The sequence below is a fragment of the Lepidochelys kempii genome, chromosome 24 (genome assembly GCF_965140265.1).
Source record: "Lepidochelys kempii isolate rLepKem1 chromosome 24, rLepKem1.hap2, whole genome shotgun sequence".
In the NCBI taxonomy this organism is placed as follows: Eukaryota; Metazoa; Chordata; order Testudines; family Cheloniidae; genus Lepidochelys; species Lepidochelys kempii.
This window is the reverse complement of record NC_133279.1, coordinates 16,226,349-16,290,542: the sequence shown is the minus strand read 5'-3', so window position 1 is coordinate 16,290,542 and position 64,194 is coordinate 16,226,349. Positions and strand designations below refer to the sequence as shown.

Sequence of the window (64,194 nt, the reverse complement as noted above, 5' to 3'; positions counted from 1 at the left end):
TGAGTCACAAATGATGCAGCTCCCATCCAAGGAGTGGGTGGGGGGTTCTAGTGGTTTGACGTGGGGCGGGGGACACTGGGAGTAAGGACCCTGGGTTCTGTTCCAAGCTCTGGGAGGGAGGTGGCGTCTAGTGGTTAGAGCAGATCAATAGTTGTGTGGAGTCCTGTGTTATCTACATGTTGTGGGTACAACTCCTGTGAAATGCGGCCCCTTCCTATTCTAGATAAAATCTCAGTCACACCCAGCCCTCCCCAGAGTGTTCGTTACACAGGCCCCATCCACGGAGCTGGGACCCTGAGAACCCCAATGGGAACCCAACGCTACTGGGAAAACAGCCCCCAACGGCATGGTACACGAGACCAAGGTTGAATTCTGAGGGGAGTGGGGTCTCGTGGTTAGAGTGGGGGGGGGAGAAAGGGGCTGGGAGCCAGGATTCCTGGGTACTATCCCTGGCTAGGGGAGGGCAGAGGGGTCAAGTGGTTAGAGCAGGTCTGTGTGGGGAGCCAGAAACCAGTGGTTCTAGTCCCAGTTCTGGGAGGGGAATGAGGTCCAAAGGGCTAGACTGAGGGGGCCTGGAGTCAGGACTCCTGGGTTCTGGCCATAGCTCGGGGAGGGAAGGGGAAGGGAGGGCACTGAGTTAGATTCGGGGATACAGGTGCTGAGACCCAGGATTCTGGTTCTACCCTGTGTGCGGCTGCAGCCTCATTGGTTTGTGCAGGGAGGAGAATGAAACGGCGTGTTCCTCGCTGCTCGGGCACGGGCTGCACACGTCTGTCTCTCTCTCTCCCCACCCTCTGCTGCCTCTAATCCCCTTTGTGTTCTTCCTACTCTTCCTTAGGGTCTCACGGCCCCTCCGCCTTCCTGACCGGCCTGATCCCTCATGGAACCTCATTCTTCCCGGCCAGTCTGGCCCCTCACCGCACCTCTGCCTTCCCACCAGTCCGGCAGCCAATGGGAGCAACCCCCAGCTGGTCGGGAAAGGAAATCAAGTGGCAGCTGCGTGTGGCACCCCCTGCTGGGGTTGCTGCCTGTGGGCTCTGGGGCTGAATATGGGGACAATGATGACCTCTGCCTCTGCCTCTGATCTTCCATCTGGTCCTCACCAACCTGCTCACGTCCTGCTTTATAATTCTGTTCTTTATAATTCTGCCTAGGCTCCTGCTGGGTCTTCGGCATGGCCATGTATGAGCTCCTCAAAGCCTGCCTCTCCCCGGGCATGTTCTCTGCCATCTTCCTCCTCATCCTCTCCAGCCTGGACCGCTGCACTCTCGACTGCCCCCCGTCTGGTGCTGCCATCCCCGCACTGTGACCTGGGTCAGGAAGCTGGTCGCGGTTGTATAGCTGGTTTCTTTCGCCCTCAGCGCTCCCTAACTGGGTTTTCTGGAACTCCTGGAGATGGAGGGGGCAGGGTCATCTGGACGAATAGTTACACCTTCTCTGGAGAGGGAGAGGGAGCCGAGATGCAGGCCTGGAGGAGACCTCTCCATCTGCTGCTGTTCAGGGTGCAGTTTCTGCTGGGCTTCCTGCTGCCTCTTTGCACCAGCGTGGGATGCCAGGTTCAGACAGGGCTGGAGATAAAGAAGAAGAGGTTGGTGAGGAGAGGGAAGCCTTTCAAAGTCACGGTGACTGCGGTGATGTCATTCTTGCTCTGCTGGCTGCCCGACCACCTCTGCCACGGCCTGCTGTTTTACAAGAATGCGTTGCCAGGGTTGGTCACGAGTGCCTGAAAGTGCCAGGAGTCAGAGAGCACTGGCAACTTGTCATCCCGCCTGTTCCTTCATTCCTGACGGTTCTGAAACCTGATGGGTTCCAGGTATCTCAATGTTTATAAACCGAGCAGTGTCCTTGGGATTCCAAATTCCTTGTTATCTGCAGAATCCCATGTGTTCTAGGTCTCTCAACATTATAAAACTCAATGGGTGTTGAGAGTTTCAGATCACTAGCTGGCTACAGAATCAATGTATTCTAACCTAACTGATTCTTCTGGGTTCTGTGTCATTGGTTGGCTCTGGAATCTTCCCTTTAAGTCTCTCAAATTGCTCACACTCAATAGGGTCCATGGGTTCTAGATTCCTGGCTGGTGCTAGGACCCCAGTAGATTCTAGAGTGTTTTTAAACCATATAGAATCCAACAGGTTCCAGCTTCTTTGATAGATCTAAAAATCTCATGGGGGTTCTAGATTTCTAAATGGTTTAAAATCCATTTGGTGTGGTGTATTATAGGAGAGTCTGTGTATTATAAACGCAATAGCTAGTTCTTCTCTCATGCTTTTCCACAGTAGATCACAAAGAACTTTGCCAAGGAGGTCAGGAGCAGTTTCCCAGTTTTTACAAATGGGGAAACTGAGGCCAAGGTCACTCAGTCCACTAGTGGCAGAGCCAGGAATAGGATCAAGGCCTCCTGAGTCCTGGTCTCTATCAATCCTGACTCCTCAGACAGTAAGCTCTCTCGTGCAGGAATTGTCTTTTTCCTCTATCTTTACACAGCACCTACTACAGTTCAGTATGGGGCCATGACTACACCACCCACTGGGTTCTAGCCCTAGCTGTGAGAGGGAAATGGGGGTTGGTTTAAAGTAATGGCTGTTTCTTAGGTGTTTGATCTGCTAAGACAGTGTCCAAATGATCATATTTATTTATGGTTTGCTCTCTCAACCAGAGAGAGCAGGTTGCGGGCGAGCATGTAGAAGACACAGAGCTAAGGGGACCCTCACCGGCACCAGCTCAACAGAACCAACCCCCACCTCCCTGAGCCAGCCAGTCCCCACCCTGGAGCCAGATTGGAACCAGCACCTCCTGGAGGAGAAGGCCCCATATCCCATTCCCCACCCCTATGAGCCAGCCCATCCTCCAGATCACAGCAAGGTGATATTATCAGAATAGCTGTGTATTTGACCTACTATACTGTCCCCGTCCCCACTCCTCCTACATCTATTATTCCTCTTTCCCTTGGCCCATATTTCTACCTTGTAGGGGTGAGTTCCATCGGCTATAGCCCAGTTGCTTGGAATATCTAGCCTGGATATTCTGGAGGACCAGAGGGTGCCCAGAGAGATCCTCTCCAATGGTGCCTTCCTAACCCCCTCTTATTTCTCCCTTCCTCTTGCCCTCACCCTTGTCCCCTCCTCTGTTGTCCCTTCCAATCCCTCTTCTCTCTCTCCCCAGGGCACCATGGACCAAGGCAAGACACCTCTCCCACTAATTGCTGGGGCAAATACCAGCAAGACCCCAGCAGCTGTGAGCAATGCTCACCTGGCTGCGGCCGTGTTGCTCTTCCCCACCTTCCTGGTGGATGTGATAGGAAACAAGCTGTACCAGAGGGTGCTGGGGCTGAAGATGTGGAGGATGGTGACCATCCTCTGGTTCCTTCACCTGGCTACCTTCTCTTCACCCTGCTGATCCCCTTCTTCGCTGTCTACATCCTCCTGGGTTTCCACTGGGTCTTCAGCATGGCCATTTGCAAGCTTCTCTACACCTCCATCTCCATGGGCATGTTCACCTCCATCTTCCTTCTCACACTCATCAGTCTGGATCTCTATACCGTCACTCAGCATCCCATCTGGTCTTGGAATCACCACACTGTGCCCCAGGCTCAGAAGCTGGCTGTGGGTGTGTGGCTGGTCTCCTTCGGTCTCAGCACTCCCTACCTGGCTTTCCAGGAGACCCACATGCTGGATGGGGGCAGAATCATCTGCATCAACAACTATGCCCTCTCCAGAGACTGGAACGGAGACAAGCTGCAGGGGATGGGAAGATGGGTCCACCTGTCCGTCTTCATGGTCTGGTTCCTGCTGGGCTTCCTACTGCCCTTCTGCACCACAATGGGATGCTATGGCTGGTAGGGCTGAAGTTGAAGGAGAAGAAGCTGGCGTGGGCTGGGAAGCCCTTCAAAGTCATGGTGGCCACAGTGGTTTCCTTCTTCCTCGGTTGGCTGCCCTACGACCTCTAACAGAGCTTGAACCTCCACAAGAAGGAGATGCCAGAGTAGGTGGCAGGTGCTTTCTTGGTCATTCATACCTTCACATCCTGCTTCACCCCCATCCTCTACCTCTTTGTGGGGGAGAAATCCTGGCAGGTCTTCAGGACGTCTCTTCTCACGCTGGTCAAAGCGGCTTTTGTCGATGATCTCAGCAGCAGTCTCCCCTAGTCTAGTTGAAGACAGGGGTCAGAAATCTAGAACAGAAAACAGGTGATGGACTGAAAATGCCTAGGTTTAGGGAGAGTTGAACATTTGGTATCCCATTTCTTTCTAGATTCCTCATGGTTCTAAATCCTAATGGGTTCCAGGCACCTCACTGTTTATAAACCCTGCAGTGTTCCTGGATTCTAGATTCCCTCCTCTCTCTGGAATCCCATGCGTTCTAGGTCTCTCATTTTTTTTCATACTGAATGGCCATCAATGGCACCAAATCAGTAGCCAGCTCCAGAATCTTGTTTCTTTTAGGACTCTCAATGTGGTGTAACCTAACTGATGCTCTTGGATTCTGCATCTCTAGGTGGCTCTAGAATTTCCTTCATTCTAAGCCTCTCAGTGTGTTCATACGCAAAGTCCATGGGTTCTAGATTCCTGACTGGACCAAAGACATCACTGGATTCAAGAGTGTTTTCAAACCACATAGAATCCAACTAATTTCAGATTCTTTCCTGAGATTTTCATTGTGGTTCTAGATTTCTAAATGGTTTTTAATCCAGTAGGTGTACTATATTGTAGAAGAATCTGTGTATTACTTTAGTGATATCTAGCTCTTCTCTAGTTCTTGTCATCAGTAGATCTCAAAGAACTTTATCAAAGAGATCAGTAGCAGTCTTCCAGGTTATACAAATGGGGAAGTTGAGTCACAGAGTGGGGATGTGACTTGGTCAAAGACACCCAGTAGAACCTTTGGTCTGGCCAGTGGCAGAACTGAAAACAAACCCAGGTCTCCTGCATCCCAGCCAGGTCTCTATATATTGTATCTCCATAGATTGTGAGCTTTCTGTGACCTGGACTGTTTTTTTACTCTGTGTTTGTACAGCGCCTAGCACAGCAGGGTGCTGGGTCAGGACTAGGGCTCCTGGAACTACCTGAAATAAAATATAATAAGTATAATCATTCCCAAGCATTCCTTGAATGACATAGATTCTGTAAAGTTTGTGTGATGGCTCTGAAATACTTTACAACCGCCGCGTGACCCGGTCACTGGGATATTTAGTGTGTGGAGGCTCTGGCTTAGATTAAGATTGGCCAATAAGGACAACAAGCCAGCAGGACAAAGAGCGGCTCCACAGAAACCACCTGTCCATGAACAGTTCAGGGTGGTAAAGAAGTAACATCCAAGAAATCAAGAAGACCCCACCTCTCAGCTCCAGCCAAGTTATAAAACTTTGGCCAAGGCTGGAGACCAGCAGATCCAATGGACAATAAAGACTTGAAAAGACCTGCCTGGTGGATTCTCCATCACTAGCAATTTTTAAGGCAGGACTGGGTGTTTTTCTAAGAGATCTGCTCTAATTCAACCAGGGACTAATTCAGGGACGTTCTGCCTGAGGTCAGAGTAGGGGACCACCATGCTCCTTCTAGCCTTGGAATCTCTGAATCCATCCAGAGAACAGGCAGATGTTGTCAGGGTGGCGTACCAGTTGTCACCTAGGGCCCACTGGGGTGTCTGAGGAAGCCAGGCCTGCATAGACCACCAGCTCAGGGTGGAGGCTGTAGGTAAGTTAGACATATGTGTTTTACTGTTCAAACAAAACAAGACTGACAACTATGACACTTACCACCTCTCACTGACTCAAAATTCAATAGGATCTCATAGATTCTAGGAATCCTGGCCAATTGTTAACCTCTTGGGTCCCAGCTCTGTCAGTGTTTTGAATGTGATCTGATCTGATGTGGCCTGGATTTAGACATTATGTTTTTAAACCCCATGTATGTTTCAAAAGCCAATAGGGTCCTATGAGTTCTAGGTATTTGGCTGGTTCTTGAACCTTTGAGTTCTAGGTGTGCGAAGATTTTAAAACTCAATCGGTCCGATGTGGATCAGAACATCTTAGTTTCAAACCTCATATATGATGTCCTAGCTGACATAGGACCAGTTTGGGTTTTAAAAAACTTGTCAGAAGTAGTTGTCAAAAAACTTGTCAAAAGGTTCAAGAACCACTCAGATATCAAGAACTCATGGGGTACTATTGCATTTATATCTATCTATCTATATCTATGTCAGAGTTCCCTCCCCACTCTGAACTTTGGGGTACGGATGTGGGGACCAGCATGAAAGACCCTCTAAGCTTATTTCTACCAGCTTTGGTTAAAACTTCCCCAAGGCACAAATCCTTCCTTGTCCTTGGATGGTATTACTTCCACCACCAAGGGATTTAGACAAAAATCCAGGAAAAAGGGCCAATTGGAGTCCCTATTTCCCCAAAATATTCCCCCAAGCCCTTTCACCCCCTCTCCTGGGGAGGCTTGAGAATAATTGCTAACCAATTGGTTACAATGTGAGCACAGGAGCACCCAAACTCCTGGGTGTTTAGGACACTGAAAATCAATTAGGTTCTTAAAAGAAGAATTTTATTTACAGAAAAATTAAAAGAATCACACCTGCAAAATCAGGATGGAAGGTAACTTTACATGAGAAATAAAAATATTTAAAACACAGAGGATTCCCCATTAGGCTCAGCTTTAAAGTTACAGAAAACAGGAATAAAACTCTCTCTTAGCAGAGGGAAAATTCACAAGCTAAAACAAAAGATAATCTAATGCATTTCCTTGCCTTTACTTACAATTTCTGTTATTTTAGATGTATCATTTCAGGTATCTTTTCAGGAGATGGTTTATCTCCTTGGTTTCTCTCTCTGTCCAGAGAGGGAACAAACAAAGAGAGCACAAACAAAACCTCTCTCCCAGATTTGAAAGTATCTTCTTTCCTTATTGGTCCTTTTGGTCAGGTGCCAACCAAATTATTTCAGCTTCTTAACCCCTTACAGGTAAAGTGATTCTGTACCTCTGGCCAGGAAGGATTTTATATTATTGCATACATAAAAGTTGTCAAGTATCAGGGGTAGCCGTGTTAGCCTGTATCCACAAAAACAGCAAGGAGTCCAGTGGCACTTTAAAGACTAACAGATTTATTTGAGCACAAGCTTTTGTGGATAGAAAACCCACTTCCTCAGATGCATACATAAAGGTTGTTATCCTTCCCTTTATATTTATTACAATCTACTTACACACACACACACACAGAGTAGTACCACACAAGTTCTAGATATTTGGCTAGTTCTGAAACCTCTGGAGTTCTAGGTGTGACAGTGTTTTGAAATCCAATCAGATCTGACATGGTCTAGTACTTCAAGGGCTCCAAACACCTATATGTCTGAAAAAACAGTAGGATCGTGTGAATTCTAGATGTGCAGCTAGTTCTAGAAACTCCAGGGTTACAAGTCAATCCATTTAAAAAAAAACTATGGAAGCTCGAGCCTTTTACAAGCAAGACCCCTCGGGGCAGCATACCTGGAACTGAGAACATTCTCCGCTTTGAGGGCGAGGTCCATGGAATCACATGTGCATGGAGGGCTGCAGAACAGAGCAGTGGGAGTCACTCCCTGGAGCTGGAGAAGGGAGGAGGACTGGCTGCCTTGCAGGAGGAGGGCAGCAAGCCCCCTGGGCAGAGCAGTGCTGCAGGCAGAGACCCAGGCAGCTAAAGGCAGCTCCTGGCAGGCTGCAGGGATCTGCAGACTGAGGCCCTGACACACAGGCAAAGAGGGTGCTGGAGCCACTGAAGGAAGTGGCTAGATCATGGACTGCAGTTTGCCACTGAAGGGAGTGGCCGGACAGTAGACTACAGGTCCCCCCGGAAGAGGGGGACAGAGTGTGGCGCAGCCAGGGGACAGTGTCACCGTAGGAGGACGCCGTGGTCCTGGGAGTGATGTGGGTCCAGGAACAGAGGTGTCAGCAGGCAAGACACCACCAGAAAAGGGCACAGCGCTAATTCCCTGGACAGCCAGCAGGAGGCACCGCAGTGGTGAGTTGCGCCCCGTCACAGTGTTCATCTGGGAACCCCCCCAGAAAGAGAAGCATAACAAATAATCACCAATTATTTTGGAATATTAAGCCTGTAAGGCAATAAGGCATGGAGTGAACAGGCCAGGTCCTCGGCCAGTGTAAATCAGTGTAACTTTGTTGACTTCACTTCAGAGTTCTCGGGTTCTTCTCCTGCCGCTGGGAGGTGAGTGCGGTCTGGGTCGGGGGGGGGGTGCTAGGAGCAAGGACTCCTTGGTTCAATCCCCAGCTCTGGGAGGGCAGGGGGGTCTGGGGGCGGGGCTAGGAGCAAGGACTTCTCGGTTCAATCCCCAGCTCTGGGAGGGCAGTGGTCTCTAGCAGTTAGATCAAACTTAGTAACACCAAAACATTTCATGAATTAGTATAAAATTTGCCAGATTATTTCGCTCAATCACCACAAATCAGACATTTTCAAATGAAACATTTTTATTTTCTTTTTCAAAATGGCTTTGTCTTGAAATGTGCTTCAATTTTATTTAAAATGTGTAAAATCTAAGCTCACAAAGAAAACCATTTTCTTCGGACTGAAACAATCCCCCCCTCCTTTTCATTTGCCAAAAAATAATAATTTGGGGTCATCTCCAAATAAGTGCCCCTCTCCCAATTTTTTGGAATAAACAGAGACCCGAAGAATTGGTTATTAGCACAGGACTTACACGCCATCAGTGGTCCCAATTCAGCCCCATTGTGGCTGAAGACACCAGGTCAAAGGCGATAATAGAGACGAGAACACAAACATCTCCCTTTCTAGATCAAAATAGCAGTGGCCATGTCTCTAGGCCCCCACATGTCAGCTCAATGTGTGTGTTACTCACCCTCAATTTCGGCTGGAAGCCGTACCTCACAGGGGGTGAATTGCTGTTAAACACGGGTGCAAACAGCTTGAGGAGCGGACTCACTTTTGCAGTATGGCCGCACTGGCCCTCGGTCCTGTTGCGTAGCTGTTCTCAGGGGCCGTCCAGGCTTGTTGTTTCCTGAAATCCGGCCTCTTTGCTATTTCTCCTCGCTTTGCACCGAGAACATTATAACAATCTGAAAATGTTCAATCAGCATGTGTGGCGGGGAGGGGGAGCCTGTATAACGGTAACCAAATGACCCCAAATTTGCATTACAAACCCTGCCCCGTTTTTCAAGGTAATTGCCCCATGCACGGGGGCGTCAGTGCAATTTGTGAATATTAACAGCAGCTCACCTTCAGGGGGCTGCATCTCATGTAGTCCCCAATTAAACATTCACCCTTTCCTCCAGCAGAGCCCCTGAGGCTTGGTGCCACTTTCCAAGTGTAAGCAGAGTCTGCATGAGCTCTCCCCTAACATCTAGTGGTGAGATGTGGAAGCTGATTTCGTTTGCATGGACACACCCACCCTGCTTCGCTCAGCATGATGGGATTGCTTGTCCAAATGATCAGTTCTGGCTGGAGTTGGATCCCCAGTCTCCTTGTTATTGGGGAAGGAGTAATAAACATTGGTATCCTTGCTGTGCGAACCAAGGGCAGCAGAACTGTACCTCACATAGCCCAATGGAGGGACTCACCCTCAACTGAACAGCACTCACTAGGCAGGGGACATGGGTTTCAAAGCCCAGTGAGTGGAGAGAGGGTGTGGATAGGTAGCTGGTGGTGTGGGTTGGGTCCCAGACAGTGTTTGACCTATTCTCTCTCTGTAGAATAATAAAAGAGCTAATTTAGACTCAATTGAGAGTCTTGTTACATGCTGCAGAGCTGAAATCACTGATACCTAGGTCTAAGTCTTAGACCTACTTTGGGACAGTGTCTCTCTTGCAAGAGACTATCCAGGTGCACTAGCAGAGAGGCTCTCCCATAAACAGCTGAAATCACTGACAGTTGTGTTAAGTGGGGGGTGGGGCCTGAAGACATCTTGGTGAGTGGCCAGCTGGCAGAGAGGTGGGGAAAGTGGCCGGCAAGGTGGCTGGTGGAGAGATGGAGTAAGCGGCCAGCAGAGAAGAACATAAGAGTGGCCCTACTGGGTCAGAGCCAAGGTCCATCTAGCCCAGTATCCTGTCTTCTGACAGTGGCCAGTGCCAGGTGCCCCAGAGGGAATGAACAGAGCAGGGAATCATCAAGTGATCCATCCCGTCGCTCACCCCCGGAGTCTAGGGACACCATTCCCTAGCCATTCCCAACAGAAGCTGGTGGAGAGGGCCCGAGCAGAGCCCCGCAGAGGCATGGCAATCAGCGAGTGCCCAAGCAGTGCAGCATGTAAGGTGCCTCCTTACTCCCCGCCCCCACCTTCCACCCAGGGTGGGTGGCGAACTCTGCGGCTGAACCTCTGAACTCTGGGGCTGCACTGGCCAAGGACAGCAACTGTGAGTGGGGTACAGAGAAGGGATGGGCACATTAAAGGGACTTTGGAGGTTGCTGGACTTAAGATCCTGAGGGCCAAAGCACCCTGCCAAACCTACTTACAGCTGGGTCTTTTGCTCATGGTTTGTGTTTATGAACCCTAGTTGCGGTGTTTTCCCAAATTAATGCTGAGTTACTTCCCTCCTTTATTAAAAGTTTTTACTACACTTAAACTCTGTGCTTGTGAGAGAGGAAGTACTGATTCTTAGAGGCACCCAGGGGGTGGTGTGTAATTGTCCCAGGTCACTGGGTGGGGTTCGAGACAGTTTTGTGTTGTATTGTTGAAAAGGAACCCCTAGATACTGAACCCGGCCCTTGATGCTGCTGGCTCCACCTGGCAGAAGGGTTTCACATGTCAATGTGAGTCTGCAACTGGTTTTCAGAGCGGTGTGAAAAAATTAAGAGTGACTCCTTTTCATGCGGCTTTAACCGAGGGCCCTGGATCCCAAGGCCCCGAACCAGCCCCATTCATTCTGCCCCCATCTTGCTCAGAGACTGCCAGATTCAAGCCAAGCCAAGAGGGTGCGTGGATTTCAGAGCTCTTTGACTTGTCGGTTCTGACAGGAAAAGTTTTCTCCGCAGGCGCAGATGCAGAAGTGCCCTTAGCAGATCTGCTCTGGGACTCCCAGACCATGGGCAGTTTTGAACTCAGCGTCAGCAGCACCTGGTTGCAAGTGACCCCTCTCCTCATAAGTCACGTGCCCCAGCACCTTAATCATTTTCATTGCTCTCCACTGGACTCTCTCCAGTTTTTCCACAGCACTTCTGTAGTGGGGGTCCCAAGATTGGACACAATACTCCAGATGTGGCCTCACCAGTGCCAATAGAGGGGAATGATCACTTCCCTCGATCTGCGGGCAATGCTCCGACTAATGCAGCCCAAGATGCCATTACCCTTTATATCAACAAGGGCACACTGTTGACTCATATCCAGCTTCTCATTCACTGTAACCCCTAGGTCCTTTTCTACAGAATTGCCACTTAGCCAGTCAGTCCCCAGCCTGTAGCGGTGCATGGGATTCTTCCGTCCTAAGTGCAGGACTCTGCACTTGTCCTTGTTGAACCTCATCAGATTTCTTTTGGCCCAATCCTCCAATTCGTCTAGGTCACTTTGGATCCTATCCCTACTCTCTGGCATATCTACCTCACCCCCCAGCTTAGTGTCATCCACAAACTTGCTGAGGGTGCAATCCATCCCATCATCCAGATCATTAATAAAGAAGAAAAAAAAAACTGGCCCCAGGACTGACCCCTGGGGCACTCTGCTTGATACCGGCTGCCAACAAGACATCGAGACATTGATCACTACCCATGGAGATAGACAATCTAGCAAGCTTTCTATCCATTTTATAATCCATTCATCCAATCCAAACTTTTTTAACTTGCTAGCAAGAATACTGCGGGAGACCATATCAAAATCTTTGCTAAAGTCAAGATATATCACGTCCACCGCTTTCCCCATAACCACATAGCCAGTTATCTCATCATAGAAGGCAATTAGATTAGTCAGGCATGACTTGCCCTTATGAATCCATGTTGACGGTTCCTGATCACCTTCCTCTCCTTCAAGTGCTTCAATATGGATTCCTTGAGGACCTGCTCCATGATTTTTCCAAGGACTGAGGTCAGACTGACAGGTCTTTAGTTCCCCGGATTCTCCTTCTTCCTTTTTTTAAAGATGGGCACTACGTTAGCCTTTTTCCAATCATCCGGGACCTCCCCTGATTGCCACAAGTTTTCAAAGATAATGGCCAATGGCTCTGATGTTTGAAATCTAGATCGCATCATATCAGAACACATTCAAAACACTGAGAGTCCTGGTACTCAAGAGGTTAAGAACTGGCTAGGGTTTCCTAGAAGCTATGAGATCCTACTGAATTCTGAATCAGCGAGAGGTGCTTTCTGTCATGGTTGCCAGCCTTGTTTCATCTGAACAATAGGAAAGGGAAAAGATTTTTAAAATAGAGGAGCTACGCACATATCTAACTTACCTGAAGCCCTCCACCCGGGGCTGGTGGCCCACACAGGCCTGGCTTACTCAGTTACCCCAGTGGTTCCAGGTGACAACTGGTACAGCACCCCAATAATATCTCCCTGACCTTTGGATAGATTCAGAGATTCTAAAGCCAGAAGGAGCATAGTGGTCCCCTAGTATGACTTCCTGAAGAACATCCCCGAATTAAAGTCCCTGGTTGAACTAGAGCAGATCTCTTAGAAAAACACCCAGTCCTGCCTTAAACATTGCTGGTGATGGAGAATCCACCAGGAAGGTCTTTTAAAATCTTTCTTCTCCTTTGGATTTGCTGGCCCCCAGCCTTGGCCAAGCTTTTGTATCTTGGCTTGAGCTGGCAGGTGGGATCTTCATACTTACTGTGACTTGTGACCCAATGTTTGTGGTACCCCAAACTGAAAATGCCAAGGTGAGGGTGGGCTGCAAAAAAGGAGTGCAGATTCTCCCAAAACTGGTGGTTAATACTGTAGTTAAATTCACCAACCAGCCACACACCGTGTTCCTGGTCCACAACACGGGTTATTGAGAAGTCAAAAAAAAAATCACACAGGTCCCTCTATTGCATTCCAGTCGCAGGCTCCCAATCAGCAAATAACTCCAGTACAGTGAGAAGTTACTTAAAACTCTATTCACTATACAAAATATTCTGGTCCTCAAAGGGCCAACCACATTCCCAGATCAATACTAGTTTGGATCTTACCCAAAATGCCATGCTGCCAGCCGATCCTTTTGTATCTAAAAACTAAAGGTTTTATTATTAACTAAAAGAAAAGAAAGAGAAGAGAGTTGTTAAAGGGTGAAAGCAATCAGATACGTACATATGATTTCTGAGTCCATAGATCAGGTTCCTCGCAGCACTGGCGAGTTTGCTGGCTTGTAAAGTTCTTCTGGAACACACCCAAAGCTTGTATGGGCCTGTCAGATCTTCGTTGAGAGCTGCAGTGTGCAGAGAAGTTGCTCCAGAGGTGAGAAGCCGGGTTGAAGACAAAATGGAGAAGATGCAGCTGCCTTTTATGTTTGCCACGTGGCTTGTACATCCTCTGTCCCAAACACAAGCTCCCACCATATGGACATGGAAAAGCACTTGGAGTCCACAGGCATCTCCCTACATGTCCTGCTGACTCATAGGCGTGTCCCCTGGCTTCTCCCAACGGGCTCATTGTACAGCTGATTGCCCTGGATGGGCCATCCAACAGGCTAGATAGTGCAGATGCCAGTGTGACTGGGGGTGTCACCCAGATACACAGCACAAGTTTGAGATGTCAATATACCACACATATTTATAACTCATGATACAAAGATGACACATACATGTCAATCAGCTTATCATATTTCGCAAATCAGAACTCTAAGGTGGTTGCGGCTGTTCCTCCTCTGTCTGGGAAGGAGGCCATGCCCCCTCACTGCAACACGGCTGGAAGGGCACAGTTCAGGGGGAATGGGCATAAGGGTCTCCGTCGGCGGTGTAGAGCAGTAATTAGTTAGGGGCCCAGGCCCTCTGATAGGGCAGGGCACCAAACAACTAGAGGGCTCTGGCCTGCAATCAGAGTAAAGAAGCAAGGCCCTCAGGCAGGGCAGGGCACCAAACAGTCAGGGGTCCAAACAGTTGGTGAACCGCTAATAAATGCAGGCCTTTTGGCCTAGGGTGGGGAGTCTGGTGAGGTGGTGAGGTGGCAGGGGTAGGGGGACCTGAGCCTACCCGAATCCACCGGGTCCCAGCCCAGGGCCCTAACAGTGATGGAGTGGTACACCAATAGGTCAGTGGGGAAATTCAGCCATAACTGGCCAGCTGTGAATGAGAAAACAGCCAAATTATATTCAGTTCTCCAGGCAACTTCCTACACTCCCGTTCAAGGGGAGGGGTGGAAATACCTGGGTCCCAGTGTCGTTGATCATCCCGCCAGGATAAAACAGCTAACGGCAGCCCCAGCAACTCCTCAGTGTCTCCAGCGACTGGCAGCTCTGGCTGTCCCTCCAGGTCTGAGGCGCTAGAGTGGTCACGGAGCTGGAGGGCCTGCCTTTTATACTTCTGGTTCCTGTCCCGCCCCTCTCCTTCCGGTGGGACGGGCACGGGTGTCCTGGTTCTGCCCACCAGGGGTCAGTTGTGACTGTCCCTCCGGCCATCTGGGAAGGACGCCACACTCTGTTTCTACAATAACTTGCCCAGTGAAACCTTACAGGGCATATCTCGTATGATTCACTGCAATTTCGTAATATTGGTATCCATAATATTATGAATGGTCACCCACATTCCATACCACATCACAGTCACTAGCTTGAGCGTTACCTCTTCACGACCCTGAAGTGCTCACGGGCAGGGGGTTTCTCTGGAGCCGCTCTTTGTCTTGCCGGCTTGTTTTCCTTACCAGCTGCTCTTAAATTAAGCCAGAGCCTCCCCCCCACTAAATATCCCAGTGATCGGGTCACATGGTGTTGGAAATTATTTCAGCGCTGCCACAAAAAAATTATAGAAACTACGTACTTCAAGCAACACCTGGGAATTATTATTAATTATTATTTTTTTATTTCAGCAGAGCTTGGAGCCCCAGTCCTCGCCCAGGACACCGCTGTGCTAGGCACTGGACAAACACAGAGCAAAAAGAGAGTCCATGTCACAGAAAGCCCAAAATGCATAGAGACCTGGGCTGGGACACAGGAGAGCTGGGTTTGTTCCCAGTTCTGCCACTGGAGAGACCGAAGGTTCTACTGGGTGACACTGGCCAAGTCACTGCCCCACTCTGTGCCTCAGTTTCCCCATTTGTAAAAACTGGAAGACTGCTACTGACCTCCTTGCTAAAGTTCTTTGAGATCTACTGATGACAAGCACTAGAGAAGACCTAGATATTGCTATTATACTACACAGACTCTTCTATAATATACTACACCTAATGGATTTTAAACCATTTGGAACTCTAGAACCAGGATGAAACTTTTAGCAAGCAATCTGGAAGCTGTTGGATTCTATGTGGTTTGAAAACATTCTAGAATCCAGTGATGTCCTGGATCCAGGTGGGAATCTAGAACCCATGGACTTTGAGTTTGAACACATTGAGAGGCTTAAAATAAATGAAATTCCAGAGCCAGCTTGTAATGCAGAATCCAAGAGAGTCAATTAAATTAGAACACAGTCAGAGACCTAAAACCAACAAGATTCTGGAGCTGGCTACTGATCTGGTGCCATTAGTGACCCACTGAGTTTGAAAAAAAATTGAGTGACCTAGAACGCATGGGAATCTAGAATCCAGGGACACTGTAGGGTTTATAAACTTTGACATAGCTGGAACACATCAGGTTTTAGAAACGTTGGGGATCTAGGAACAACTGGGATGGCAAGTTTATAACTCTTCCTAAGTTTGGCCACCTTCACACCATCTTCTGTTTTGTGTTCTCGACTTCTGACTCGTGTCTTCCACTAGACTCAGGGGCACTGCTGCTGAGATCATCAACAAAAGCCATCTTGACCAGAGTGAGAAGAGACGTCCTGAAGACCTACCAGAAATTCTCCCCTACTAAGAGGTAGAGGTTGGTGGAGAAGCAGGCATTGAAACAGGACATGAAGGTGTAAATGACCAAGAGGACGCCCGTCACCAATTCTGGCACCTCCTTCTTGTACAGCTTCAAGCCATGGTAGAGGTGGTGGGGCAGCTAGTCGAGGAAGAAGGAAACCACTGTGTGGAAGGTGATGAAGAGCAACACAGCAGAGGCCAGGTGTGGGGTCTTCATGGTCTCTGTGGTCTTGCAGGAATTTGCCACTGTGGTTGGTGGGAGTGCCATGATATCTTGTTCCACAGCACCCTGGGAAGAGACAGAAGAGGGGTTGGAAGGGACGACAGTGGAGGTGACATGGGAGAGTGGAAGAGGAGAAAGGAGAAATACCAGAGTGAGTTAGGAAGGTAACGTTGGAGGGGACACCTTGCTGGGCAACCTCTGGTCCTCCAGAATATCCCGACTGGATATTCCCAGAAACTGGGCTACAACCAGTGGTACTCACTGCTACAGGATAGAGCTGTGAGCAGTAGGGGAGGACAAGGACGATAGCAGATATGGGAGGAGTGGAGAAGAGGACACTCTAGGAGACCAAATATACAGCTATGCAGAGAATACCACGTAGCTGTGATCTGGATGACTGGCTGGCACAGGGGAGCAGGAAATGGGCCATGGGTCCTTTCCCCTCTCAGGTGGCCAGCTCTAATCTGGCCCCAGGGCAGGGGATCATGCCTGCTCAGTTGGGGGGGATTGGTGCTCTTGACTCTTAGCATGCAGGAGCTGGTGCCGGTGGAACTCACTGCTGCAAGGAAGAAAAAGCCACCCCTCCCCCACCCCATCTCTTGTGCTCATCTGCCAGTCACAGGAACTGAGGCTACACCCTGACTCATGAGAGGGTGCAGAGTCCTTCTCACCCTCATTGTAACACAGGAAGCCTCAATCCACCGAGCTGCTTCTCTGCCCCCCAGCCGGGCTGCCAGCCCTGCAGCAGGGACCTCGGGGATTTTGCCTCTGTCTGGGATTGCCTCCTTCACAGCCTTATTAGCATGGAGTCCTGTCTGCTCTGGAGAATGGCCTAATGGTTAGAGAATGTGGGAGGGGCTGGGAGCCAAGACTCCTGGGCTCTGGGGGGACGTGGGATCCTGTTGCTTAGACTCCCCAAGGGGGGAACACCTCATCTAATTAACATGAACCAAAACAGAAAAATTCACCCACGTCACGGACATCCCCTGCTACCTCTGTCTATTGTGTGCCCTGTGTTAACCCCAGGGCTATCGGTGGCAGGGACTTTTACAGGCTAACCCTTCTGATACCAGTGGCAGGGAGTTTTACAGGAGAACCCCACTGATACCCAGTGGCAGGGAGTCCCACTGGTTTCCCTTTACAATAGCAAATTTTGTGGCTCCCAGGTGGCCTTAGCAAGGAAATTCCCCTTTAGACCCAATGCTGGGCCCTCTTCCCATTGTTTTGACTCTCGTGGGCAGCAGGTGGTGGAAACACGGACCCAGCAGAGAGACAGATGACATGTGTTTGCCCAGCAAAGCGTCTACGTGTCTGTCCCCGCCTCAGCTTTGCCCTGTGCGTTGAGTTCACTCCCCTTAACTCTGTGTCTTCTACATGCTCCACCCCCACCTACTCTCTCACGTTGAAAAGCTGCAAACCATAAACGGAAATGGTCATTCGGACACTGTCTTAGCAGAGCAACCACCTAAGAAACTGCTTGAAAACTAGCCCCCACTCCCCTCCCAGAGACAGGGCTAGAATCCAGTGGGAGGTGTAGTCATGGCCCCAAGCCTCGCTGTGCTAGGCACTGTATAAAAACAAGAGAGAGCTTACTGTCTAAGGAGTCAGTATTTGCTAGAGACCAGGTCCAGGTCTCAGAAGGCCTTGGTACCATTCCTGGCTCTGCCACTGGCGGACTAAGTGACCTTAGCCAAGGCACTTCCATACTCCCTGCCTCAGTTTCCCCATTTGTAAAAACTGGGAGACTGCTACTGACCTCCTTGGCAAAGTTCTTTGAGATCTACTGAGGACAAGCACTAGAGAAGAGCTGGCTATTGCTCTTATAATACACAGACTCTTCTATAATATACCACACACAATGGATTTTATACCATTTGGAAATCTGGAACCCACATGAGATTTTTAAGTCAACAAAGAGTCTGGAACCTGTTGGAGTCTATATGGTTTTAAAACACTCTAGAATCCACTGGAGTCCTAGCACCAGTCAGGAATCTAGAACCCATGGACCCTATTAAGTATGAAGTCTTTGAAAAACTTAAAACAAAGATTCCAGAGCCCGCCAGTGATGCAGAAGCCATGAGAATCAGTTAGGTTAGAATACATCAAGAAACAAAAACAAACAAGATTCTGGAGTCCGCTAGTGATTTGGAACCCTTGACAGCCATTGACTTTGAAAAAATTGAGAGAACACATGGGATTCTGCCGATAACGAGGACTCTGGAATCGGTTTATAAACATTGAGATACCTGGAACCCACAGGGTTTCAGAAGCATCAGGGATGAAGAAACAAGTGGGATGACAAGTTTCCAATGCTCTCTAACTCCAGGCACCTTCAGGCACTCATGACCGACAACGGCACCGCATTCTTCTGGAGCAGCAGGCCGTGGCAGAGGTGGTCGGGCAGCCAGCAGATGAAGAATGACACCACCGCAGTCACCATGACTTTGAAAGGCTTCCCGCTCCTCACCGTCCCCTTCTTCTTAATCTCCAGCCCCTTCCGGCCCTGGCATCCCACACTGGTGAGGAGGGGCAGCAGGGCGTCCAGCAGAAACTGCACCCTGAACAGCAGCAGATGGAGAGGTCTCCTCCAGGCCTGCGTCTCGGCTCCGTCCCCTTCTCCAGAGAAGGTGTAACTATTCTTGCAGACGACTCCAGGAGTTAGGGAGCGCTGAGGGCGAAGGAGACCAGCTACATGCCCGCGACCAGCTTCCTGATCTGGGTCACAGTGCGGGGATGGCAGCACCAGACAGGGAGCAGGGGAGAGTCCAGTGGTCCAGGCTGGTGAGGGTGAGGAGGAAGATGGCAGAGAACATGCCCAGGGAGAGGCAGGCGTTGAGCTCGTGCATGGCCGTGCCCAAGACCCAGTGGAAACCCAGGCAGAGGGGCCGTGAGACCTTAAGGAAGAGCAGGAAAAACACAAAGGGGATTGGAGGCAGCAGAGGGGAGGGAGAGAGAGAGACAGACGTGTGCAGCCCGTGCCCGAGCAGCGAGGAACACGCCATTTCATTCTCCTCCCTGCACAAACCAATGAGGCTGCAGCCACACACAGGACCCACTAGACCCCACTCCCAAGAGAATTCAACCTGGGTCTTGTGTACCATGCCATTGGGGGCTGTTTTCCCAGTAGAGTTGGGTTCTCATCCAGGGTTTCAGGGCCCAGCTCCGAGGATGGGGCCTGTGTATTGAACACTCTGGGGAGGGCTGGGTGTGACTGAGATTTTATCTAGAATAGGAAGGGGCCGCATTTCACAGGAGTTGTATCACGCAGGGACGTACCCACAACATGTAGATAACACAGGACCCCTCACAACTATTGACCTGCTCTAACCACTAGACCCCCCCCCCCCGAGAGCTGGGGACAGAATCCAGGGTCCTTACTTCCAGCTGCCCCCTGCACTAGCCCATGAGATCCCACTCATCTCCCAGAAGCGGGGACAGAACCCAGGAGTCCTGGCTCCCAGCCCCCTTGCTCTCATCCACAAGACCCCCCCACTCCTTGGCTGGGAGTTGCATCATTTGTGACTCAGATTTTATTGTGAGCTAACGGGGCTGGGTGGTTATCTCTGGGTCATGGTGCAGCCCCCTCTCAGGAAAGGACTTCTGCAAAATACAGCCCCTTCCTCTTCACGGGGGCACACCTCAGTAGATGAGCTACTGGCCAAGCATCTAGTGCATTAGAGTCGGGGGGCTGGGATCCAGGACTCCTGGGTTCTAGGCCAGGCTCTGGGAGGGAGAGGGGCTAATTTTAAAGCAGTGGCTGTTGCTTAGGTGGTTTATTTGCTAAGACAATATCCGATGATCATTTCCGTTCATGGTTTGCAGCTTGTGGATCTCAAATAGCAGGTGAGGGGTGGAGCATGTAGAAGACACAGAGTTAAGGGGAGTGAACTCAATACACAGGGGAGGTCTCTGGGGTGCAGGGGACAGACACACGGACGCTTTGCTGGCCAAACACACAGCATCTGAGGCTCTCTCTGCGCTGGGTCTGTGTTTCCACCACTCGCTCCCCAGGTGAGTCAAGACAATGGGCAGAGGGCTCTGTGTTGGGTCTAAAGGGGAATTTCCTTGCTAAGGCCCCCAAGAAGCCACAAAATTTGCTCTTGTAAAGGCAAACTAGTGGGACTCCCTGCCACTGGGTATCAGTGGGGTTAGCCTATGAAACTCACTGCCACTGAGTGAGAGTGAGGTTAGCCTGGGAGACTCCTTGCCACTGGGTATCAGTGGGGTCCACATGGGGCACTCAATAGACAGAGGTAGTAGGCGAGGTCTGTGACATGGGGGAACATTTCCCACTTCTTTCAGGTGAGTCAGACGAGTTGCTCCCCGTTTACACAGGGCAGTCTCAGCAAGTCACAGTACGAAATGTTAGTTTGTACGGACCACGCGGGTTCTTTTTATGGAGCTTGTGGTAAAATGAGGCAAATACCTAGGTGAGTTGATGTACCCCCGACAGATCCCTGCGTACACCCACCCCCGGCTGAGAGCCTCTGCTCTAAGCCACAAGACCCCCCTTTCCTCCCACAACCCAGGAGTTCTGACCCCCACCCCACTCCCAGAGCTGGGCGTGGAACCCAGGAGTCCTGGCTCCCAGCCTGCCCTTCTCTAAGCATTAGGCCAGGCTGCAGAGCACAGCGGGCACCGTGCTAACAAGGCCGTAAGGGACGCAGTCCCTGCCAGAGGCAATAGCCCAGAGGACCCGGCTGCAGGGCTGGCAGCCCGGCTGGGGGACAGAGCAGCAGCTCGGTGGCTTGAGGCTTCCTGTGTTACAATGAGAGTAAGAAGGACCCTGCGCTCTCTCTCGAGACAGGGTGAAGCAGCAATTCCCGTGGCAGACAGATAAGTACGAGAGACGGGGTAGGGGGCGGGTGGCTTTTTCCACCTTGTAGCAGTGAGTGCCAGCGGCACCAGCAAAACAGGACCGACCCCCACCTCCCTGAGCCACCCAGTCACTGCCCTGGAGCCAGATCGGAACCAGCCGCTCCTGGTGGGGAAGGCCCCATCTCCATTCCCCACCCCTCTGAGCCAGCCCGTTCTCCAGATCAGCATAGGTGTGTATCTGACCTGCTAAACTGTCTCTGTCCCCACTCCTCCCACATCTACTATCCCTTTTTCCCTCGGCCCATAGTTCTACCCTGTAGCAAGGAGTTTAACCAACTATAGCCATGTTGCTGAGAATATCTAGCCTGGATATTCTAGAGGAACAGAGGACACCCAGAGAGATCCTCTCCAATGGTGCCTTCCTAAACCCCTCATTTCTCCCTTCCTCTTCTTCCCCTCCCCCTTTTCCTCTCCTCTGTCATCCCTTCTAACCCATCTTCTCTCTCTCCCCAGGGCACCATGGACCAAGGCAACATGACTCTCCCACCAACCACAGGGGCGAATTCCAGCCAGACCCCAGCAGCTGTGAGCGCCACTCACCTGGCTGCGGCCGTGTTGCTCTTCACCACCTTCCTGGTGGGTGTGGTGGGGAACGGGCTGTACCTGTGGGTGCTGGGGCTGAAGATGAGGATGACAGTGACCACGCTCTGGTTCCTCCACCTGGTCTCTTGCTACCTTCTCTTCACCCTGCTGATCCCTTTCTTCATTGTCTACGTTCTCCTGGGTTTCCACTGGGTCTTCGGCACGGTTATGTGCAAATTCCTCAACACCTGCATCTCTCTGGGCATGTTCACCTCTGTCTTCCTTCTCACCCTCATCAGCCTGGACCGCTACACCCTCTCTCACCACCCCATCTGGTGCCGGCATCACCGCAATGTGCCCCGAGCTCGGAAGCTGGCTGTGGGTGTGTGGCTGGCCTCCTTCAGTCTCAGCGCTCCCTATCTGGCTTTCCGGGAGACCCAGGTGTTGGACGGGGGCAGGATCATCTGCATTAACAATTACGCCCTCTCCAGAGACTGGAATGGAGCCGAGCCACAGGAGCTGGGGAGACGGGTCCACCTGGCCATCTTCATGGTCCGGTTCCTGCTAGGCTTCCTTCTGCCCTTCTGCACCATCGTGGGATGCTATAGCCGGGTGGGGCTGAAGATGAAGGAGAAGAAGCTGGTGTGGGCTGGGAAGCCCTTCAAAGTCATGGTGGCCGCAGTGGTTTCCTTCTTTCTCGGGTGGCTGCCCTACCACCTCTACCAGAGCTTGAATCTCTACAAGAAGGAGGTGCCAGAGTCAGTGACAGGCACCCTCTTGGTCATTTACACCTTCACGTCCTGCTTCAATGCCTGCTTCACCCCCATCCTCTACCTCTTTGTGGGGGAGAAGTTCTGGCAGGTCTTCAGGATGTCTCTTCTCACTCTGGTCAAAGCGGCTTTTGTTGACGATCTCGGCAGCAGTGCCCCCAAGTATAGCGGAAGACAAGGGTCTGAAATTGAGAACACAAAACAGGAGATGGCCTGAAGATGCCCAGGTTTAGGGAGAGTTGAACATTTGGTATGCCATTTCTTTCTAGATTCCTCATGGTTCTAAAACCTGATGGGTCCTGTTTATAAACCCTGCAGTGTCCCTGAATTCTAGATTCCCTGCTCTCTCCAGAATCCCATACGTTCTAGGTCTCTCAATTTTTTTGTACTCAATGGGCTGTCAATGGCACCAAACCAGTAGTCAGCTCCAGAATCTTGTCTGGTTTTGATCTCTCAATGTGTTCTCACCTGAGTGACTCTCACCTGACTGATTCTGCATCACTAGCAGGCTCTGGAATCTCATTTATTGTAAGCCTCTCGGTGGGTTGGTACTCAAAGTCCATGGGTTCTAGATTCCTGACTGGGCCTGGGACATCACTGGATTCTGGAGTCTTTGCAAACCACATAGAATCCAACAGGTTCCAGATTGCTTGCTAAAAGTTTCATCATGGTCCTAGATTTCCAAATGGTTTAAAATCCATTCAATGTAGTACATTATAGAAGAGTCCGTGTATTATAATAGAGGTATCTAGCTCTTCTCTAGTGCTTGTCATCAGTAGATCTCAAAGAACTTTACCAAGGAGGTCAGTAGCAGTCTTCCAGTTTTTTACAAATGGAGAAACTGAGGCACGGTGTGGGGCACTGACTTGGCCACGGTCACCCAGTAGAACCTTCAGTCTGGCCAGTGGCCGAACCGGGAACAACCCAGGTCTCCTGCGTCCGAGCCCAGGTCTCTATCCATTGCATTTCCTTAGACTGTGGCTCTCTGGGACACCACCTGTCTTTTTGTTCTGTATTTGTACAGCACCTAGCACAGTGGGGCCTTGGGCCAGGACTGGGGTTCCGAGAACTACCTGAAATAAAATATAATAAGGAATAACCTTTCCCAGGCTTTCCTTGAACTACATAGATTCTGTAAGACTTGTGTGGCGCCTCTGAAATACTTTATAACCACTGTGTGACCCAATCACTGGGATATTTAGTGTGTGGAGGCTCTGGATTAGTTTAAGAGTGGCCAGTAAGGAAAACAAGTTGGCACAACAAAGAGCGACTCCAGAGAAACCACCTGCCCATAAACACTTCAGGGTGGTGAAGAGGTAATGTCCAAGTAACCAAGAAGATCCCACCTGCCAGCTCTAGCCAAGTTAGAAAACCTTGGCAAAGGCTCAGGGCTAGCAGATGAAAAGGACAATAAAGACTTCAGAAGACCCCTCCTGGTGGATTCTCCATCTCCAGCAATTTTTAAGGCAGGATTGGGTGCTTTTCAAAGAGGTCTGGCTCTAGTTCAATCAGGGACTAATTCAGGGATGTTCTGCAGGAAGTCAGAGTAGGGGACCACCATGCTCCATCTGGCCTTGGAATCTCTGATTCTAGCCAGAGGTGAGGCAGATGCTGTTGGGGTGCTCCACCAGTTGTCACCTAGAGCCCACGGGGTTGTCTGAGGAAGCCAGGCCTGCATAGGCCACCAGCCCGGAGTGGAGGCTGTAGGGAAGTTAGACGTGCATTTTACTGTTCAGATGAAACAAGACTGACAACCATGACAGATACCACCTTTCGCTGATTCAATATTCAATAGGATCTCATGGATTCTAGGAGTCCTGGCCGATAGTTAACCTTTTGGGTCCCAGCTCTGTCAGTGTTTTGAATGTGATCTGGTCTGATGTGGGCTAGATTTAGACATCACGTTTTCCAGGCCCCTGTATGTTTCGAAAGCAAAGATCCTATGAGTTCTAGATATTTGGCTGGTTCTTGAACCTTTGGTTTCTAGGTTTGCCAAGATTTTAAAACCCAAATAGCTCCTATGTAGTCTAGAACATCCTAGTTTCCAAGCTCATATATGACATCCTAGACCAAAGAGGAGCAGTTTGGGTTTTAAAAAACTTGGCAGACCTAGATCTCAAGAGGTTCAAGAACCACTCAAATGTCTAGAACTCATGGGGTATGATTGGATTTTTATATATATAATGTGTGTGTGTGTGTGTGTGTGTGTGTAAGTAAATACACACTCAGTAGTGTCACATGAGTTCTAGATATTTGGTGAGTTCTTAAACTTCTTCAGTTCTAGGTGTGACAATGTCTTGAAATGCAATCGGATGTGACATGGTCTAGTATTCAAGGGCTCCAAGCACCTATATGTTTGAAAACACAATAGGATGCCGTGAATTCTAGATATGTGGCTAGTTCTCGAACCTCCTGGGTTCCAAGTCACCGCGTTTTTTTAAAAAATTATGGAACCTAGAGCCTTTTACAAACAAGACCCCTCAGGGCGGCGTCTCTGGAATTGAGAACATTCTCCGCTTTGCAGGTGAAGTCCATGGAAGCACATACTGACCTGAGACACCTTGCAACAGGCCTGATGTTCACAAAGGGTTCAGCTCCTTCTGGAAGATCAGGCCTCTTTAATGGTGTTCATCTGGGAAAACCTCCAAAAATAGAAGCATAACAAATAATCACCAGTTATTTTGAAATATTAAGCCTGTAAGGCAGTAGGGCATGGAGTGAACAGGCCAGATCCTCGGACAGTGTAAATCAGTGTCGCTCTGTTGACTTCACGTCAGAGTTCTCGGGTTCTTCTCCTGCCTCTGGGAGGGGAGCAGGGTCTAGCAGGGTAGAGTGCGGGGACTAGGAGCAAGGACTCCTTGGTTCAATCCCCAGCTCTGGGAGGGCAGTGATCTCTAAGTTAGAGCAAACTTAGTAACATCAAAACATTTAGTGAACTAGTATCAAGTTTGCCAAATTGTTTCGCTCAACCACCAAAAATCTGAAACATGTTTCAATATGAAACATTTTGATTTTCTTTTTCGAAATGGCTTTGTCTTGAAATGTGCTTCAATTTTATTTTATTTTTATTTAAAATGTGTAAAATCCAAGCTCACAAAAAACCCCATTTTTTTCTGACTGAAAGAAACCCTCTCCCACCCCCGCCTTTTCATTTGCCAAAAAAATCATTTGGGATCATCTCCAAATAAGTGCCCCCCCCTAAAATTTCCAGAATAACCAGAGACCCAAAGAATTGGTTATTATCACAGGACTTACATGCCATCTGTGGTCCCAATTCAGCCCCATTGTGGCTGAAAACACCAGGTCAAAGCTGATAATAGGGAGGAGAACTCAAACATCTCCATGTTGAGATCGAAATAGCAGTGGCCGTGTCTCTAGGCCCCCACGTGTCAGCTCAGCGTGGGTGTTACTCACCCTCAATTTCCGGAAGCCGTAACTCGCAGAGGTGTGAACTGCTATTAAACACAGGTGTGACCAGCTTGAGGAGCGGACTCACTTTTGCAGTACGGCTGCACCAGCCTTGCTCCTGTTGCATAGCTGAGCTCAGGGTCTGTCTGGGCTTGTTGTTTCCTGAAATTTGGCCTCTTTGCTTTCACCGAGAACATTATAACCATCTGAACATGTTCAATCAGGATGTGCAGGGGAGTAGGAGGGGGCCTGTATCGCAGGAACCCCTCTACCAAAGGACCCCAAATTTGCATCACTCCCACCTCCGTTGCTAAGTGCTGGTTTTCAAGGCAGTTGCCCGCCGCATGGGGGGCATCAGTGCAATTTGTGAGTATTAACAGCAGCTCATCTTCAGGGGGCTGCATCTCCTGATGCCCCCAATCAAAAAACCGCCCTTTACCCCCGCAGACTCCAGCAGAGCCCCTGTGGCTTGGTGCCACTTTCCAAGTCAATGCGAGGCTGCAACCGGTTTTCAGAGCGGTGTGAAGAATTTAAGAACGGCTCCTTTTCATGCGGCTTTAGCTGAGGGCCCCGGACCACGACCCTCTGAACCTGCCCCACTCACTCCGCCCCGGGCCTTGCTCAGAGACGGCCAATTTCAAGCCAAGCCGAGCGGGCGGGTGGATTTCAGAGCACTTGGGCTCGCCGGGTCTGACAGGAAGAGGTTTCTCTGCAGGCCCGGCGGCAGGAGTGCCCTTAGCAGATCTGCTGTGGGAGGACTCGGGCTCCCAGGCCTTGGGCAGTTCTGAGCTCAGCGTCTGCAGCACCTGGTTGCAAGCGGCCCCCTGAATCCAACATCCCTTTGCTCACTGCACACTCACGTCCAACCCCGGGCCACCAGCCCGGCCGCACTCATGCCAGACACCACAGCCGCGTCTCTGGGGCGCGGGCCTCTTTGAGAGCCCCGTCGAAGCTCTAGTCCCTTTGGACAGGCGGCTCCCTCTGAGGGGCGACGGGTGGTGTTGATATTTGCCCAGGGGGTACCACTGGACCCCACATTTCTGTGCATCTGCAGGACTCCCTGCCACAGAGTATTAATGGGGTTAACCCGTGGGACTCAATGCAGAGGGATATAATTATGCGCGGTCTCTGACAGACGGTGAATTTCTCTGTCTTGTTTCAAGTCAATCAGATGTGAAATTCCCACTTTATGATGCTTGAACTCCCTCCCTCCCAGAACTGGGGTTAGAACCCAGGAGTCTTGACTTCCCATCCCCCTGCTTTAACCCACTACAGCCCACTCTCCTCCCAGAGCAAGAGTCAGAACCCAGGAGTCCTGACTTCCTATTTTCCTGCGCTAATCCACCACACCCCTCCAAGAGCTGGGGATAGAACCCAGGAGTCCTGGCTAGCCCCCACACCCTGCTCTAACCATTAGGCCAGTCTGCAGAGCACAGAGGACTCCACGCTAACAAGTCGCGGGAGGCGCAGTCCCAGACAGAGCCAATACCCCGAGGACCCTAGTGCAGGGCTGTCAGCACGGCCATGGGGGCAGAGAAGCGGCTCCGTGGCTTGAGGCTTCCTGTGTTACAATGAGGTGAGAAGGACCCTGCACGCTCTCTCGAGTCAGGGTGTAGCAGCAGTTCCTGCGACAGGCAGCTGAGTACCTCCGGCAGTGGGAGGAAGGTGAGTTACTCTGTCCTGTAGCAGGGAGTTCCACTGGGTTTTCTGTGCACTTGGAGTCAACACAGCACCATTCCGAGCCCCCTCCCGCCGAGCCAGGCAGTCCCCTGCCCTAGGGCCAGACCAGAGCCGGCGCCCCCGAGAGTGGAAAGGACCCGTGTCCTATTCCCTGCTCCACAGTCTTGTGTGTTCTGGGCCAGGACCCTGGGTTCTATTTCTGATTCGGGAAGGGGAGGGGAGAGGAGGCGAGGCCAGGGGGCTAGAGGGGGAGGGCGGAACTCCTGGGTTCTGTCCCCTCTCTGTGACTCAGTTTCCTCATCTAACGATGATATTTGTATTTGTATTTGCGTGTGTGACCTTGCTGTCCCTGGCTTGGGGGGGTGAGCCCTGCTCTGTGTGTCCCTGCTGAGCCTTGCTGTGATACCTGTGTGTGCTTTCACACACTGATTGGGAGTGCCCACGGGGGGGAGGCCTGGCACCAGAGGTGACCCCGACCTACCCCTGCACGCTGCCTGGGGGGGCTGAAAAGCTGAAAAGTTCCATAAGCTGGAGTTAGAAAGGCTGGGGAGGAGAGGCTGTGACACACACACTGCGGGGCTGACCCCCTCCAGCAGGGGGCGGCAGACACACACACACACACACACAGTCTCTCTCCCTCCCTCCAGCCACACACGCCCGGCCCGGCTCCCTGCGCAGCAGACCCGGACCCGGACCCGCCCGGCGGCCGCCAGGTGAGTCGCGCCCCGCTCCCTGCCCAGGGGCCGGGCAGCCTGGCCCCCATCCCCGCGGCCTCTGGGCTCCCACCAGACGGGGTGAACCCCCCGCCCCTCCGGCTGGTGGAACAATCTGTATGGGAGGAGCTGGGAGCCCTTGACCCAAACTGCAAACTCGGTATATAATGGAAACCGCTTCAAGCCAGAGGGTGCCGCAGCCCCCCCCCAGTACCCCTAGTTCCAGCACCTATGCCCCCACCCCCCGGGAAACCAGCGCTACCCGACTCAGACAGCTGGGGAAACTGAGGCACGGGAAAAGCAAGAGTCCTGGCTCCCAGCCCGTCCTTTGTTCTAACCTCTAGACCCCACTCTCCTCTAAGGGCCAGGAGTAGAACCCAGGAGTCCTGGCTCCCAGCCCCTCCCACTTCAACCCACTAGACCCCACTCCCCTCCCATGGCCAGGGATAGAACCCAGGAGTCCTGGCTCCCAGCCCACCCCCCTCGCCAACTCTAACCCCTGGAGAATCGTTCCTCCTCAGGTGAGTGATTTTGCTTTTGCTGTGGGGAATTGGGGTGGGGGGAGGAGGGAGCTGGGATTTAATGGGTTAGAGCAGGGGGGCTGGAAGCCAGGACTCCTGGGTTCCTTCCACCCCCGGCTCTGGGAGGGGAGTGGTATCTAGTGGTTAGATGTGGGGGCTGGGAGGCAGGGCTCCTGGGAGACAAGTAGGGTCTAGTGGGTAGAGGGTGGGGGGAGAGTAGTCTGGACTCCTGGGTTCTATTCACAGCCAGGGCTGGGCTCTTCCCCCCCTTCTCTGTAGCCGAGACCTTGAGGATGGATGCCGTTGCTCTGGCTACAGCTGTACAGTGTGTCTGGGAACATTGCGGGGGGGGGGGGGACAGGTGAACGGGTCCTGCCAGGGGGCGGTGGCAACTGGCAGGGGAGGGAAGGTACGTTCTGTTCCTGGCCGGGAGGAGGGGGGTCTAGGGCTGGGAGGAGGGGGCTTGGAGCCAGGACACCTGGGTTCTAGTCCCAGCTGTGGGAGCGGAGTGGGGTCTAGTGGTTGTGGTGGGGGGGAGGCAGGAGCCAGGACTCCTGGGTTCCCTCCACTGTTCTGGGCAGGGAGCGGGATCTAGTGGTTGGGGGGGGGGGCCTGGGGGACAGTATTTATAGAGAGGTGTAAATGCAAGAGCCGAGGAAGGAGCGACAGGCACTCCTCCAGCGAATCAGTCGCAGAAGCAAGAAGAGAACCCAGGAGTCCTGGCTCCCAGGGCCCCCCTGCTCTGACCCACTGGCAGGGCTGCCAACCGTCCTTTATTACAAGGAGCGTCCCTTGGTTTTCCATCTCCCTGCAAGAAGCTCGGGACTCGCTGAGTTCTGCAAAAAGCAGCAAGAAAACCCCCCTGGCGAATGTAGGTGAGTCCTGCTGAGGGTTGTTATTAATGATAATCATAACAACAATATCGGGGGCGGGGAGGGTCGCTAAGTAAATAGTCCCTTGTTTTTGAAATATGATGTTGGCAACCTTAAACCCACCCAGAAATAGGGATAGAACCCAGGAATCCTGGCTCCCAACCCCCCTCGTTCTGACCACTAGACCCTACTCCCCTCCCAGAGCTGGGGATAGAAACCAGGAGTCCTGCCTCCCAGCCCCCCACCCTCTAACCAATAGACCCCACTCCCCTCCCAGACCCAAGGAGAGAATCCAGCAGTCCTACTTCTGGCTCCCGCCCTCCCCCGCACTCTGCTCTAACCACTAGACCCCACTCCCCTCCCAGAGCTGGGGATAGAACCCAGGAGTCCTGACTCCAATTCTCCCATCCCACTTCCTCCCCCCCAAATCCCCTCCCCTCTCCTCACTCTGCCCCCAGCTCCAGCTGGCACAGGGGTCTGGGCCCCAGCAGCCGTGCTCAAGCCCTAACCACCCCCCACGGGGGTAGGGGACCTGGGAGCTGGCTCCTCGCCCAGTGCCGAGCGACGCCGGCCCTCCCGGGCCCCCCGCCGGCACAGCACCCAGCTGAGCTCTCACCCCCACGGGGCTGGGAAATTGACGCATTAGGATGGAAGCGTTGGGCCCAGCTGGGTGTTTGGGAACAAAGCAGGGAGGGGGGCCTGCGGTCAATGCAACTGTGCCTATTAGCATCACTAAGTGAGCAGGGCTCAGAGCGAGGGACGGGGGTGGGGGGAGCCGTCACACACACACTCATTCCTTCCAGCAGAGACACACAGGCGTGTACACACACACTGTCCACAACCATTAGTTTAGTTAGCACATGGGTAACGGTGGGGGTGGAGGTCCGGATCATCCCAGCATTCAGCTGAGTCTGGGATCTCAGTGGTGGCCCAGTTAATGAGTCCTGGCTCCCAGCCCCTGCCTGCTCTAACCTACCAGACCCCACTCCCTTCCCAGAGTCAGGGATAGAACCCAGGAGTCCTGGCTCCCAGCCCCACGTCCGACGCCATGGGAGAGAACCCAAGCGTAGGGCCTTTCACAACCTACCCTGTCTCTTCGGCAGGGCGATGCTGCCCGTCAACGCCACATCCGGGGAGGCCCCACTGCGCCAGGCCATGAAGGTCACCACGGCCGTGGCCTTCGGCTTCATCTTCTTGGCGGGGGCGGCCGGGAACGGGGCGGTGCTGTGGGTCACGGGCTGGAAGCTGCGCTGGACCCCCAACACCGTGTGGTTCTTCAACCTGGCTGTGGCCGACGTGGCCTCCACCTCTCTGATCCTGGTCACCGTCCTGTACCTGGCCCTGGATCTGGACTGGCCCTTCGGCTCCGTGGCCTGCAAACTGGCCAACTGCCTCTTCGGCTTGAGCCTCTGCAGCGGGGTCCTGCTGCTCAGTGCCATCAGCGTGGACCGGTGCGTGGTGGTGGTGGCCCCGGTCTGGTGCCGCAATCACCGCACACCACGGCTCAGCTGGGTGGCCTGTGCTGCCATCTGGGCCCTGTCGCTGGCCACCTTCGTGCCCAGCTCCTTCCTCTTCTCCGAGCTCTCCTTCGAGAGGAACCGGAGCTCCTGCAGCAACCTGGACGTCTTCCAAGACTGGAGGCGCCAAGAGGCCGAGATCTTGACCGTGTTCATCTTCCTCTCCCAGTTCCTCCTGCCCTTGGTGGTCATCTCCGTGTCCTACTCTGTCCTGGTGGTGGCCATGAGGCGGAAGAGGCTGGCCAAGTCCAGCAAGCCCCTCTTGGTGGTCACCAGAGTCATCTTCTGCTTCTTCCTCTGCTGGTTGCCCTACCATGCCTTGGCCTTGGCCAGGATCTCCACGGCCCACGTGCCCAGCGCCGTGCGCCTGGTGGCCATCCCTCTCTCCAAGTGCCTGGCCATGTTCAACAGCTGCATCAACCCCCTGCTGTACGTCTTTGCCGGGAGAGAGTTCCAGGACGCCGTGCGGAGGCCCCTGGTGCAGGCCTTCAAGGCAGCCTTCGAGGAGGCACCACCAACCCATGTGTGAAGGGGGAGACGCCGCACTGCAGGGAGCCGGCTGGGGGAGCTCTCCCCTGGCAGTCAGGGCTGGCCCCAATGCCCCATCATGGTGCTAGGGGGCGCTGTGCTACAGGGGACACGGTGGGGGCTCTCCCCTGGCAGTCAGGACTGGCCCTGGTGCCCCAATGTGGTGCTGGGGGGCCCTGTGCTGCAGGGAGTGAGCTGGGGTGCGGGGGTGCTCTCCCTATTGTGAACCAGAGTCACTGCCGGGGACGTGGACATTTTCCTATGTCACCTACCCCTGAGTCCTTTCCTCTTAGGCTGGGGGCAAAGACGTGGCTAGAACCAAGAGCTCAAGCCCCACGTCCCGCCTTATCTCTACCAGCCTCAGGTGGGAGCTCAGGCCAGGAAGAGCAAGTGTGGTTTGGAAGGAAACCCCCCCAACTTCGTTTCAAAATGGAAACAAAAGAGACGTATCTAAAGATACCAGATTGTGAAACTCGCCCCAACGTTTCGGGGGGAGGAGGGGACCCCTAAGGTTGGTTTGGGTGCATTGAAAGAGTTTGATGCCCTCTGGACTTTTTAAATACAATTGATAAAATACCAATTAATTGTTTACCATATAAAAATAGGCTATTGGCCAAAACATGACCCACCCCCACCCCGCGCCCAAAAAATAATACAAAAATGGGGACTGGTTGTCCTTTTTATGTATTACAGAAACACAATATACCCCATTTGGGACTTTCCATTTCCTCCAGCGCACAATCAACCCAGGTCAGCCGCTGCTTTGATTCCAGTCTTAGAAACACCAAAATCATCAAATCCATCCGGAAACCCAAGAAAGGGTCATTTTGAAATGAAAAAAACTCAGCTCGGTCCATTCCGTTCGAACGCCCGCTTTGAACCGGCCTCCCCCGGCAGGGAACTGCCTCTCAACACTTGCCTTCCCCAGCTTGTCGATTTCAATCGAGCCACGTTTTCTGACACAGGCTCTGCCCTTTGGAAAACCTCAGCCAGCTCTCCTGGAGGGGCCGGCCTCCGCTGGGGGGTACGAAGAGCCCCACAAGGGGTGACAGACCCATCTCTGCCCCCAACAGTCACAGTACTTACAGGGAGAGAAGGAAGGGATTTGTTAACCCGGACAGGCTGATCTCCAGGTGATTGTGGAGGGGCCTTTCCCCTCTAAGGGGCACAGCCCCAGGCTGGGGGCCTGGCTGGCTCAGGGGGGCAGGGAACAGGCAGACCCAAGGCCAGGCTGGGGGACTGACTGGTTATGGGGGACAGGGAACAGCACATAGGCCCTTTCCCCTATAGGGGGCACAGCCCCAGGCCAGGGGATTGGATGGCTCAGAGGGCAAGGATGCCCCTAGGATGCCCGGCTACTGCAGCGCTTGTCTGGAAGGAGACTGAAATTCCAGGGAAAGGGTCACAAACCCCCTCGGTGCTTGGCCTGCGGCCCTTGACTTGCCAGCCCCAGCCCAAATCCCTTCCACCGCCCACATGTCCCCCCGGGGGGTTTCATGGGGACACGGGATTTTCCATTACGGAAGGTCTCAGCCACTGCAGCTGCCTTGCGCTGGAGCTGGATAAACAGCTACCCCACCCCAGAGGTGGCTGCATCGCAGCAGGAGGTGAGGGATCGCTGTATAAACAGCCCCTGCACCCCACCGGCACCCAAAGTTGCTTCAGCACTAAGATCCTTTTGTTCCACCCTCCACTCCGCCCCCAAGAACCGCTCAGTTCTGTCCACACCACAGTCACGCAGGAACGGTCGAGCATTTTATTAACCATGGAGAAGAAAAAAAATAAAAACAAGTTTTCACAAAGAAACACATTGGCTTTAAAGTGACATTTCACTAACAGTGTGGAGGAGGAGGGGGACGGGGGGGGCTTGTGTTAAAGGGTGCGGGGGGTTAGGGATCACCCTGTATTTGCTCAGTGCATGACACCAGGGCAGCAGCGAAGGGAAGGGTCACGCTGGGGCACAGGCGTTTGCATGGTAAGGGCAGGACTGAGTGGTTAAATGCCCCTTGACTTAGAGCCATCTAATGGGGATGGCCTCAGTGATGCCCCGCTCCTTCCAGGTGAGGGGCACAACCCCAGAGAACCGAAAGCAGGGGCCCGCAGCAGGATTGACAGCCATGGGGCTAGAACCCAGAGGAAATCCTGATCCAATTCCTGCCCAGTCAGCAGCACCTGAAGGGTGGGGGCTTTTCCTTACCACAGCTGAGAGGCTGTGGGGTGAACTCTGAGCAGATTTTACCCCCATGACCCAGCTCAAGGTCATGACCCCACACCCCAAGCATTGCCTGTAAAATCCCAGCTCCCCGTGGGGACTAGGGAAGGGGGCTCAGACCCTTGTGTGGGTTGATTGGCAGAGAGGATTTGAGAAGGTCAGCTGACCCGCTGCCACAAGGGGCCCCCCCATGTTCTAATCAGCGTCTCACACCCTGGAGAGATCGCCCCGGGGGGTTCCAGGCTCCAGCGTTTGGATCTGAAAGCCCTTTGCCCCATGGCTGAGAAGCATTTGCAGCCTCCCTGAGGCTGGCATCAGGCAGGCGCCTGCCACCATGAACCTGCCCAGAGCCCAAAGGTGAAACTGACAAGAGAGACCCCTCCAGCCCAGCATGAAACTGACCAGCGCCGAAATTCACATTAAAGAAACCCTGTTACCAGGGGGAGATTTGGTCTCTTCTCTGCTTAAAACTTGCCCCCCCCCCGGGGGGGCATTGGGATGAGTTTTGATTTTGGGGAGCTACGGGGGGGGGCTCTTAGGAGAGACGAGGGCCTAGGATGGCAATGCTGAGTCTGGGGGGAGTTTAATGCTGCAGGGGAAGAGGAGAAGGAGGCAGATTTCAGCAGAGAGGAGTGAGAAAAGCAGACGGATGAAGGAAGAGAAGGAGGAGAGCGGGGACGTGGTACAGAACAGCCCGGGGCCAGCGAGGGACAGAGCCTTTCCTAAGACCAGCTGAAATCAGTGCCGCCCCTTCCCCCCCCACCCCGATCTCCTCCTGCGCCCGTCCGGCGGTGGGTAGGGATTGGGGGGGGCGAAGCTGCTGAGGAGGGATGCGACGAGCCGTCCAGAGGGGTAGGCAGCACAGGGATGGGGGACTCCGGGAGCAATGAGCTGCCCCCCAAGCTGCAGTGTTTGAGTGGGGGGGTGGAATACTGGGGGGCCGAGTGCTGCGCCCCGGTGAGTGTCCAGATGGGAGATGAACTGTCGGAGGGGGAAGGGGCTGATCGGAATGGGGGGGGTCCTGTATTGGGCCGGCGGGCACCCCCATCCAACAGGGGTTCATACACATGCACAGAGGCTTGGGGAGGGGCCAGGGAACGAGGGTCCGACGGCGGCTGGAGGTCAGGGAGACGACAGGGCACATCCTCTGGGTCAGGCCAGCGCCAGCACTGTGGGGAGGAGAGAGAGGGGGTCAGATCACAGGGCCATGGCTCTCAGCCCCAGAGACCCTCCCCCACCTTCTGGATGTGAGTGTGGGGGGTTGGTTCTCCCTGAAGACCCATCCCCACACACTGGAGAATCCCAGAAGCCAGATGGGGTATCCCCAAAGCACCCCCCGACTTGGGGCAGAGAGGGGGAACCCAGAAGCCCCACCCCAACACAGCCCTAATCATATAATGCGGGCCCTGATATGACACGGGGGCAGAGAAGGGGCCTTCGACAAAGACACCCCCAAACCCCATGCTCCCAGCAGGTGGGGGATTGGTGATGGGAGGTAATCACTACAGACCTCGCCTAGCACCCACCACCCCAACACCACACAGGGCCCCACAAGGCTGGATTGCTCCCTACAGCGGGGAGGCCCCCAGGGGCTGAGCCTGCAGCCCGGTCCCAACCGCACCCCATACCGGTCAGGGCCTCCTGTGCGAAGTATTTGACGTCAACATCCTGGTCCTGCGTGAGCTTCTCCAGCACCGGCTTCACCTCGTTCTGCAGGGTGCTGTGGGGTGCAGGGGGCAGTTAGAGGGACCCGCAGAGCAAGAGACATGGGGGGCAGAGCAGACCGGAACCCTGGCCCAGGGGAAACCCACCCCCCCTTCCCATCACAGCTACTTGGGTGGAGGTGAATGGCGGCTGAGAGTCCCACCTCCCTCTGCCCCTCCTCCTGGTGCCCCCCAGCCCTGCCTCAGTACCGCCCTGCCCTGTACCCTCCCCCATCCCCACTCCCCTAGCAGATTCCAACCTCCCCTCCCCAACCCCATCCAACCCTGCCCAGTGCCACAGCCCCCGGCCCGGCCCCTTGGCTGTACCTGTTGTCCAGGATTGGTCCTATTTTCTGCAGGGACTTGGCCACGTTGAAGCGGACGTTGGCCACAGCATCGCCCGCCATGCGCAGTACAGTGGGCAACATGTGTTTGGTGGTGATCTCCTGTCCGCACACCTCCGAAAGCACCTGGGGGGGTGGGGAGGGAGAGAGGAGCGCGTTACACCAGCACTGAATCGGTGCCCGTCGCGCAAACCAGCAGAACCCAGGAGAGTCCTGGCTCCCAGTCTCCCTGCGCTAACCCCTAGACCCCACTTCCCTCCCAGAGCTGGGGAGAGAACCCAGGAGTCCTGGTTCCCAGCCCCCCTGCTCTAACCCCTAGCCCGCCCCACCCCAGGTGTCTGGGCTCCCCCTGCCCCCAGAGAGGCACTCACATTGATGCAGAAGAGCGTGGTCATGCGGTGAAGGTAGTTGGGGTCATTAGACATGGCCAGCACTTTGGGGATGATGGTGGCATGGGCCCAGTCTTTGCCGAACTTTTCCACCAGTTTCTTCAGGTTGCTGGTGGCTGCCTCCCGGATGGCGTAAACTGGGAAGGGAGGGGAAAACACGTCACCGGGGGGGGGGCTGGGGCTCTGCGCCAATCCTGGCAGCTGGCTATCGACACCGGCATGCTAACCCCGATCCCTCCACCCGGAGACCCGGGCTAGGAGGAGTCACCCTCTGGATTTTGAGTCTTCAGGGGTTACAATTCCGGCACCAGCCCACATTCACCAGGTGCCCCGTTTAGTCCCCGTTTTCAGTAGTGCTTGTCAGCAGCCCCGCAAAACATTGGGAGGAAAACACAGTACGTGTCGAGGATCTCTTGTTGCTTTCGGGAATTCTCATTTAAAACACAGGCACCTTCCGCTTCAGCTTTCCCTGCTGTGCAAGAGCTGCCGATTGTCCATAATTATCCCCATCAGACACTATGAGAAAGCCCCAGAGCTCAGAGTTTCCCACGGCCAAGAGGGCTAAGAATTGGCCATTCATTTTAAACAAGAGCTGGGATTTTTGCATGATCGAAGTCCAGAAGGGCCCAATTAGATCATCCGGTGTCATCTGCACATAGCGCAGACCACTCCACTTCCCCCAGCTCCCCCTGGGTTGAGCCGCACGACTTGTGTTTGGCGAAGAGCATCTTCCAGAGAGGCCTCCACTCTGGATCTGGGCCTTACTTCTCACATGAATTTATCTGGTGGGGACAAGGTGGTTCCCCTCTGAGAAGAGCCTGAGGAAGCGAGGCTCAGCCACCCCCAGGAAGCGGAGCAGGCTCGGGGGGCGGGAGGGAGGGGGAGAAGCCCTGAGACAAGGCCCACCCGGACCAGGAAGAGATGAACTGCAGGAGTCGTTGGTGAAAAGCAGCAGCGGGCGAACGCTACTGGGGAAGACTCAGGGCGAGACACGCTGGGCCAGGTAATGCAGCAGAGGATTTCAGCAGAGCCCGAGAGGGGCTGAACTATTAATCTGGGCACTTGTGTTGGGCTTTAAGCAGGACCTTTTGCCATCCCAGAAGGGGAGTGAAGTGACAGGTGGAGACCTGAGCCACCAACTCCCCGGAGACGGAGTTGGGAGAAGACCCCAGCCAGGACTGGAAACCACCACTGGAGGGGGGGGGGGGGGGAAGGGAAGTGTAGGGTACAAGAGGCAAAGTCCTAGGATGCTACATCTCCAGCCCTCTTTCCCACCCCCTGCCCTGCAGCTGAGGGGAATTCTCACCTCCCACCACATAACCCCTTTCAGGAGTGGTTTCCCACTGCGGAGGCCCCTCATCCCCTTCCAGAGCAGTGGCCAAGTGAAACTGAGTAGGTCTTGCTCACCCCATAGCATTGAGCTGAGACACACAGCTGAAGAGCCTAGTCAACTGCAAAGCTGTCCTGAAACTGACCAGACTCTTGTTAATTGGATTTCCCCGGGGGAAAGTGACCTAGATCTTGTCAGTGTCACATGGCTGTGACAGCTAGGACCAAGTGAATGGGGCTATAAAAGCCCAAGCAGAGGATCTGGGAGCCCTTATAAGTCAATAGATCAAAGGGCAATTACTCAATCAGTGAAGGTTAATTTGTTTGTATTAGAGTAGGATGCAGGCGCTGCTCAGACACAGCCAGAGACAGCTCTGGCCCCGAAGAGCGCAGTCTACACGAACAAAGGAAGGAGTCAGAGCCCCGATTTCTAAGCACATCCACGACCTGCTGGAGGTTACACCCAGTGTGTGGCACAGCCAGGAACAGAGCCCAGGAGTCCTGGCACCCAGCCCTCTGCGTGAACCTCAAGACCAGCCTTCACCTCCTATGACCTTAGAGGCCATCTCCCATGATGCACCATAGCTCGGTCCGAGTCGTGGGGCTCCACCCCGCAGCAGTTAAGTTCCCACTCAAACCAAGGGCCCTGGAGCCAGCACTGGCCATGGGGCAGCCCTGAGGGCCGGCTCCCCTGAGCGACACTCACCATGATCCACCAGCCAAGCCATGCACAGGGAATTCAGCTTCTCGTCAAAGAACTCCACCCCCTGGAAAGGAAGAGACTGTTAGTCCCGGAACTCCAGGCCAGACCCAGGACCTTGTGGGAGAGATGGGGCCCCTGGAAAACAGGCACTGTTCTGACTTCATAGATGAGGTGCTGCTGGTGGAGAGAACCCAGGAGTCCTGGCTCCCAGCAACCCCAGGACTGATGACTTGCGCCCCCTAGGGCACTGGAGCCAGCCCTGACTTCAGGGGAGAGCCCCCACCCGGCACCATGCTGCACGAGGCACCCAGGCGCTACGCTGGGGCACCGGGGCCAGCCCTGACCAAGCGGGAAGCTTGGACCCTCTCATCCATATCCTGACCAAGCATTTCCCTGCTTAGCAAGAGACAGGACACCACCAGCCGGGCCTGACCCTTCCAGGCCTTTCATCCCAAAGCCCCCATGCTCCCCACAGCCTCCTTACCAGCTGCCCGGCCAGCAGGGGCATGTACTCGATGATGGCCAGCCTGACACGCCATTTGGCATCCTCGGCCAGCTCCACGATGGCCGGCAGCAGTGACTGCGAGAGCTGCCGGATGCCGATCACCTCATTGACACAATCCAGGTTCGAGATGATGTTGAGCCGAACCTCAGGGCACTGGAGGGAGGAACAGAGCTCAGAGCAAAGGCTTTCCACACAAGATGGAAGCTCCCCCATGCTGTAACCACTAGGACCCACTCCCCTCCCAGGGCCAGAACCCAGGAGTCCTGGGCTCTCAGACTCAGACTATCAAGGTTGGAAGGGACCTTAGGAGGTCACCTAGCCCAATCCCCTGCTCAAAGCAGGACCAATCCCCAATTTTTGCCCCAGATCCCTAAATGGCCCCCTCAAGGATTGAACTCACAACCCTGGGTTTAGCAGTCCAATGCTCAAACCACTGAGCTATCCCTCCCCCCGCCCCAGAGCCAGAACCCAGGAGTCCTGGGCTCTCTCCCCCCCACACACACACAAATAGGCCCCACTCCCCTCCCAGAGCCAGAAATTCAACCCAGGAGTCCTGGCTCCCAGCTCCCCTTGCTCTAACCACTAAATCCCACTGAGATCTCTTCCCAAAGGGAAAAATGACTACCAATGAGACAGGAGCACAGCACAGCAGCCCCGAGATGCAGCCACCTCTGGGGCGGGGCGCTCACCTCATCCTTGAGCTGGGCCAGGAAGAGCGGCAGCAGGTGCTCGATGGTGTTGTCCTTGCCCAGGATGGGTGAGAGCCCCATGATGACGGAGGCCAGCGCTGACTTGACGTGCTGATTGGCGTCCGACACCAGCTCCTGCTCGGGGGGAGAAGGGAGGGTTAATGCAGACAGGCCGCCGCCAGCCTCATGGCACTGAGCTGCTGGGGCTGCCCCCCACAACCCCAAGTACCCCCCTTAAACCTCCCATGCCTCCTCCACCCCCAAAGCCCCCTACCCCACCACCACCCCTTCACACTCCTGTCCTTGGTGGCACCCCGACCCCCACATCCCCTTATGCCCCTACCCCCTTCTACATCCCTCCCCCCATGCTCCCCTGCCCTTCTACCGCATCCTGTGCCCCCCATTCTCACACCCTCCTCCCCTCACACCATGCTTCCCCCTACATTCCCCTGCTACCCATCCACCCTCCCCCTGCAGGGGGGGATGCCAGCAGCAAGGGGATCGGCTGAGCCCCGCCCCTTACCTTGATGCAGGGCAGTATCTGGGTCATGATGACGTTCTCGCGGCAGTCAGCTGACAGGTTCTCACAGAACTCTGGGGAGGGCAGATGGTGAATGGGGTGAGGGGTTAACAAGGGGTGGAGCCAGCTGCTTCAGGAGCCCAGCACAGGGGACCAGAGTTCAGACATGCAGCAAGCAACCTGACCCCCGCCCACACACCATTTTCTCTCTCCCCAAGTCTATTTGTTCCCTCTCAAATCTCCCCCCAACAGGGAAAAGAGCCAGGATCATACCCACCATCCATTCCCCTCCCCTTAAGACTCTGGCCAAGGGGCCAGGATCAGCTGAGATCAACACCGCCCCACCCAGAAGGGCAGGATCACCCCCTCCTGTCTATCCAGTTCATAAGACCAGCATGACCATCCCAGCTCCAGCCAATTACCCAGGGCTTTGGCCATGGGGTTCCCAGCCAGTCCCTGGGGGTAGACTATATCCCACACACTCAGCCTCACCCACAACCCCCATCCAGCCTCCCACCCAAAGATTCCTCCCCCCAACAATCCCCTCGGGCTGTAGAGATTGTTCTGGTCCTTCCAGAGGGTGATCCCAACCTCTCACATGGACAGAGGGGGCACCAAGGCTGACCTTTGACCTTGTGGGAGGCAGCAGCCCGCACCTCGGCCTCGCAGTCCTTCATAAGGTTCTGGAAAGCCGGCACCAGGTCGGTCTTGGTGATTTCAGGCCCAACGGCTTTCTGGAGCTGTGGGGGGAGGGCAGTGGGTCAGCAGGGGGTCCATAGGTCAGAGCACTCCAGGGATCCAGGCCCCAGACAGATGGAGAGTCACCAGATCAACAGCCCACCAATTTCAGCACAGGGGAAACTGACAAGCATCAACACTATGCACAGATCTCAATCCCCATCGGCAGTGACCTGCGATCCCTGCCCTGGGCTCCCCCACACCCCCAAAGCTCTGCCAGTGCCCCTCACTCCCAACCCACAGCCCCCTGCTAGTCCATGCAGCATTAGGTCACCACAGATCACTGGAGCGAGGAGGGAAGCAGCACGCACCTCTGTGAACTTATCAGCCACCATGTACCGGACCCGCCATGATTTGTCCTCTGCCGCTTGCCGTAGCGTGGGCATCACCAAGGACTCCAGGTCCTCCTGGGGCAGGAGCTGAGCGATATTGACACAAGCCTCCACAGCCAGCAAGCGCACAGAGTCCTGTGGGAGAGAGGCAGGAATGGGTTAACGCCAGATCCCACTCCCCTCCCAGAGCCAGGGAGAGAACCCAGGAGTCCTGGCTCCCAGCCCCCTCCCCTGCACGGCTCTCACCTGCTCGTCGGAGGCCAGGTTGGAGAACATGGGAATAATCTCGCCCTTCACATGCTCCAGCTCCAGGACCTTTGCGAACTCGCCCAGCTTGGAAGCCGCCGCCCGCCTCACCATGGGGGTGTCATCGGAGCATAGGTTCCGGAAGTACCTGCCGGGGATGGGGGAGTGAGACGCGTGTAACAGCTCCTCCTTGTCGCCCCGATTCAGCCCTCTGGGTTCATCTAGCCTGGTATCCCACCCCGGATCAGACAAGGCAAAGGAGGGTGAACCTCAACTGCCTCCAATCGGAGTGGAAGGGGGAGAGTGAGTGAGTGTGTGTGAGTGAGAGAGAGATGGAGACTGATCCCATTTATGAAGGGGATTATGAGATATAACAGGGACTTGTCCCACTGACCCAGGGTCCCTTCCAGCTGCATGATCAGCCCCACGGGGGCTCCCACTGACCCAGGGGCTCTCACCCAGCCCCACATTCAGCCCTGCGAGGGTCTTCCCCCAGCTGCGCAATCGGCCCCATAGGGGCTTCACTCACTGCCGGAGCTCTGCCTTGACCGAGCTGGACACGCGAGGATAGCAGACGCTGAAGAGGCCACAGGCTGAGGTGCGGGAGGTGAACCAGTCACCCCCTGCCAGGCGCTTCACCAGGGGCACGAAGTGTCCCTCCAGGTCCGAAGGAGAGTGCTCGTGGGAGATAGCACGCAGCGACTCCACCGCCTTGTCTCGCACCACTGTCTCCTCCACTGTCGCCAGACTCTCCAGGGGGGGCTGCGAGGGGTAGTGAGATGGGGGCTGGATTGATTCCACCCCTGCTTGGGGTGTGGAGAGAACCCAGGAGTACAGCCCCCCGCCCCCCCATCCACAACACCCCACTCACAGCTAGGGAGAACACCCAGGCGTCCCGACTCCCAATCCCCTCTCTCTAGCCCACTAGACCCCATTGCCCTCCCAAAGCTGGGGATAGAACCCAGGTGTCCTGACCCCCCCAGTGCCCATATGAGGCGGCTCCATGCCCTAGGTGGCAGGGGTCTGACCTACCAGTAAGCAGTGCACATATTCAGGTCCCCCGACCAGAGCGGTGAAGGTCCCCAGCTGTTCAGCCAGAGCCAGCAGCACCTCGTCCTCATCGTAAATCGTGTCTGCAAGAGAAGTGGCGGGTGAGCAGGGAGAGGAAGAGGCGGCTGATGCCTTGGAAAGACCAGACATGTGAGTTCAGAGGTTGAATCAAGAGCCGCTAGCTGACTGAACACAGGGCACAGTCTCCCCGACTCACCTGGACACGGTTTCATCAGTAGCATTCCAGAGCACTCTCCTGCCCTGAAGGGGGGTGGAAAGCCTACAGCCCCCACTCCAGTCCTGCAAAGCCCCTGCCCCCACACACACCAACAGCCCTGCCCTCCGCCACCAGTGCTGGCTGTTGCTATCCACCATTTAAGAGCACAGAGATCGGAGGTAGTTTACCCAAGATCAAAGTGGGGGTGGAACCAAGGAGCCCTGACTCCCAGAGCCCCCCACTCTAACCCTCTAGCCCGACTGCCCTCCCAGACAAGGGGAGAGAACTCAGGAGTCCTGGAGGCCAGTTTGGAGCCCTCTGGTTACCTGTGAGGAAAGGCAGGAGCTCGCTGCGGGTCCTCTCCACACCGAGGGCCAAGGCAATGGTGGAGAGTTTCTTGATGCTGTTGAGACGTAGCTGTGTGGAGAGGGGAGAGCGGGTGAGAACCAGGCAACCGGGGGAGGGGACATGCTGGACGAAAACCTAGGTCAGACCCCAGCGATCTGAATCATCACTGAAATCGAGGCTTCCCACTTGGCGATTTAAAGCAAGGCAATTTGCAATGGAGGCTTTCCACTGGGTGATTTCAATTGCCTCGCTTTAAATTGTGATTTAAATCGCCAGGTGGGAAGCCTTGATTTCAGTCACCAAGTTTAATCAACTTTTCCATTTGGGCTACAGTGATGTTCTAAAGAAAGACACATTCTCCCTGGTTGATGGGAGCATTAAAACATGTCCATTACAGCTAAATGGAGCCTTCAGCGTAGACTTGGTACATCTTTTTGCTGCTTAGGAGGGGACACTAACTATATAGAGGTTTCAGAGTAGCAGCCGTGTTAGTCTGTATTCGCAAAAAGAAAAGGAGGACTTGTGGCACCTTTGAGACTAACCAATTTATTTGAGCATAAATAAACTCAAATAAATTGGTTAGTCTCAAAGGTGCCACAAGTCCTCCTTTTCTTTTAACTATATACATTGATTTAAGCAATTCTAGACCACAGTATTTTCAGATACTTATTAATGACATTTGTAATATGTTAGAAAATGTGACTGATCTGTGGCTCGTTCAGAAGCTAATTCACTTCTTCCTCGTGATTTATGTGGAGCTGCATTAGGACGGCGACTGGAATTTAATTACACACAAAACAGCATGTACAATTTATTTGTATTAAATAATCTCTCACACAGAAGTGCAAGTCCTCGGTCCCCCACAGGAGCAAGTCCTTAACACAGTAGATGACCTACTGAGGCATATTTACAGAGCTTAACCTCAAAAGTTAGATGTTTTTCCCCCCCGATTCTTTCTTTATATAGAAAAGCAGCCTTTCAGCCAAAGTTTGCAACAGACTCACAGATTCAGCGTTTTTTATTTAAAAGTTTTAAGAGACTCTTAAGTTCAGGCCTGAACATATTAAACATATAAAACTCAGATTTCATTTTAAGTAAGTTTATTTGAAAAAAAATATTCTAATTTAAACAAAATCAAAACCTGATTTAAATGAAAAAACATCACTCTATCCACCCTATAGCTACGTGAGCATCGCTGCTGGGACAGGAATTCATTTCAGCTCTTGACCTCTGACGGCAGCAACCTCAGACCTCCTTCCTGAGGGCAACTTTTGCTATTGGTCCCTGCCCTGCTGGGAAAAGCACTGAGAACCTACCAATTCATGACATGCAAGAGACCATCAAAGGGCAACGATGATACTTCTGAACACACATTTTTTCTTGTGTCCCTTTGCTTCCCTTATCAATTTTCTACAGTTCCCCTTTCTTCTGCTGCTATTTTTTTTTTTTTCATTTTTTGTAGCTGCCTTCACTTTCCTTCTAAACCAAATCATTTTTTTTTAAACCAACATGGCTTTCTCCCTTGATTGGGGCTTCTCAGGTATCCATCATAAACAATGCTCCATTATCAGTCACATTTCCTAATTAAATTCTTCCTCCCAGCTGATTTGGCTCAGTTGTTTTTGGCTTTGTGAAACTGACCCTTTTAAAGCACCAAATAAAATCTCTCTCTCACTGATCTGGACTTCATTCTGTTTGTACATTATAAATGTGATCAAGTCATAATCACTCGCACCCGAGTTACCATTAGTTTTTAGGTCTGTGATCAGCTCCCCTTTACTGATAAGACAAGGGCTAATATCGAATTCCCCCGCATTGGATGCAACCCTTTTTGAGTTAGGAAATTGTCCTTTAACACTTACAAATTCCAAGGATGTTTTAGGACTGGTAGCCTGAGAGCTCCAGCATAGTCAAACAGAAGCCTCTCAGGATCTCACACTTTTTCCCCCTTCACATTATAGATCTGTCCTCCTGTTCCTCAGTGTGGTCTCTAGTAAACCCCAACTAACACAGCATCTTGTGCTTCCTCTGTTAGGACATTTATCCATAAGCAGTCAAGATCTTCTTCTTTGGAGTTACCAGTGACTCAGAAACAGGTGATGCCATTTTGACGGTGCCCCTCCCATCCTGCCCACTCGATCCTTCCTAAATAGTTTATAACAGGGGTTTTCAATCTTTTTTCATTTGTGGACCCCTAAAAAATTTCAAATGGAGGTACGGACTCCTTTGGAAATCTTAAGACAGTCTGCAGGCCCCCAGGGAACCACAGGCCACAGGTTGAAAACCATTGTTCTATGGTAACAACAACCTTTCGCAGACCCCTTAACACAGTCTGCGGACCCTCAGGGATCTGTGGACCACAGGCTGAAAACCACTGGTTTATGACCATTGATATTAACATTCCAGTTGTAAAAATCATCCTGCCAGGATACAGTAATACCACCTTGATTGTGCTTATGCTCATAAACGAGTAATTCCAATTCCTTTGGTTTGTAACCCAGGTGCCTAGCATTGGAGTAAAAGTAAGTCAAGAATTTCTTCTCTTCACGCCCTTCCGTTCCTGATTAATTTTGTTCTCAACATCTCAATTCTGTGCTCAGGGCTTGTATCATCCCTCTTTTTATCCTCCCCTTTCATTAATAGTTTAACACCCTTCTGACTAATCCAGGCAATCCCTCTAATGTACTAGACCCCGCTCCCCTTCCAGAGCCAGGGAGAGAACCCAGAAATCCTGTCTCTCAGGCCTCCCTCTGCTCTAACCCCTAGATCACACTTCCCCCCCACATGCAGCCCAGAGTCCCCCCCCCCTCGCAAGGTCTACTCCCACACCCCTTCCGCTGTGTCACCACTGGGGCATCCTGTCTGGGCAATCCTACTCTTCCTGATATACCCACCCTGGGAGCCACACCCTACAGATAGCCAGGTAGAAAAGGCCCTGTCATAAAACACTCCCCACCCCCTAGTATGTCCCCACAGGTTTGTGCTTAGAGCAGGGGTGGGCAAACTATGGCCCGGGAGCAGCATTCAGCCCTCCAGACATTTTAATTTGGTCCTCAAGCTCCCACCAGGAAGTGGGGTCCAGGGCTTGCCCCACTCTGCACAGTTCCTGGAAGTAGCAGCATGTCCCCCCTCTGGCTCCTATACATAGGGGCAGCCATGGGCTCCATATGCTGCCCCTGCCCCAAACACCATCTCTGCAGCTCCCACTGGCCGGGAACCATGGCCAATGGGAGCTGAAGAAGCAGTGCCTGCGAACAGGACAGTTTGCAGAGCTGCCTGGCCATGCTTCCACATAAGAGCTTCTGGGAACTGCTTGAGATAAGCGCCGCCAGGAGCCTGCACCCCTGATCCTCTCCCATGTCCCAACCCCTTGCCCCATCCTTGATCCCACTCCCGTCCTCCGAACCCCTTGGTCCCAGCCTGGAACACCCTTCTGCACCCCCATCCCCTTATCCCCAGCCGGAGCCCTCACCCAAGCCCCCTGGCTCCCCAACCTCCTGCCCCAATCCAGAGCTCCCTACCACACCCTGAACTCCTTGTTTCTGGCCCAACCCCAGAGCCCACACTGCCAGCCGGAGCCCTCACCCCCTCCTACACCCCAACCCCCAATTTCATGAGCATTCATGGCCCACCATACAATTTCCATACCAAGATGTGGCCCTTGGGCCAAAAGGTTTGCCCGCCCTGGCGGTCCTAAGATGCCATATGTTGATCTAATTACCCCCCCCCCAGCCCTTCTCACCCCATAGGCAACCCCCTCACCTCAGCTCCCATATTCTCCATCCCCCACCACCTTCATCCTTAGCCTGAGTTCATAAGCTACCTGGGCACCCCTTGAACCAAGCCCAAGCCCCCTCTCCCCACAAAAGGAAGAGATCAGAGAATTGTGCTCTTTCTCCGTATATACCATGGTTATATGGCAGGAACTTTTCCAACCAAGCACACAGCTGCTTCCCAGGCTAATCCCAGTATTGGTCCCCTGGGGGGCATGCCCCCACCACACCACCACCTTTCCCAGCCACCTCCTGCATGCCACAGCTCATTGAGGGGAGCCCGGAGATTGGTTTTTACAAGCTTTGGCCAGCATTGGTCATGGAAGAGTCTAGCAAGGCCCAACCGCAAGGCACTCAGGTCAAGGAAGCCCTAGGATTGGCTGCGGTAAGCCCCGCTCTCCTGGGACGTGCCACAGCCAGCCACCTTCACCATCTCCTAGGGGACGCCCAGGATGGGCGGCCAGAGGTCACTTGCAGATATACCCCAGGCCAGTGGCAGGGAGTGGCTCCCACGGACCCCGCTCCCCACGACGGAGACTTCCCCCAGCCAATCAGAGAGGGAGCGTGCGCCTAAGGATTGGCGCTCACAGGCCTCACCCCCCACCCAAGGGAACCCCGGGGAGCCGCCTTTGGCCAGGCCCCCAGGGAGCTGGGCTCAGGGCAAGACCAGGGTATCGCCCGCAGGAGACTCTGTTAAGAGCCTCCGTGACTGGCTTGCTGACGCCCCAGGACACCCCCCCCCCCCGAGTCTGGCCAGTCAGCAGCCTCCTGCCATCCGCCCTACCCTCAGCCACGGCCTGTGATTGGCTATGGGGCATACGCCTGGGAAGCAGCCAGTCAGGCACCCCCCCCCCACAGCAGCACACCCCAGGTCACGTGAGCCGAGCCCCACGATTGGCTCTACAGGCACCCCGTAGCCAATCAGGGCCCAGGGCTCACTGGGCCCAGGGCTCACGAGACGAGCCTCCACGCAGGGCAAGAGAGGCCCCACTGGAATGAATGGGGGAGACGCTCAGCCAATCAGCGGCCGTCTCTCATCTGACCCACAGGGTCGGGAGGGGGGGGGAATCAGACTCCCCCACACACACACTCATTGGCCCCCAGACTCCCATTCAGCCCAAGGCGGCGCGCCCATCCAATCAGGCGTCTCCTCTCACGCCCGCAGCGCGGCTTTAGGGATGAGAGGCGGCCTGCGATTGGACGCCGGACCCCGGTCTCCGCTCGCCGTGCGGTTCCCCGCAGCCCTGCCCGGCCGCCTCCCCCGGCCGCGGCCCGGCCTCCCCAGCCCCGGCCGGCACCTGGACGTCCTCGTTGCGCAGCTCGTCGATCAGCACCGCGATAGGGTAGAGCGAGTCATCTCCATCGGCGGCCGCCATTTTAGCTCCCGGCTCCGGCACTAAGGAAAACACGGGGTGGCCTCGGCCGCCTTGCAGGGGCGACTCCGCGCTCATTGGCTGGCGGCGACTGTAGTCCCGCCTACTGTCGCAGTTCATTGGCTGATTCAGCACCAGCCTCGCCCTTCCTGTCACACCATTGGCTGGCACCCGAAACTGGACTGAAATCCCATTGGCTGAGAGTTTAACCAATCATCTGAATTATTATTGGCTAATGCCACACCTTCCTCCCGCCCATTTTCTACACCCATTGGTTCTCGGTGCGCTATCCCCGTCTCCTCCAGAACCCCATTGGCTAATTCCCCGACATGATCCCACCTTCATTAATATCCAACTCGCTGAATAATGCCCAGAGCCGCCTTCTCTCCCATCCCATTGGATACTGTGTCACTGTCCGTCCAGCCTTCTTCTTAAGCCGATTGGATACAAGCTCTTAAGCCCGCCTCCTCTCTCAGACTATTGGCTACGACCTCCAGTCCTCTCGCCAAATCTCCCAGCCTATTTGTTGCTTTCCTCGAGTGACAGGCATCAAATCCCGCCCCGCAGTGACCCTTCGCGGTGAATGGGGTGTGGGGCAACTAAATTTGGTGGTGCGGGCGGGACCCTGAGGGCGGAGCGCATCCGCGTTGCCCCGAGCAACCGTGACGTTGCCCAACGTGGCTCCGTCCCCATGGCAACGGCACTCACAGTGCTGGCCCAGTGATGAGGTCATCCACCTGCCCCGTCATAAGACCCGACCCACAATGTCACACAGCTTCTGATGATGTCATAAGACACCGTGATGTCACCGCACAACGGCCTCTCATATAATGTCTCATGCCCGCGACGGGGTCACGCAGAAACTATGAGGTCATGGTGCCAGTGGTGATGTCATAACGCCCCCCGTGAGTTCACGGCAGCAGTGGTGATGTCATAACGCCCCCTGTGATGTCATGGCAGCAGTGGTGATGTCATAACGCCCGCTGTGATGTCACAGCAGCAGTGGTGATGTCATAACGCCCACCGTGGGGAGCTGGCGCTCTGGCGGGGGCAGCATACGGAGACTCCCTGGCCGCCCCGGCGCCTGGGGCCGGACAAGCCGGTGGCTTCCGAGAGCCGGGTAGGGAGCCTGCCTCAGCCCCGGGAGCCGCCTGAGGTAAGTGCCGCCCGGCCAGAGCCTGCACCCCGAACCCCTGCCCTAGGTCCTTAATCCCCTCCCCCACCCTGACTCCCAGACCCCACGCCCCCAAACCTGCACCCCGAACCCCCTGCCCTAGGTCCTAATCCCCTCCCCCACCCTGACTCCCAGACCCCGCGCCCCCAAACCCGCACCCCGAACCCCCTGCCCCAGGTCAGAATACCCTCCCACACCCTAAATCCCTCCTTTAAGTATTAGGTTTACCATTAACCAGACTTTAACCGTTTTCCCCGGCAGCCAGCTGGCCACACTGGGCCAGCCGGCTGGAGCCAGTCAGGCTGGCGGACCAGAGGGACCTCATCCTCAGCCGGGCCGGCGGGACCCCAGCCCCGGCAGGTGGGCCAGGCAGGCTGGAGACGGCCAGCTCCAGCCATGCCAAGACGGCAGGACCCCAGCCACGGCTGCCCCGCACCAGCCCGCCTGACGGACCTCAGGTAATGGTTAACCGGTTAAACGATATAATTTTAAAAGTTTAACCAGTTAACTTTTTTAACCGCATTTACATTCCTAGTCCCCTCCTGCATCCCAAACGCATCCCCAGCCCCACCCCAGAGCTCACACCCTGAGCCCCTTCCGCACCCCAACCTCCTGCCCCAGCCCAGTGGAAGTGAGCGAGGGTCAGGGAGAGCAAGCAAGGGAGGGAAGGGGGATGGGAGTGAGTGGGAGGCAGGGCCTCAAAGAAGGGGCGGGGCATGCCTCAGGGAAGGGGCAGGACAGGGGGCGGGGCAAGGGGGGTTGGTTTTGTGTGATTAGAAAATTGTCACAGTGGGATGCAGGCTAGATGGGCCCACAGGGCTAATCTGGAGCAGCAGGGAGAGGGTGGGGTACCGGGCTAGATTGTCCCAAGGGGCTGCTCTGGGGCGCCAGTTAGGGGGCGGGATACCAGGCTAGATGGGCCCTGTCACAGCCCAGGGCTGGCTGCACCCCTGCCCCCTTCAGCAGCTCTATCCAAGTGCTCCCTTCCAGGCTTTAATTCTCCAGCCTGCACCTGCTGGGGCTGGAATCGCCCCATTTCCCCCTCTCAGAGCGGGTGCCAGTTGCAGCCTGTGGACACCAGCCGTGATTGCTCAGCCAGCTCCGACGGGTTTCAGGACCCACCCGCTTTCCCCTGGGGAGCCAACACCAGGGCGTGGACCCGGGGACAGGAAGCAGCCACCTTTTCCAAACAAAGTGTCGTTTAATCTGAACTGCAGGAGTCAGCACAACAAGGAAAGAGATACAGCTATTGCTCTCTGAGCTACAGTTCAGTTGGCCCATCTTATCCCAGATTACCCCCACATCCCACTGGGACTGGGGGCTCTGTCTGTGCCCCAGCAGACTGTCTCTCTGACTATCCCATTTATGAATCAACCACATCCTCCATCGTCCTCTCTTCCCTTTCAGCTTGGTCTGACCGCTTTGGCCGGCTCTGCAGAGGGCCAGGATACAGCCGGAAGAAGAGCAAAAATTTTAGTTCACTGGGAATCCCAAAAAAGTCAGGGGGAAATCATTCATTTTGGGTCAAACCAAAACCAAAAACTTTCTACATTTTTGGCAAACCAAATTTAAAAAATAAATTAATTTTGATCTGAAAGAAAAAGGATTTTTTCAAAATTTTCCACAAACCGTAAAGTCAAAAAACAAAAAATTGGTTCAACTGAAACAAAAACTAAAATTTATTGAATTTTTCAGCATACTGAAAATCTGGGGGGATCATTTTGGGTCAAACCAAAACCAAAGGTTTTATTACTTTTCATTTCAGACTGAGCCAAAAAAACTTGGTTTTGAAATTTGTGGACCCCAAAAAGTTGGGGGGAAAATTCTGGCTCGAAAGAAATATTCCATTTCAATTTTGAGCACTTTGCAAAATATTTTTTTCATGCCTTTAAGAAAAATTAAACCACATTTCTAAACAAAACCAGGGTTCGCACAGAAACATCTAAACTTCTCTTTTGGCAAATGTCGAAATGGAACATTTTGATTCTGTTCAGAATTTGGGGAGGTTCCCCCCCCCCGCCACCCCAACAGGAAAAATTCAACAAAATCAACACAAAAATTCACAAAAGTTTTGGTGTGACTGAATCTGCATTCTTCACCAGAACAAAGTTTCTAGTTGGGAACAATCTTCACAGTCGTTGATTTCTGTTTCTAGTTGGGAACAATCAACCACAGTCGTTGGTTTCTGCATTCTCTTGTGAGGATCAGTAAATATGGGTATTCTATTCTATCCCGTTCAATTCTCTCTGTGTCCTTTTACCACGTTCATCACTGGAGTATCTGAGCTCCTATCAGCCATCATAGACATAGGAAAAACAGCATAATAACTATTGGGAAAACAGACAATATATAATAGTCATAAAAATATTACAAGCAGCTTCCATGTGCTTCCAGGCTTATGGGACAGATCTGGGTCAGCAGGGAGGGGGCTGGATACTGGGCTAGATGGGTCTGAGGCAGGGTGGCCGTCCCCCAGGTGAAGTCTCATTTCTCATTTCCCCTTTCCAGTGAGAGTCGGTTTTTAGCTCAGCTTTTCCGGCAGCAGAGGAACAGCCCCATCTATATGCCTGAGTTGGTAACCACGGATTTCCTGGCACCAGGTCTGTCCTTCCTTCTGCTTCCACAACAGCAGCTGGGTATCCTGAGAGAGAGAGAGAGAGAGAGAGAGGGGATGGATGAAAGGCCAGCCAGCTGGCTAGGCAGAGAGGTAGGTAGGTAGTTTGTTAAGTAGATAGGTTGATAAGTAGAAAAGTAGCTAATAGGTAGATAGGCTGGTGGGTATGTAGGTGGGTGGATGAGTAGGTTGGTAGGGAGGTACGTCGGTAGGTGGATGGGTGAGTAGGATGTTAAGTAGGTTAGTAGGCAGCTAAGCGGGTTGGTAGGTGGGTCGGTAGCTGAGTTACCGTCTGTAATAGAGCAGGGTCAGGTAATAGACAAGTTTGCTGCTGATTTCGATAAATGCCCGAGTGAGGCCACCTGTGGGAGCAGGAACACTCTGAGAACCTGGGATAGATCCCTGCAACCCCTGCCCGAGCCAGCTAGCCCCTGCCCTGGGGCTGGGTTGGAGCTGGTCCCCCTAGAGGGGAAAGGCCCCATGCCCCATTCCCCACCCCCTGAGCCAGCCAGTCCCCACCCTTGGGCCAGGTCAGAGCCTGTGCCCCTAGGGGGGAGGGGCTCTCACCTGTTTCCGGTGGGCTCAGCAGTACAGCGTACAACCCATGGGGGTTGGAGCCGAGGCAGAAGATCCAGGGGCCCCCGTCCTCACTCAGCTCAGGGTGCTGATGGCCTCCTCCCCCTGGGCTCAGGAGCTGACCTGCAGGGCCCCCCGCAAGCTGGTCCCAGCCAAGGCCTCCACAACGTAGCTAATGGTCTGTGTGGCACAGACGGGTGGGCACTCACCCATGGGAACACCTGGTGATATGCCAGGAGGAATCCAGCCGCCATAACGCCCCCTTGCAGACCCATGTGATGACAGGTGGCAGCTGCAGAGCCTGGGCCGGGGCCGGGAGCCTGGCTTCAGTTAGGGGGAGCCAGTTAGCAGCTCAGGGCTTGGAAGTGACTCTTGCTTGATTTGCTGTTTCCCGTTTGTTGCTGGAGCTGGGTGCTATACTTCAGATGCTAAAGCGTTTCCTTCCCCCTGCTTTCACCTTTAGACCCCACTCCCCTCCCAGAGCCAAGGCTAGAACCCAGGAGTCCTGGCTCCCAGCCCCCCCAGTCTAATCACTAGAATACACTCCCCTCCTGGAGCTGGATGGGGGGGTCACTGACAGCCAACCTGGAGCCAGAGGTTTCTACGGGTGGAGACCCCGACCATGGGGCACGTGACGAGCTCTTTGCTCTGGTCCCCTGGGGCTAGGGTGAAGCTGAGCACGGACCTTGTGAAAGCTGAATCCCCACCGTGACACTTCGAGCACAGAAGATGGGGGCCCACAAGGATTTTAAAAAATACTTGCCACTCTAGGCTTATAACCTTGGGAGTTTAATACAGCTTTTCTCTGACTTGGCTTGGTAAACACTCCCAGCACCCAAATGCAAAAAAAAAACACCTTTGGATCCAGGAAAGAGCACTTGGGAGTTCCTCCCTGTGGGATACCCTCAAGCCCTTTTACCCACCCTCCGGGGAAGAGCTGAGAAGAAAACAAAGGAAATTAGCTGTTGCCACCAGCTAATCAAACAGCGTAGACCCAAACCTCTTCGGACACAACAATCCAAATCCTGTTTTTTAAAAAAAACTTAAATTTTATTAAAAACGAAAAGAAAGAAAATACATCTGGAGTTTAGGCTTTTGCTAGATTTTAAAAGAGCAATTCCAAAAATCAAGCACCCAAACTAGCTTTCTTGGGGGTTCACCTTAAAGGTTACAAGCCAACAAAAGCATCTGGGGTTTAGCACAGAGGAGTCCACAAGCCTTAAAAAATAAACAGAAATAAACCTAATTGCGTCTTTCCAAACATTCCTAACTTACTTACATATTTGGGTTGTTAAAAGTAGTTCTAGATACGATCTGATGATTTTTATGTCTGGTTCAAACTTTACACAGCATTCCTTCTACTCCAGAGAAGAGCAACCAAGCCACAAAGGGAAAGCTTTCTTCCCAATTTTAAAAAGGTCTCGCCTTCCCATTGGCTCTTTTGCTCTGGTGTCCTTTTCTTTACCTGGGGGACTTTTTTAACTCTTTACAGGTAAAGCAAGCAGAGAACAGCTACCAAGAGAGATATTACAGCTAACTGGCTGGCTGTCCATGAAGGAAAGCTACCTCATTTATCACAGAGCTGTAGGAGATGCTGCTGTTCGCCAGGGAGACTGAGAGATCCCTGTCTCTGGAGCTGAACCCTCTCATCCAGGTGATCTGGGGAGGGGTCCTGGAGCAGTTCCCTGGAGCCTGGCAGGTTATGTTCATCGGCTGCCGGGCAGCAGCACCTCGGGAACCCCCAGCACCAGCTGCTCCGTCAGCTCTGCGAGACCAAGGAGAGGATGGGTGTTCGCTTGGGAGATGAGGCCTTTGGTTTTCACCTCTAGGGGGCGCCAGCTCCAATTCAGCCCCGGAGTAGGGGTCTGGCTGAGTCAGGGAGGTGGGAAATGGAACACGGGGCCTTTCCCCTCTACGGGTGCCGGCTCCAATCTGCCGCAGGGCAGGGGACTGGTTGGCTCAGGTGGCAGCGGTGGGATACCCGTGATGATGAGTGCAGGCTGTGTTGCTCCCTAGCTGTGCTGGAATGATTTTGCCCTGGTGATGTGCAGATAATTGCAGCCCCTGTCCCCATCTGTCACATCCTCGATGCCCAGCTAGCAGCCCACCTTCTCCAGGTCCCCCAGCAACCAGAAGTGGCCCCACGCCTCCTCCAACAACTCCCTGTAGAGGATGGTGGCAGCGATGGTTTTCCCCCAGAAGACGTCCGCTTGCTCCATGGATCAAGACAGATCCCCTCTCCAATCCAGGGGTGGTTTGCGGCCTGAACGTGGAGGAATCCTGCATGGGAGAGATGGGGCAGGAGGAATAGACTGTTCTGGAGGGATCCACCGGAAGGCGCAATTACACAAAGTCATACAAGGTCTTAGCACGTGAGCAAGTGTTCAGTCTTTGGAGAAATGCTAATCAATTATGTTCATTATTTTATGTAGATATATACCTCAATCTCTATATCTGAATATATGTATTATACTATAATGTTATTATATATATATACATACACATACACAGTATATAGGTGTATACTCAGGTGGCCAACCTGAGCCTGAGAAGGAGCCAGAATTTACCAATGTACATCGCCAAAGAGCCAGAGTAATACGCCAGCAGCCCCCCATCAGCTCACCTGCTCCCTCCCTGCACCTCCCGATCACTGTTTTGGGGCATGCAGGAGGCTCGGGGGGAGAAGCAAGGGCACGGCAGGCTCAGGGGAGGGGGCGGGGCCTGTGGCAGAGCCAGGGGCTGAGCAGGGAGCACCCCCTGGCACATTGGAAAGTTGGCATCTGTCGCTCCAGCCCCGGAGTCGGTGTCTGTACAAGGAGCCGCATCTTAACGTCTGAAGAGCCGCATGGGGCTCCGGAACCACAAGTTGGCCACCCCTGATATAGAGAGTATCTAATTATGCCGACTTTTATGTTACTATGGAGAGAGAGAGAGAGAGGGAGAGTGTATATACATAATCTATTTTATATAATAATGTTAATTATGTTTTGTTCGTATTAAAATTACTGCACAAAATTTTGGTTGTTTTTTAAAATAAATGTTTTGTGGAAATCTCTCTGTTTCTTAAAAAAATAATCACAGCGAGACTTTGGGGTTTTCCAAATGTTTCACAGAGACGTCGGCCGTTTAAAACAAATGGTCACTGGAAAAAATTCATTGGCTAGGAATTTTTCACACAACAAAATCCCAAATTTTTCAATTACCAGGCCCACCTCCCATGATTTAAAATATCTTCAGGGTACAGAAAAAAATGGACATTTGAATTAACAGAGATCGATCGATCGATAGATAGAGGGGGTGTATAGGGATAGACAGACAGATAATGACTGGCAATTAACACTTACCCTCAAAGAGCATAGCAATAAGAGACGGACCACAGTTACCAGGATCCTCATGTTACCAGTCATGTCAGGTTTCGATTGCAACTTTGGGGCTCCAAGATTTCCGAGAGAATCTCTTTTTTCTGGAGTCTGATTGAACCTGGTAATTCCCAAGACCCAGGAAAAACATGAGTCAAATACTGAGCTCAGTACAATGAACAAGGATCCGTCGCCAAGCGCTGAGATGCGGCCACCTCTGGGGTGGGGAGTGGGGGCTGTTTATATAGGGATCCCTTCCCCGGCTGGCACTGAGATGTGGCCACCTCCAGGTGGGGCATCTATTTAACAGCAACGGAGGGAAACCTGCTGGGCAGCTAACTAAAAAGAGTCGGAAACCAAATAGTGATTAACCAGAGGCAGAATGTAACACACCAAACTAGGGGCCGGCCCGGGCCCCGGGGTTCCTGCCCCGGAGCTTACCCCAGCGACCAGGGGTCTGCCCTGATCCGCATGAATCCAGCGCAGCAAGTTCTAACCCACTAGACCTGGCAGCCACAGTCCCAGCAGGAATCTGCCCCGGGCTCTCTCCTTCCCCCACTGGCTGGGGACCTATGTCCAAGCAGCTGCACCCCACTGTTCAATGGGACCAGTTGTCACGGACTCACAGGACTCGAGCTCTCTGTCGGCTCCGTACGGTCCCTGGGAGGAAACCCCTTCAGTGCGACAGCCCTTCTCGGGGGTCAAGCCACTCCACTTCCTGGAACCGCACCTCTCTGAGCTTCAGCACACCTGTCTCTCGCCATGGACCCACTCAGGGAGTCCACTCGCTCTGGACCCCCGGGACCTCCACTCCCCGAGGGAATAATGTCGCCCTGTTCTCTAGCCTGGAGCAACTCTCAGCCAGCGTAACACAGGGGGGTTTATTGAGCATCTGAACCCAGCACAGGAAACTCTCAGGGCCTCAGGCTTGGCCTCCTTCAGCACCGTACATCTAGATCTGTCCCACCTCCAGGTGGGCTCTGGCTGCTCTCTCCTCCTAGCCCAGAGACCCCCTCCTTCCAGCTGGGCATCTGACATCACCATCATCCAAGCCCCACCTCTGTCCTGTGTCTTCTGTCCCAGGTAGACAGGCTGCCTGGGCCCCTCTTCTCCCAGCCTCTCCTCTCATCCATCCTTTGTTTCCCCTCTGTCTGGAACCGGCTGGTCAGGTCACCGGGGTCCTCTCCCCGCAGCCCATTGTCCTCCCGCTGGCCAGAACCAGCTGTGACTCCCGAGCTCGGCCTCCCGCTTATCAGGTCACCAGTCACTGGGGTATCCATTCTCCAGGCCATTGGGCCCTCTGTACCAACAAACTCCCTCTCCCACCACCTCGTTAAACCAGTAACACCCAGGGAAACTGAGTCCCACACCCTCTGCATGCAAGCCATTGAAAAAACAAAACAAAACACCCCGCCTTGTCACACTTGCGGCTCTCGCCGATGAAGCCAACTCACCCATTGGAAACTTCCTGTTGTGCAAGATCCACTCAGCGACCAGCTTCCCAGCACAGCCACCGGTGCCCACACGCAGGGGGGCAGAGCTGACGTGCCGCTGGCCTGGGACAGAGCGGGCCAGGGTCTGGCTGGGGTGGGAGACTCGAAAGGGCCCAGCCGTTGGGGCTGGTCCCAATGCCCCTAGGGGTTCCTGTGTTTCTTTTAGTTATCGGTTTCTCCCAAACCCTTGTGTATCTCAACACCGGGCAAGGAGTCCTTGTATAAACAGCCCCCACGCCCCACCCCAGAGGCAGCCACATCTCCACGCCGGGGAGAGGTCCCTGTGTAAACAGCCCCCAGGACCCAGGCCAGATTCAGAGCTGTGTCTCACCTCTTAAGTCGAAGGATGGAGTCTGTGGCAGGCCGTGGAATCCAGCTGCCTCTCCTGATCCAGCCGGGAATTCACAAGGGAATCCCCAGACTCAGTGACCCGTGAGGCGTTTGAGGAACCGAGAGACAGAAAGCAAACATCTGCGCTCAGTGGACCGGCTCCGATCTGCTGGTGTGTCCCCTGCTGAGAGACCGTAGCGGGGAAGGACCCCGAATCCCATTCCCACACTGTGGAGCCAGATAGTGTCCCACCCTGGGGCAGATCGGAGCCAGCACCCCCTGGAGGGGAAAGGCCCCATGCCCCATTCCTCCCACCCCCAGCCAGTCTTCCCACGTGGGGGCTGGAAGCCGGCTGTCGGTGGGAGCTGGCCTGTGTCTGTGACAATCTCCGTCTTGCATCAATGGCCCCGAGATCTCCAGGACTGGAACCAGCTTGTGCAAGACGGGCTAGGGCCAGATTCACAAACTGACTTCCCCTTCCTGTCTTGAAATCTCACATCTCACCCCAGCCCTCGCCCTGACACTTGCACCTGCTCCCTGCCAGGCAGGTCTCCGCACACATCCGGCTCTTCCCATTGGAGTTGGGATTCGCTCGCCGTCCTAACCAGGCATCTGCTGTTCCAGTGCGCTGTTCCCAGCTGCCCCACCCCAGAGGTGGACGCATCTCAGCTCCAGGTGAACAACCCCTGGACAGTGTCGCTGTGCGGCTGTTCCCCAGCTGCCCCACCCCGGAGGCGGCTGCCTCTCAGCTCGAGGTGAGTGATTAGTGTCTGCAGCGTGTTCAATACAATAAGAGGTGTGAGCTGCTAGCGTTCAAATATTATTGTAGGACTGCAAAAAGCAGTAATAAAGGGATAGAGCTGGGATCGGGGGCAGGTAGCCAGGATTCCTGGGTTCCATCCACAGCTCTAGGAGGAGACTGAGGTGTAGAGGGTCTCAGAGCCAGGTGTGACAGGTTCGGTCACAGAGATCCCCTTGGGACTGTCGCCTGAGGTGCTGAAGTTATCTCTGAGCCTGTTTTCCCTGCTGGCTTGGGACTCCAGAACCCTGCCTTGTTGAGCCAGACACGCTAGCCTGCTGCAACACAGATCCGGGTCTGCTCCACACCCCCAAAGCTGCAGACTTTAAACAAAAACAACTCAGCAAGTCACCTGTCTCCAGCACCCAGTTCCCAATGTGAGCACAGACCAGACCCTTTGTCTTCAGGACACCGAAATCAATCAGGTTCTTAAAAGAAGAACTTTATTTATAAAGAAAAAGTAAAAGAATCACACCACAAAATCAGGATGGAAGGTAACTTTACAGGGTAATAAAAAGATTTAAACATAAAGGATTCCCCTCTGGCTCAGTTTCAGTTACAAAAACAGGAATAAAACTACCTTTGTAGCATAGGAAAATTCACAAGCTAAAACAAGAGATAACCTAACGCATTTCCTTGCCTTTACTTACAATTGCTGTAATTTTACATAGTAAATTCCAGGTATATTTTCAGGAGATGTTTTACCTGCTTGGCTTCTCTGTCTGTCCTGAGAGGGAACCAAAAAGAAAGCCCCCTTCTCCCCGCCCCCACCTCCCCGGATTTGAGAGTATCTTCGTTCCTCATTGGTCCTTTTGGTCAGGTGCTAACTAGGTTATGGAACTGTTTATCCCCTTACAGGTAAGGTAATTTAGTACAGCTGCCAAGGAGGAATTTTAGGCTACTCTTCCCTCTATATTTATGACTGGGATACAGGTCTCTGTGCACCTCTTCCACTCCATTACAGCCAGTTCATGCTTCTGGGTCTCAATTTGGGCCTGTATTTCTCTGTCTTTTAACTCCAGATCTAGCTGGTGGGCAGCTTTTTGTACTTTGATTTGACTCTGTTTCTGGGCCTCAAGTTCTTTGTCTTTGAACTCAAGGACTTGCTGGCTCTCTCTTTCCTTCCTAACAACTTGCAACTGGTGCAGTTCTAGCTTCTTCTGAGTTTCACTCTTACTTTTCTGTCCCTATTTCCCTTACCCAAAATAAGCAAACAGAAAATAAACTGGTAACCGCTTTGTCTATTCTCCAGCCAACACACTTAAAACTCACTTAAAATCCTTACCATTGTGTCAAAGCAATCAGCTATGCACATAGCCTGTTCGACTACACCACTGTGACGGGTTCCGTCACAGAGACCCCCTTGAGACTGTCACCTGATGTGCTGAATTTGAGCCTGTTGAACCTCTGAGCCTGTTTTCCACTGACTGTCTGGGACTCCAGAACCCTGTCTTGTTGAGCCAGACACACCAGCCTGCTGCAACCCTGACCCAGGTCTGGGCCATGCCCCCAAAGCTGCAGGCTTTAACCAAAAACTACTCCATAGGTCACCTATCTCCAGCACCCAGACACCCAGCTCCCAATGGGATCCAAACCCCAAATAAATCCATTTTACTGTGTACAAAGCTTAGACAGGGTAAACTCATAAATTGTCCATCCTCTATAACACTGATAGAGAGATATGCACAGCTGTTTGCTCCCCGAGGTATTAACCACTTGCTCTGGGTTAATTAATAAAAGTGATTTTATTAAGTATAAAAAGTAGAACTTAAGTGCTTTCAAGAAATAACAGACAGAACAAAGTAAGTCACCAAGCAAAATAAAACAAAACACATAAGTCTAAGCCTAATACATTTAAGAAACTGAATACAGGTAAATCTCACCCTCAGAGATGTTCCAAGGAGCTTCTTTCACAGACCAGACTCCTTCCTAGTCTAGGCCTAATCCTCTCCCCTGGTACAGTCCTTGTTAGTTCCAGCTCAGGTGGTAACTAGTAGTTCTCATGATTGCAGCCCCCTTTGTTCTGTTCCATCCCCTCTTATGGTTTTGGAACAAGGCAGGAACCTTTTTCTCTCTGGGTCCCCACCCCTCCTTCTAAATGGAAAGGCACCAGGTTTAAGGTGGATTCGAGTACCAGGTGACAGGGTCACATGTCCTGTGAGACCCCCCAAGCCTCCATTCTTTCTGGTCTGACTCACAGGAAGGCTTACAGGTAAACAGAGCCATTTACAACCAAGTTTCCTGGTCAGTGGGAGCCATCAAGATTCTAAACCACCATTAATGGCCCACATTTTGCATAATTACAATAGGACTTCAGAGTAATACTTCCTATTTCTAGCTTCAGATACAAGAATGGCACATTCATACAAATAGGATAACCACACTCAGCAGATTATAAACTTTGTAATGATACCTTACAAGAGACCTTTTGCATAAAGCGTATTCCAGTTACATTATATTCACACTCATAAGCATATTTCCATAAACATATGGAGTGCAATGTCACACCAGAACTCCTGGGTTCTGTCCCTGGCTTTGGGTAGGCAGCAGGGTCTAGTGCATTAGAGTGGGGGCTGGAGGCAGGTAATCACGACTCCTGGGCTCTGTCCCAGCTCTGGGAGGAGAGTGAGCTGTAAAAGGGCTCAGAGACCCGGACTCCTGGGTTCTATTTCCAGCCCCACAAGCAAGATGCAGCCTGCCTCTGTTGCAAGGAAGCCACAGGCAGCCCCAGCCAGAGAGAGAGGAAGTCGGCAGGATGCTGGTGCTGGGGTTTCTGAGACAGCATCTCCCCGCAACAGCCCCTACTAGCGATTACTTCTGCGCTCACATTCCTATGCATGCCGCTTCCCGAGGCTCCGAGTCACAAACCGTGAGGAATCCAGGCTGCACGGTAGGAGAGCCTGGTGCTAGGCCCCCACTCTGCAGGTGTAGGGGTGAGTGGAACTAGGGTGCGGGAGGGAGCTGGATGGTCTGTGGAGACTGGGGTGCCCCTTAATCTTGACACGCAGTCCTTTATTATCCCAGCCCTGGGCTCCCCGCCCCCACAGCTCTGCCGGTGCCCCTCAAGCCCGAGCAGCGTCCCACCCCAGGTCTTCCCCACCCTGGGCACAACACTGGAGGCGTCGGCTCAGGGGGCCACGTACAGCAGTGGGTTCCCCAGCCCTCATCTCTCAGCCTCCTTCCCAAGAGCACCTGAGGGCAGCAGAGGGATGGTGGGAAATGGAACTTTCCCCTTCCCCATGGGGGCCATTTTGGAGTGAAAGGAGGGCAGGCATTGCAGAGGGGGCAGTTATGTTTTGCTTATAAGAAGCACATAGAATCTTTTTCAGGGGAAAAGGCAACACGCTGCATTTATTGGACATACAACAATTAGCATATGCTTTTAATCAAACATACCCCCTCCCACACCCAAACTGTCCCACCAGTCGATGTTATAGTTAAAGTCATAGTTACCAGTCCAAAGTATGGACCAATCTAGTGTCCAGCTAGGTTGATCAAGGGGAGGGAGGAGCCGGGTTCTGTCGGTTGTGACACGATGCTCCGGGGAAGTCTTGGCAGGACGAACCCAAAGTTTCATGGCAAGGCCCCCTGTTTATATAGTGATTCTCCTTCATTGGGACCAATGAGTTTTGCACCATCATGCTGTGATCAATCGCCATTTGACGAGTGCTCATTTTCTTAAATTGTTCTCCTCATCCTTTATCTTGTTCCTTCACCCATCTCTCAGGGAGTTACCCCATGCTGGGTTTGATCACAACTATCTTGTCCCCATTAACAAGTTCCTGCCCCATCTTTTAGAGTCATCAATCTGCCCTCCTCTGACATCTCAATAGGGGTGTGTTGCAATCTTCTGTCACCTTTACATCTATCCTCAGTTCCTCCCTAGAACATCTGGTCTGGTGACGGCCTTCACGCTTTTCTAACACACGCATTCCTCATTCACACGCAAAACAGGATTGATTTACACAGAACATTTGAACAGGAACATCAAATTGCAATGCAGGAGAAAACAATCATTGCATACTTCTACCTATTTCAAAATGCTCATTTTAAACCTACAACAAAGTGGTGACCCTACGGATCTATTACTGCCTTGAAATCAGCTTCAGACAAAAGATTCTGGCTGATGCATTTTTACCAATGACCCACGAGGCCATTCCTTCCTGCTTTCAGAAAGGGTGGCTGGCAGAATATGGTCAAATCATACATGCTGTATTATTATTCTTTGTCCTTCATTCTAAATTATACAAACTACAGACATAAAATCCTGCTACTACAGTTACAGATACCCCGGGGGTTTCCCCTTCTCCACGGGGCAGGTTTGGGGGGCAGGGTGGACAGGCATTGCAGACAGGGCAGTTATAGATACCCCAGAGGGTAAACTGGGAGGAGAAGTAGATACGCTGGAGGGTAGGGATAGGACACAGGGGGACCTAGACAAATTGGAGGATTGGACCAAAAGAAATCTGATGAGGTTCAACAAGGACAAATGCAGAGTCCTGCACTTAGGACGGAAGAATCCCATGCACAGCTACAGACTAGGGACCGAATGGCTCGGCAGCAGTTCTGCAGAAAAGGACCTAGGGGTGGCAGTGGACGAGAAGCTGGATATGAGTCAACAGTGTGCCCTTGTTGCCAAGAAGGCCAATGGCATTTTGGGATGTATAAGTAGGGGCATTGCCAGCAGATCGAGGGACGTGATCGTTCCCCTCTATTCGACATTGGTGAGGCCTCATCTGGAGTACTGTGTCCAGTTTTGGGCCCCACACCACGAGAAGGAGGTGGAAAAATTGGAAAGAGTCCAGCGGAGGGCAACAAAAATGATTAGGGGTCTGGAACACATGACTTTTGAGGAGAGGCTGAGGGAGCTGGGATTGTTTAGTCTGCGGAGGAGAAGAATGAGGGGGGATTTGATAGCTTCTTTCAACTCCCTGAAAGGGGGTTCCAAAGAGGATGGCTCTAGACTGTTCCCAGTGGTAGCTGATGACAGAACAAGGAGTAATGGTCTCAAGTTGCAGTGGGGGAGGTTTAGGTTGGATATTAGGAAAAACTTTTTCACTAGGAGGGTGGTGAAACACTGGAATGCGTTCCCTAGGGAGGTGGTGGAATCTCCTTCCTTAGAAGTTTTTAAGGTCAGACTTGACAAAGCCCTGGCTGGGATGATTTAACTGGGGATCGGTCCTGCTTTGAGCAGGGGGTTGGACTAGATACCTTCTGAGGTCCCTTTCAACCCTGATATTCTATGATTCTATGAGAGGGAGCACATATGTGCAAACTTCTCTCCCATTCTCCAGCTGTGCTCACTCCATGGCCCCCGCCTCCCATGGAGCTCTGTGGACAACAGACCACTGGGGCTTTTAGACACTGCACGAGGACAGGGCAGCCCCCCATGGATGAGGATGGAGGCTGCATCTCTTGAGGCCGGCCTCTGCCCCTCCAGCCCTGGGGAGCAGGGCCCATCCCACCTTGCTCTGGTGGGGCGGGGCGTCCATGGGCTACGGGGGATCCAGGCTGAGACCTGCCCAGCTCACTGCGCCAGTGACCGGCCCCAAGGCTGCAGAACTCCAGCCTTGCCCAGAGGGGGAACCCCCCTCTGATTGGCTACCCTGCCTCCTTGCTCCGCCTCCTGGAGAAGGGCAGCCAATCAAGGGTGCTGCAGGAGGGAAGCAGCTCCCCCCTCAGGAGCTGAGAGGAGATTTTAAGTAGGGAAGGGTGGGGGGGTGGGGGAGCGGGAGGAATGACCCAATGGGCCGCAAACAGGGTGTGCGGAGACAAAGCACAAATCGGTTGATTTTAAAAGCCAATCTCAGATCCTTAGAGCAAATCTCG

General features: G+C 53.3%; 3 protein-coding genes, 1 long non-coding RNA gene and 2 pseudogenes across 4 annotated transcripts; 3 read left to right on the top strand and 3 right to left on the bottom strand.

Annotated features, from left to right (window-relative positions):
• The first annotated feature begins 1,174 nt into the window (after positions 1–1,174).
• LOC140902961 (probable G-protein coupled receptor 33) lies at positions 1,175–4,177 on the top strand (annotated as a pseudogene).
• Positions 4,178–15,774: 11,597 nt separating this feature from the next.
• On the bottom strand, positions 15,775–26,613 carry LOC140902960 (probable G-protein coupled receptor 33; annotated as a pseudogene).
• On the top strand, positions 19,941–22,527 carry LOC140902860 (probable G-protein coupled receptor 33). The gene is made up of 2 exons (XM_073323432.1): positions 19,941–20,151; positions 21,472–22,527. Exon 2 carries the CDS (start codon positions 21,478–21,480, stop codon positions 22,525–22,527), a length of 1,050 nt encoding a protein of 349 aa, XP_073179533.1. The 5' UTR covers positions 19,941–20,151; positions 21,472–21,477.
• Positions 26,614–29,274: 2,661 nt separating the features above from the next.
• On the top strand, positions 29,275–31,550 carry LOC140902818 (chemerin-like receptor 1). The gene is made up of 2 exons (XM_073323327.1): positions 29,275–29,507; positions 30,608–31,550. The coding sequence occupies exons 1-2, from the start codon at positions 29,275–29,277 to the stop codon at positions 31,548–31,550; spliced, it is 1,176 nt and encodes a 391-aa protein (XP_073179428.1).
• Positions 31,551–33,291: 1,741 nt separating this feature from the next.
• PPP2R1A (protein phosphatase 2 scaffold subunit Aalpha) lies at positions 33,292–48,062 on the bottom strand. Its single transcript, XM_073322551.1, has 15 exons — positions 47,946–48,062; positions 42,853–42,943; positions 42,292–42,392; positions 41,789–42,021; positions 41,260–41,407; positions 40,993–41,148; positions 40,569–40,683; positions 39,947–40,017; positions 39,424–39,558; positions 38,714–38,887; positions 38,233–38,293; positions 36,180–36,334; positions 35,792–35,934; positions 35,390–35,481; positions 33,292–34,930 (listed from the first exon to the last, which is right to left on the bottom strand). Exons 1-15 carry the CDS (start codon positions 48,021–48,023, stop codon positions 34,914–34,916), a joined length of 1,770 nt encoding a protein of 589 aa, XP_073178652.1. The 5' UTR covers positions 48,024–48,062; the 3' UTR covers positions 33,292–34,913.
• A 5,406-nt stretch (positions 48,063–53,468) lies between these two features.
• On the bottom strand, positions 53,469–57,652 carry LOC140902525 (uncharacterized). Its single transcript, XR_012156083.1, has 3 exons — positions 57,568–57,652; positions 55,729–55,864; positions 53,469–54,664 (listed from the first exon to the last, which is right to left on the bottom strand). It is a non-coding gene; the product is annotated as an uncharacterized lncRNA (long non-coding RNA).
• Between the last annotated feature and the right edge of the window lie 6,542 nt (positions 57,653–64,194).

Coding starts and splice junctions, on each gene's coding strand:
- LOC140902818 (XM_073323327.1), top strand. CDS start 29,275: ATGCAAGAGCCGAGGAAGGAGCGACAGGCACTCCTCCAGCGAATCAGT. Junction 29,508..30,607: donor AACCCCCCTGGCGAATGTAG/GTGAGTCCTGCT, acceptor TCTCTTCGGCAG/GGCGATGCTGCCCGTCAACG.
- LOC140902860 (XM_073323432.1), top strand. CDS start 21,478: ATGGACCAAGGCAACATGACTCTCCCACCAACCACAGGGGCGAATTCC.
- PPP2R1A (XM_073322551.1), bottom strand. CDS start 48,023: ATGGCGGCCGCCGATGGAGATGACTCGCTCTACCCTATCGCGGTGCTG. Junction 42,393..42,852: donor GCTCCTGCCTTTCCTCACAG/GTAACCAGAGGG, acceptor CTTCTCTTGCAG/ACACGATTTACGATGAGGAC. Junction 40,684..40,992: donor TGGCTGATAAGTTCACAGAG/GTGCGTGCTGCT, acceptor CTCCCCCCACAG/CTCCAGAAAGCCGTTGGGCC.